Consider the following 66,549-nt stretch of genomic DNA (forward strand, 5'->3'; position numbering starts at 1 on the left):
CCAATCTCCCCAGGAACAGCTCTTTCCTGACTAAGGCCCTCAACAATGCCTAATGACAGTCCAGGCTCTTCCGCCGGCCTTGGCAGCCTCCCATGGTTCACCCACATCAGTACCCTGGACCCCTGTCCTTCGGGGCCCCCTCTGCACTGCCACGGGTCCTGGAAGCCCACCCAGACCCAGGTACTCAGAGCCTGCCAAGCCTTACTGGAACTCCTGAGCAGGCCCTCCGGGTCTGGAAGACTCCCTCTCTCCCGCGCCCCCTGCCAGGCTGCCTCCTGGGGCCATTGGGGGAGGCACTGCAACAGGAGAGGAAACCCCCAGCACCCCAGGTGGACGGCATGGTGGGTCAGGCACACACTCGCTGTCTGCACGCCTCACTGGGCCCTCTGCCAGTGCCCACTGGCACGCCCAGTCCCTTGCAAGACTGCTTGCTCCTGGAGTGCTGGCGGCCTCCTGGCCCAGTGCCCCATTTCCTCCCGGGTGGAGTGGGGAGGGAGGGAGGCGGTGGGGACCGGTGGGATGGCGGGCGCGGGCGGGCGCAGGTGCGCAGGCCAGGGCCGTGTAGAGCGGGAAGGCGGGCCTGGCGCCGGGGGTCTGAGGCGGCTGCTTCCCTGGCATGGGGCACGCGCGCAAAGCGCTCGCTCGCGGCGGCGCCCGGCCCGGGAGCCGCGCTCTCCAAGGGCCCGCTCTTGGGGTCGGGTCCCTTCCCGCTGCGGCAGGGGCGGCCGGCCAGGGTGCGGCCGGGGAGCCCCAGGCGCAGGAGTCCGGGGTAGGGAGAGGGCGGCGGGGGCTTGCTGGGGAGGTGGGGGCTACTGGGGCGGCGGGGCCGGGTCGAAGCCCACGTGACTCAGGGAGCGCGAGCCACGCCCAGCGCGTCAATCCTGCGCCGCTTTCCTGTCTTGGCCGGTTTTTGCCGGTTCGAGTTGCGTAGGCCCCCTACCTCCTCCCTTCGGGCCGGGACGCGCCAGTGGGTGACGCCTCGGTCGCTGGCCCCGCCCCGCTCCCACGTCCCGGCGAGCCCACGCTCGTTCCGCTCCCACGCAGGCCCAGCTCCTCTCTCAAGCCCCGCCCAAACGCGCCAGCAGGTGGCGCCGCTTGGCTCGCCGCCCCCGCCCCCTTCCCGGGGCACGGAGCCCGCCCCCCCGGCTCCGGCGGCCAGTCGGGTCTGCGCAGTTTGGGCTTCCGCGCTCGCCCCGCCCCTCTTTTGCCTCTAGCCTGTCCCGCCCGTTTGTGCCGTGTGGGCCTCGTCTGGCCCGCCCCGCCGGCTCCCACAGCCGGACCGACCGACAGGGGCCGCTCCTCGCGGCCTGGCCCCGCCCCGCACAGCGCGCGCCGTCCGCAGAGCCCGCGGCCGTGACGCGAGCGTGACGCAGGCGTGACGCGAGTGCTGCCGCTCCCGAGACGCTCGCGCTGCCCCCGCCGTGCTCCGAGGCAGCGGTAGCTCGGCCCGTGTCGCCAGGCCCGGGCCACCCCCAGGTCCCCACCGCCCGCCATGGACGACTACGCGGTCCTGTCGGACGCTGAGCTGGCCGCCGTGCTGCGCCAGTACAACATCCCGCACGGGCCTGTTGTGGGTATGCGGCGGCGAGCGGGCCCCCTCCCCGCGCTATCCCCGGGTTCCCGGCCCGCGTCCCTGACCGCCTCGCGTCTGTCTGGCCAGGTTCCACTCGCAAGCTCTACGAAAAGAAAATCTTCGAATACGAGACCCAGAGGCGGAGGCTCTCGCCGCCGAACTCGTCCGCATCCTCTTTCTCCTATCGGTTCTCGGGTGAGGCCCCCGCCCCACAGCTCCACCTGGCCTCCCGCGGGGACAGGGTTTGGGCGACGGGGAGGACGGGGTCGGGAGGGTGTGGCAGGGGCGCTGGCTGGGAGGGGCATGGGGAAAAGGGAGCGGAGCCATGGGGGCAAATGCTCCTGTCCCCCCCCCCCCCCTTCAGACTTAGATTCAGCATCCGTGGACTCGGATATGTATGATCTGCCGAAGAAAGAGGACGCCTTACTTTACCAGAGCAAGGGTAAGGCTGAGTTGGGGTGGGGTGGGCACCCTGCCACCTTTATTCCACTCCCTCAGGGACCCTGGTGTCAGGGAGAACCTGAGATCTCAATCCCCATCATTCTCAGCAGCCCTAGAGGGGAGAAACCGTGTCACAGGCTTCCAAATGGGATTCAGATTAGGGCGACTGGGCCCGGTGGGGGACACTGCTGTCCCCTTTACTATCGCTGTCTCCCCTTCCCAAGACTATAGTGACGACTACTATGAGGAGAGTTATTTGACCACCAGGACTTATGGGGAGCCTGAGCCTGTGGGCACCTCCAAGGGATTCCGCCAGCCCTCAACTTCACTCGCAGATACAGACACCTTTCACCACCAGGTGAGCTGGCTGTTGAGCAGTTGGGTACAAACCCATGGGGGTCATAGCTGGGTTTGGACAAAACAAGGGGGCCGCTGGGTGCAAATGGTAGGTCTTGTGCCTCCAGAGAGGTAGGGTGAGCAGACACCTTCCTGGTCAGGGCCCTCTTCTGGGGGGCTGTCAGAACTGTTAAAACTAGAACATGTGGGACATGCCTTGCACCCTGGTCTGGGATCTAGGTTTGAGCTCTTTCTCAGAACCCTGGGGCACAAAGTAAGGTGCCGGCAGCCAGAACAGTCATTGAGCAAGTGACAAAGTCCTACAGACATAAGGCTGGGAACTCTGAAGAGTTTTGGAGGGAACAGGGTCTGGGCCTCTAAGCAATGGTCAGAATAAGCCGGCTGGGTAAGTTTGGACTGAGGGATAGGACAGGCCACACTGACCCTGCCGGCCAGTCCCCTCTCCCTGACTCTTATCTATAGGTGCGCGATGACAGTTTTTTCTCTTCTGAAGAGGAAAGCAAGGATAGGTAAGTAGCAGGAAGGGCCAGGCACCAGGGCTGATTCTGGGCCCGGGCCCTCTTGGCTCATCTGCTCTCCTCTTTGCCTAAGGGAACGCCCTGCCTATGGCCGGGACAGCGCCTACCAGAACATCGTGCACTACCGCCCTGTTTCCAACGTCTCCAGAAGCTCCCTGGGCCTGTCCTATTATCCCACATCCTCTTCCACCTCTCCCATATCCTCATCTTCAGCTTCTCCCACTTCGTGGCTCACCCGTCGTGCTATCCGGCCAGAAAAGCAGGCCGCTGGGGCTGGTCTGGGCCAGGACCGCCAGGTCCCACTCTGGGGCCAGCTGCTCCTATTCCTGGTCTTTGCTGCCTTCCTGCTCTTTGTTTACTACTCCATGCAGGCTGAGGATGGCAATCCCTTCTGGACGGAGCCCTGAGGGTCTGCCTTCATGGCCAGCTGTTCTCTCAGAAGTCCTGGCTGACTGCCTTAGTAGTGTTTGCTGGGGGAGGGGGTGGGGGCTTTTCTGTGTGTTCTAGCTTGGGAGTGCTGGGCTTGGCCCAGGTCAGTGCTTGCTCCCCCTGCCTTGTTCTGCCAGGGAGGCAGTGAGCCCAGGCCCTCCGTGGCATGGTGGGCCCGGGCAGGCCTTCCTCTGGAGTCTCCTGGTCCTGCTTGCCTCTGACCCTTAGGGCCTAGGAAGGCGAGACCCTTCTCCTGGAGAGGAGAATATGGTTGTTGTCATTGCATGCCTCCTGTCTGTTGTCACCTCGTTGGGGGGATTAACTAAGGCCACCCTGACTTTGTTTTCGTGGACACACAATAAAAAGACCATTTATTTTTAATGTGTGGGCTCTTTCTTCTGGATAGGGATCAGGCTCCCCTGGCTGGAGACCTCCAGGCCTTGGGTCTCCAGGATCGACATCTGGCTTTGTTGGTTCTCCCTTTTTGCTTTGGGATTGGGGTAGGGATCACATGCTACCTATGGACGTGTTTGTGCTTTACTTGCAGGGTTCACTCCCTGACTTGTTACCCAAAGCTGCTATAACTACTTAGGCAAAGAACTGTGCCCCCACGGGATGTGGAGAGCCCACTTGGAAATGCGGGTGAGGGTGCATGCACAATGCTGGCTACAGCTGTTTTGATGGGGAAGAGCTGACAACCTGCCTCAGTGTCCGAGGGCAGGGGGATGGGAAGGAAATGAGGCGTGTGTTTGGTGGGGTTTCTCCTGGAAAGCTGCTTGTTGAATGGCATGGGGGAAGGTTCGCAGCACTCTGAAATGCCCCATCACTTCTGGGTCTAATCCAGTCCCTCACCTGGCTGTATTGCTTCTCTCCAGGTTTTCTGTGGGGGAAGGGGGTATTTCATAACCTGAAAAGTTTACATATATTTTTTTAAAGTAAGTGCTAAGGAAACCCAGGGTAGCATGCCACGTGAGGCCACACATACTGATTCTGTTCTGCCAGCAGAGGGTGGGAAAGTACAGAGGGGCTGGACCCCACTCCAAGCACTCAGGTGGGAAGCAGAGGCTCCATGAGGAATTTCCTGATGGGAGAGGTGCTGGTGTACGTGGAGGACCCAGCCGGCCACCAGGAAGAGGTAGGGCCACCGTCAAGCAGGCGGGCAGGGCACGGCACGGCGGTGCCTCCGTTCAGAGCAGGGCCTCATGGGCTCCTTCCCGCCACAGGCAAAGGTGACTGCCAATAATGACAAGAACCGTACCTTCTCTGTCTGGTACGTCCCCGAAGTGACGGGGACTCACAAGGTGAGCCCTCAGCCCTCAGCCCAAGGGGAGGCTGGTGGGGGAGGCGGTGGCTGGAAGGCCCTGCCCCTGCCCTCACGGTCTGTCCCTCCTGGGCACAGGTCACTTCCTTGCCTCTGACCAGCTCCTTGTTCAGGTGGTAGGACTCAGCCAGACCCAGCCTCAGTTGGCACAGCACCCATGGGCTCCTGTTTATGGCTACACAGTGAGCTTGGGTCAGGGATGGAACTGGAACCGCACCTACCCCTGGCTCCTGGCCATTTTTTTCCTCCATGCTAGTCTTTCTCTCAGGTGTGTGTGTTTTCCTAAAAGTAACACGTGCATTTAGAATATACAGAAAAAAATGAATTGCTTCTAATTTTCTCACCACCCCCACAGCTTCAGCCTCCCTTGTTTCCTGCAAGTCACTCCTGCCTGGCTCATCCCCCAGGGCCCAGCCACCTTTGGCATGGACGTCACCAGGCTCCCCGCCTCTGCCCCTCCCCGTGCCAGTGCAAGGGCAGAGACCTGGATGTTCTGTAGGGGCCGGTGGGCATGGGCACAACATGATGCCTCATTGATGACAAAAGGGTCTGATGGGCAGATCAGTGAACCTGGGTCGGGTCACCAGTGCACCAGGACCTGAGAGAGGCACTAACTGATTCACCCAACCGATCACCAGCTGATCCCAAATCAAGTGTGTTGAGAGGAGGGCCTGACCCTGCCTGGGCGTGCAGCTGCCCCACAAGCACTCAGTACCTGGGCAGGCCATGGGTCTGGGCAGAAAGGCAAGTGGAGCCTAGTGGACCCAACATGGGACCTGGGGAAGTGGCAAGGTTGACATGGTGACACTCTGGAGTAGCTGGGGCAGAGTGACGGGACAGCATGAGAGGAAGAGGAGCTGAGCTTGGGGCATCCCAAGGAAGGGAGAGAGACGGTATGGCTTCTGGATGGAATGGCCCTCTATAGGCCTCTATCTGTTGCAATAAAGGGGGAGGCGAGGTGTGTTTGGCACCCACTGTGGTTTCTTGCATTAAAGAAGACAGGAAATAGTCCCACCCATGTGACATAGTCTCCCCCTTTCCATTCATTTATTCCCCAAGGACAACAATCTCCATTCGTCTCCATATGCCCCAATCCAAAGGTTGTCGATAGCTCCACGGGGCTCTGATGGGGCCCCAGGCTTCAGGGTCTCCACCTAGTGCTCTCTAGGACTCTGGGACTACCTCTCTGAAAGCTCCCACAGGCCCCCTTCCCCGAAGCAACCTAGGGCCCACTGGAGCAGCTTGGGCTCCAGCTCTCCCACTCCCAAGGGCTCAGGCCATCCTCCTGCCCCTCCCTCCCCACCGAGGGCTCCTGAGGTGCCCAGGGGCACAGCAGGGGGGCAATAGCGGCCCTTGATCCAGTGGACAGTGGCTCTGCTGGTGCCAGGGTGTCAGCCCCACTGGGGCAGAAGCCCCGGCAGCCCAAGGTAGGCTACCAGGTGTGCGGGCTCCGGCTGCCAGAGTGGGCTGAGCAGCATCCCAGGACAGGGAGGCGGAGAGGAGTGCCCTACACACTTGGCAAGGGGTAGAGTCTGGCAGCTGTGCCCCTGACATTCCCAGGGGAAGAGGAGGTCCACACAGGGCAGACCCAGGGGTGCACCTGACTTGACCCCTTGCTGCACACAAGCCAGCAGCTGCAGCTAGAGAGCATGGCTCAGGGCCGCTTGGTCCTAGCTCCGAGCAGGCCCCCTGCAAAGACTCCAGCTCAAGGGGTGCGCAGTCTGTGGCTCCAGAAAGATAAAATACCCAAGGCCTTAAGGGCCCAAAGGATAGGAAAGTGGCATTGGGTCCACACTGTTTTGTTTTTTTTTTTTTTAAGACTTATTTATTTATTTATTTATTTATTTGAGAGAGAGAGAATGAGAGACACAGAGCATGAGAGGGAGGAGGGTCAGAGGGAGAAGCAGACTCCCTGCCGAGCAGGGAGCCCGATGCGGGACTCGATCCCGGGACTCCAGGATCATGACCTGAGCCGAAGGCAGTCGCTTAACCAACTGAGCCACCCAGGTGCCCCAGGTCCATGCTGTTCTTGAACCTGGGTCTGGCCTGCTACCCGCGGCTCCCGGTGGCCAGTCCCAGGAGACACCGTCCCACTCAAGGCAGGCAGGACACAGGTGGATAAAGTCAGGCCCGCCGCTTCTACCTACCGGGCACGCTGGCCAGGGCCCCCACGGAAGCACAGCTCCAGAGCTGAGCCGAGCCAACCAGGAGTCCCTGTCCCTCCCTGGACACCACATCGTGCCCAGGCAGCTGCGACACACGTGGGGCCGCAAGGGCAGAAGATGCCAGCCTGGGGGAGAACAAGCCCTTGGGGACAGCGCCGGACAGAGGCTACAGGACAGACCAGGCCTGAGCCTGAGGCCCGCGCGGGCAGGGGGCAGGGGGGAGCAAGACTGGGGCGCCATCCCTGCAGAGGGCCCCGGAGTAGGACAGGCAGATGGCACCAGGAAAAGGAGCACCAGGACTCCATCCTGCTAGGGGCAAACCGGCCCGGGACCCTGCCCCACTAAGAAAATCCCTGGAGGACACGCCGCCCCCCACCCGCGGCCGGCCCCCCCGCCCTCCACCCAGGCTGCTAGGAGGAGACAGGGAGGGGTGCAAGGCCTGGGCCCTCAGCCGGGCTCTACACACAGGTTGTGAAGGCCTGGTGACCCGTCCAGAGCCAGCAGAGGTGGTGGGGGCTCAGCCCCACCAGGCCCCACGCCTGGGCCCTGTTTGCCAGCAGGCGCCCGGAGCAGAGGAGCGGTCCTGGCCACACACCCTCCCCAGGCTGGCCCCATCTCCTCTACTAAGTCTAGGGAGGGGAGCGCTGGTCACCCCAGTCTGGAGCAGCCCCCCGTCCTGCAGGTCCTGTCCGGTCCGAGTCCAGGCAGGGCAAGGCAGGCGGATGGCCCAGCTGACCACCGCCACCCCCACCCCCCCGCCCCACAGCCAGCCCCCACCCCTGGCCCAGCCACACCTCTGCACCTGACCCTCCCTGTTGCCTGTCGCCACCCCCCCCCGCCCCCCCCACCAGAGGCTGGAAGGGGACTGGGGTGAGGAAAGGGGAGCACTGGCTCTTCAGGGTGGGTGGGGCTGCCACTCACCCGAGACGGGGAGGGAGTCCCAGCACTTCAACAAGGGGAACATTAGCCTGGGGACCTTTGGGGTTCCCGTGGGCCGGGTGGCCTCACCCCACTCCAGGGCACAGGGCCAAGGTGCTCCAGGGCAGCCCCCACCCCCGGAACCCCGACGGAGCCAGTGGGATGAGGATGGGGTGGCCGCTAAGACAGGGTCGGCGAGCATGCAGGGTGACAGGTGTCAGCCACAGGGACCTCAGGTGCGCTCTGCAGCTCTGGACGGCCTCCTCCCACTCCCGCTCCCACTCCCGTGGGCCCAACCCAACAGCCGACAGGTCCCCCCCGAGGGCGGGGTCTCCTCCTCCGGTGGCAGGTACCACGTCCAGGGCAGGGCGTTACCCAGCAGGGGGCCCGCGGTCCCGCTGCTCAGAGGTTGGGCTGGCTTGGCCACCTCTTCCCCTCCCCGTGGGGCTGTCTCTGAAGGTGTCCCCGAGGCAGCCATGAGGCCACGGCCAGGGGACGAGGGCTGAGGAAAGCACCGCACGGTGGGTGGGGTTGGGGGGTTGCCCTTGGGTCAGCACACCTGCCGAGGACAGGCCGGGCAGAGAGCGTGAGGTCCAGGCTTGGGCCCTGAAGGTGGGTGGGCAGGTGGGCGGGGACAGGATCTGGCGGCTGGTGAGCGCGCCCACCCGCAGAGCAGGCCACGAGGGGGAGCCCCTGTGCAGCTGGGTCGGGGGAGACTGCACCCATCCAGCCCTCCTGAGCCCTCCTGGGCAGGTGGCCTGTGCGGGAAGACTACAGGGAGGCCGGGCCCTCCTCGCTGTGCCTCCTGCCCAGGGCCGAGGGACAGGAAGGTGGCTCAGCTCAGGCACAGGCCAGGGGGATGGCGAGGACACCGGTCAGAGGGCCCGGGCTACGCGGGGCCTGAGTGTCTGTCTCCAGGGGAGCCGTCTTCAGGACCACGCGGCCCGACACCCCGGCGGAGGAGGGACGTCCCCCAGGAGCCACGACCCCACGGTCCCCGCCGAGGCAAGGCCCAGCAAGCCACGCCCCGGTCTCTCTGCTTCTGCTCCCCGGAGACGCAGAGCCAGGCTCCCGCGAGACCCACTGTCCTGGGGTTCAAACAGCACAGGGCGGCCCCCGACGGTGCCAGGAGCTGCCGCCAAGGGCCCTCCCTGGCATTGCCCGGCAGCGAGAGCCAACGGGGAAAGCACCGCCCCCAGAACCTGTGTGACCAATTCAGAGCTCCCGAGCGAGTCCGAGCGTGTCATGGCGAAGTCATCTCTGAGTCCCAGCCCGGAAGGACGGGGCGGGCACTTCTCCGGGGAAAGGAGATGCCACTGGGCTCCCGTGGCCACAGTGGGGGCTCCTTCGCTGGACCGACAGCTGCGCCTCCACCCGCCCCCTCCGCCCCCGGCCCCCCCCCCCGCCCCCGGCCCTGGGAGCTGGTGCCTGCCACCACCTGAGCCGCCAGAGCCCAGCACGTGGCTGACACCGTCGGTGACGAAAAGGGGCCTGCCCCTCTCCGCCCCCGCCCCCACCCACTTGCCAGCTGCACGGAGGAGGCTGGAGGGCAGGGGAGGAGAGGGGAGTGGGGGGGAAGAGCAGGGGCCACACCTGTGCGCACAGAGAGGCGACCCCTACCTGCCTCAGGCAGGGCAAGCTGCCCCCGCCCCCCAGCCCCGGGGAAGGAGAGGACACGACGACACGGGGGGTGGGGGGCAGCACGGAGCCACCGGGCGGGGACGGTGGAGGTCCGGAGCCTCCCGCCTCCCGGGGGCCCGGGTGGGGGCCTCACAGCTCACCGGGCGGTGCTGCTGGGCGGGCTGCTGGGGTGGGAAAGCGCTTGCTGCCCCCCGGGGCCAGGACTGCCACCAGGCCTGGCAGCCCCTGTGCAAAGGGCAGAGAGCACACTCCTTGGGCGTTGCGGGCCACACACGAGCTCTGTTGCATATTCTGCTTGCTTACTCTGGCGTTCTGCGTGTTCTGTTTGCAACCCTTCAGAGACGGAAGAGCTGGCTCGGTCGGTTGAGCGCCCCACTGTCGGTTTCGGCTCAGGTCATGATCCCAGGGTCCTGGGATGGAGCTCCGGCTGGGGCTCCGTGCTCAGCGGGGAGTCCGCTTGAGGATTCTCTCGCTCTCCCCCGCCCCCTGCCCCTCCCCCCACGTGCGGGCGCATGCTCCCTCTCTCAAGTAAAGCAATCTGGAAAAAAAAGGAAAAGCCTGGGAGGTCCGATGACACAAAAACTAAAATTGTCTGCCTGACCAAACACACGCCCCAAACCACAAAGTCAAGGGACAAGTGACAAAGTGGGGGGGGAAATAGCAGCAAGATGTGACTCAGGGCCCATCTCGCGAACATACAGAGAGCTTGAAGCCGTCCACGAGGAAAAGCCCGATGACCCAGTAAGTAAAGGAAAGGGGGTCGAGGAGGCGAACACGGAAAACGAAAGCCAAAGGCTGCTCCATCCGATCCCACGGCCAGGACTCGCGCAGGGGCTGCGGTCCCAGAGTTGCTCCTTCTGGGGACAAACGGTGGCCAGTGACTGGCCTCGCGCTTCATTCCCCTGCCGCTCCGACTAGACAACATGCCACCACGGAACCAAACCACCACCAACCACCAGCAAGACCGGCCAAAGTGGGAGGGCGGTGGTGTGGGGCATGGAGCGGGTCTGGGAAAAACATCGGCCAGGAGCTGGGAGACCACCTTGGCGAAGAAAGGCAGCGGCTTCCCACCAGCTCGAGGGCCGACCGCACGCACAGACCAGACAACGGTCAGGGCCGTTCTCGGGCAGACAGCCCCCTGTGCGGTCTCCAAGCTCCCCGCCACTCCCCCCTCCCCCAAATCCACGTTCTGGATCATCTCAGGGCCCATGTTCCTTTCCCATCCCCGAGCCCAGCCTTTGGGTCTTTCCTCTGCCTCATCAGAGAGTTCTTTCCATCCCCACTCCCGGGCCCCGAGCAGGTCTCCACCCCCCTCTCCAGATGTTACCAGCCCCAGTCTGGGAATTCCCGAGCACCTGGACAAAGCTTGACACCTTTCTCCCGCCTGGGCTGCGGGCGGTGCCCTGCAGCCCACCTAGGCAGGAAAGGGTGACTGCCACTCCATGGGAAGTCCCTGATCCCTCGAGGGCTAGCACCCTCCCGGCATCTGCCAGACCCGTGGGGACTCTGCAAAGGAGCCAGCCCCAGGGAGGGCAGGGAGCGCGCGCACACACCTAGGAGTCTCAGGCCTCCAGAGCACTGCTTCTCACGGCGGGGGCGCGGGGCGTGGGGGGGGGTGGAGCAGAGGGGACGGTCTCAGACCAGCCGCCAGGAGCTTGTTAGAGGCACCCATTCTCAGGCCCCACCTCAGATCTGCAAGATCAGAGACTCCGGGGTGGAGCCCAGCGTTTGAACAAGCCCTCCAGGTGTTCCCATGCAGCCCTCCAGCGTGAGAGCCACCGGGATGGATGGTTCCTGACCGCACCCACTTCTAGAAAGGCTAGGAGCTTTCTCTGCTGGGCTCACCTTGCCTGACCTCCCCAGGTGAGAGGCAGGCAGGCACAGCTGATGATCCCAACCACAGGTGGTCCTGGAGCAAGGATGTGCTTGAGCAGGACTCCCTCCCAGGGGGCCACACCTGTCGAGTGACATGGGAAAGACTTTGTTACTTTCCCGCTGTCCCCACCCACGGAAGTGGGGACAGATACCTCTGGCGAACACCACCTTCCCGGGTACTGGCCCCAGCTCTGCCCACGTTTTCCTGGATACTAGGCGTGTGTGTGTGTGTGTCTCTGTGTGTGTGTGTGTGTGTGTTGCTGGGATCTTGGGATCTGTGCTTTACAGAGAAACGTCCCATACACGCTCAGGGGCACTGGAACACACAGTGGGCCGGGCAAGGAATGTGTGTGTGTGTGTGTGTGTGTGTGTTGGGGGGGGGGCTGGAGGGGGGCAGGGTCACAATCTGGGCCCTGGGAGGGTGGAAGTGCCCAGGAGCGCACAGCAAGGCCGCTCTCAGAGGCCAGGACTGGGAGGGGCTGGAGACGGAGTGACGGAGCCCTTTGTCATCCCGGTGGGGTCGCCGCCCTCCCTCCCCCATCACTAGGCCCCTGGGGACCCCAATACACTGTCCCTGGCCGTCTAGGGGCCGGACACCCTCAACGGCGTGGGGGCGGCCTGCGGGGAGCAGCGGGAGAGAAGCCCGACGGAGCCCCCCACCCCCGCCTCCCGGGGCCTGGACTCGAGAGAGGCTCCTCCTTGACCTCTCCGCGGAAGAACGGGTAGAGCCCCTCCCCGTCCCCAGGTCTCGGGGAACGGGGCCTCCGGCCGGGTCCAGGACCCGGAGGGGCGGAGGGTGGAGCCCAGGGACGGGGGGCGGTGTCGAGAGGGCTGGGGCGTCGCCTAGGCGTGTTGGGCCCCGCCCTGACCGCCCCCGGCTCCGTCTTTTCACGTCCCTCAGCGCGCCCACCGGAAGCTCCGCCCCGCGCGTGGCGGGGCGCCGCCTTCCGGCCCCCTTCCGGCTAGCTTGGCCAATGACCCAGCTCGGCTCCTGCCGGGACCCGCCCCCAGGCCGCCTGAGGAAGCCCAGCCCCTGTGGCCTGACGGACACTTCCTCTGCCCAATCAAAGCAAGCCGGTCGCCTGCGCGCCCCTCTGGGCTCAGCTCCCGCGGGCTTCTCCCCAGCGGCGGGGCCCTGGGAACTGCCGGACGCCGAGGCTGACGTCCCCGGCTGGGGGAGGAGAGTAGGGACTCTGTGCGGAGTCGCGCGGGTCGTCCTGTCTGTCCACGCCAAGGCCTGCTTGTGTGCTTTTGGTTTGAACTTGTCTCTTGCAGTAAAGAAACTCACGGGTAGTGACAGAGAGACGCCAGGGCGCCTGCCGCAGTTCCCCTAGGGTCAGCATGTTGCACGCCTGGTTCAGTTGCACACCAGGAAATGGCATGGGTGCCATCCGAGGGCAGCTCCGTGGGAGTTGCATCCGCGGGAGTTGCATCCGTGAGCGCGCGCGCGCGCACAGCTCTGCAGTTTTCATCACGCGTGTAGATTCACGTGACTCCCACGGGCATCCGTGTCCAGTTGGTTCCCTCACGAGGACCCCTCCTGTGGACCTGACATAACCACAGCCTCCTCCCATCTCCTCCCAACCCACGGCAAGCAGCATTGTATTCTCGTCCAGAACTCCGGGTTATTTGAGCACTGTTAGGTGAATGGACCCATGCAGTATGCGGAAGGTATCCGTAACCGGGGATGGGCTTTCCCCCCCCACCCCTCCCCTCACATAAGGCCCTTGCGATCCATCCAAATCTCTGCATGTATCCATACTTAGTTCTTCCTTCGTGTTGCTAGCTACAGTCCTTGGTGTGGAGCCACCAGTCGGCTCAAGCATTCACCTCCTGAAGGACACCTTGCTTGTTCCCAGTTTCAGGCTTCTACAAATACACCCGCTACGACCATTCATGTACACGTGCCCGTGTGATCCTAAGTTTCTATTTCTTTGGCATAAATGCCCGAGGGAGGGGCGCCTGGGTGGCTCAGTCGCTAGGCGTCCGTCTTCCGCTCGGGGGAATCCCAGAGTCCTGGGATCACGAGCCCCGTCCTACCGGGCTCCCTGCTTGGTGAGCCTGCTTCTCCCTCTCCCTCTGCCTGTTGCTCCCCCTGCTTGTGCTCTCTCTCTCTGCCAAATAAATAAATACGATTTTTAAAAATAAATAAATGCCCAAGGGTACGATCGCTGGGTCCTGTGCAGATGGGTGCTTAGCTTTCATGATTTTATCTTTTTTTTTTTTTTTTTGAGATTTTATTTGCTTATTTGACAGAGAGAGACAGAGCGAGAGAGGGAACACAAGCAGGGGGAGTGGGAGAGGGAGAAGCGGGCTTCCCGCGGAGCAGGGAGCCCGATGCGGGACTCGATCCCAGGACCCTGGGATCATGACCTGAGCCGAAGGCAGACGCTTAACGGCTGAGCCACCCAGGCGCCCAACCCCTATCTTTTTTTTTTTTTTTTTTTTTGAGATTTTATTTGCTTATTTGACAGAGAGAGACACAGCGAGAGGGAACACAAGCAGGGGGAGTGGGAGAGGGGGGAGAAGCAGGCTTCCCGCGGAGCAGGGAGCCCGACGCTGGGCTCGATCCCAGGACCCTGGGATCATGACCTGAGCCGGAGGCAGACGCTTAACGACGGAGCCACCCAGGCGCCCCCAAAGATTTTTATCTTTTTTAAGGAATCCCTACACCCAACGTGAGGCTCAAACTCTCGATCCCGAGATCAAGAGTCCCGTGCTCTTCCGACTGAGCCAGCTGGGGGGGCGGGGGGGGGGGGGCGGATGCTTTGCTCTAAAAGGAACTGCCAAATTGCCTCCCACCGCGGCTGTACCATTTTCCATTACCACCCTGCATATTTTTACAGCACATAATTGAAATTTTTTACAAAGCAACATTATTTTAAGACACATTGTTAACAGTTGTTTCTCTCTTCTAACTATAGTCTTCTAATGGAATCACCGACATAGTTATTCACAGTTTTACACCCTACACATTTATTTTATTGTATTTATTTATTTTTCCACGTTTCATTGTGACTTTCTCTCCCTTAGCAATCGGCTCTTTGAAAAACCTCCCACGTCAGTAAACAAATGCCTAGCTCATTTCTTCCCTGGCCGCGTGGTATTTGATAGCATACGTGTACCGTCCTTTACACAACGAGTCCCCAGCTGATGGTACTTTTACCTTTTCTCGCTCTCTCTCCGCAATTCACCTTGGTGCTGCAACTTCCCACTGTGGACGTGTGTCGATCTCCCTCTAGGATAACGACCTCTAAGTGGAATTGCCAGGTTCAAAACCTACGGGCCTTTAAGATGTTGAGAGACACCAAGGAATTGCCTCCCCGAAAGAGGCACGCTTGTCCTACACTAGGGCTGTTAGTTCTTTGTTACGTATGTTGCAAAGATCTTCCCTCGGGGTGTCTTTTGCCTTGAAAGACTAGGCTTGCTGGTTTGGGCTGTCTAGAAGTTGCGCACTTTTTTGGGGGATTTTATTTTTAAGTGATCTCTACACCCAACACGGGGCTCGAACTCACAACCCCGAGATCCAAGAGCCGCATGCTCTACCGGCTGAGCCGGCCAGGCGCCCAGAAGTTAGACCTTTTTAGGTAACCAAATGTATTAAATTCTCAACTGATGATTTCTGGGTTGCGTATCTTGGGCACAAAGGCCTCCTCCCACGTGTGAGGACCGTGAGGAGACTCGGGACGGCATTTACGAGTCCCTGTTGCCAACTCCTCCGTGACCCAGGCCGGCAGGTTGACCCGCTGGTCCAATCCCTGGGGCCCTGGACAGTTGGCCACAGGATCCGGTGCTGCCTGGCTAGGTCCGGGCGGGGGTGGGGGCTGGGGGCGGTGCCGCTCTGACACCCAGCTGCTGCCGTCCAGGGATGCCAGTCCAGTCTCAGAGAAAGGCAAGGAAATATGTAATGAGAAAAGGTTCCTTACGCTGTTTAAATGCATAGGTGGCCCGCAGGTAAGCAAGAGACGCCCCTGAGGAAGCAGAGCAAATGAAAACAGAGGAGGGAGCAGGGATGCGGCTGGGGCTGTGTGCAGGGGCTGCAGGGTTGGGTTTCCGCGGTGCTAGGAGTAAGGGCTTTCGGAAGGTGAGAGAGCAGAACGGAGATCCCGCCTAAAATCAGTGTTCTTGGGGCGCCTGGGTGGCTCAGTCGGTTGGGTGCCCGCCTTTGGCTCAGGTCATGATCCCGGAGGCCGGGGATCGAGGCTCCCGTGGGGCTCCCTGCTCGGTGGGGACTCTGCTTCTCCCTCTCCCTCAGCCGTCCCCCCACCCCACCCCCCGCTTGTGCTCTCTGGCTCTATCTCTCCGTCAAATAAATAAAATAAAACCTTTAAAATAAATAAGTAAATAAATAAAACCAGTGTTCGTGAAGGGCGACCTCGGCGGGCCCAAGGAAGGACAGGGATATCAAAAGAAGTGGGTCTGAGTGAGCGGGGGAAGAAACCCTCCCACGCCAGTCCTCGTATCCACGGAACAGGGGCTGCCTTCCCCCGGCTGGCTGCAAGCTGAGGGGCTTCAGTGAACCCCCGGCTGAGAGAGGAACTGCCCCCCTCCACACCCCCACCACCCCCATCGTGGTCGTCCTGCTGGGCTCCTGGCAGAGCAAACCCACCCTCCCTGGAAGAGGATACCTCAGCCCAGGCTTCGCTCACCCAGGACTCCCCGGGGGGCCCAGCTGAAGATGGGTCAGTGACCTCCAATTGAAGACACCGCCCACGCTCCTGGACAATCCGCAGGTCTGTCAAAGACAGGACTGGCCCTCCCGACATTCCCCAGGGTGTGACTCTCAGAGGCCAGAGAACGTAATTTCGGTAATGGCCGTGAGTGTTTGCCGTGGGCCTAGACTCCCCCCATCCCATCCTCCGGGAAGCCCTAGGAGGCTGTTAGCGGTGTCAGCCCCATTGTCCAGGGGAGGAAATGAGGAAAACACCACAGATGGGTTGAGCGGCTTCTTCGGAATCACTTGCTAGCGGGTGGCTGAGGCAGGGTGTGGATCAAGGACGTTGGGCTTCGAGCCCGACCCCCTTTTGTGGGCTATGCTCTACAGTCTGGCTCGCTCCCTCATTTGGAGATTCCTGGGGCACGTGTGGCACATCAGTATGTCCTGAAGGCATGAGAGGTGAGCCCAGGTGAATCTCCCCCTGGCGGGCCTTGGGTCAGCACACAAAAAAGGGAGGAGGGTGAGAAAGAGAACCACCTTCTGCTCTTGGGCTTCATCGCGGGGGTGGGGAGGTGCGGGCGCGGGGGCACTCCGAAACAGGGACTGGCATTACCTTTGAATTCTCATGAGATCAGAGAGCGGCGCTCACGGATATTTACGTATCGTTTGCATTGCTGTGACAGAAAGCTACTCCGACTCCCCAGATCTTCCATAGCCTCTGAGATACAACAACAGAAAGACACAGGAGAAGCATTCGAGACCCAGACCAGGATGGAGTCCCGCATGGGCTCCCGGCTCAGCGAGGTGTCTGCTTCTCCCCCTGACCCTTCCCTCTCTCGTGCTTTCTCTCTCTCGCTCTCTCTAGCTCTCAAATAAATCAATACAACCTTTATATAATAATAATAATAATAATAATTAATAATAATAATAATAAATAATAAAATAAAAACAAGAAAAGCGTCCAGGCAGGTTTGAAAAAGAACTTTAGAAGTAAGGAAACACCGTCATTGAAATAAAAAATCCCAACAGATGGATGAAATCACAGATAGGTGCCGCTGAAGAAAAGATTAGTGACCTGGAAGATGGTGTCTCCGAAATTACCTCCTGCCCTGTTTCCCCTCCCGGTGGATAATGTGGTTTCCTCCTTCCCTGAGAAATTGCAGCAGCCCCTCCTCAGAGGTCCAGGCTCTGGCTCTTCAAGGCCCCCTCATCCTGGCTTCTAGGCTCCTGGTGACACCAACCTGTTCCCCTTGCTCTAGGGGCGGCAGGTTCCTCCCGTATTATCTCCGTGACTCCAGTCGTCCGATCCGAGTGACCGACTGCTCATATTCAATCCCCTCTGTTGAGAAACTTTGTCTGTTTCTTGTATCCTGACTCATGCCCGACCGATACAGGATCAGAACTGGGAGTGGTCCCAGAAGATGGACCCCCAGAGACGGAGTGTGGGGACGGGTCTGGTCATGCCCTTGGGCTGGAGTGTGGGGCTCGAGTCCTCGCCAACGTGCAGTGGGGCGTGAGGCGCCCGTGGCCGGCAGGGACCTCGCAATTTGTCAGGCCCTCACCTGCGGTTAACCGGGACGAAGGGCCCATCCTCAGTGAGCACCCCGGGGAGCCGGAGCGGCCGCTGCCCTGGACTGTCATGGGCGCTAGGGATGGCTGTAAAGACTGTGGTGTGGGACGATTCCCGAGTGCACCTGAGAGTGCACAGAGAAAAAAGGACAAGTTCAGGTTCCTTACCTCTCAGCTCAAGTCACCGTATGATAACCAGAGAACTTCCAGGACGGCCCTAAAAATTCGCTCGCTTCCTCTACCTGCAAGGGTTGACAGGGCTGAAAATCAAACACAGCGTTTAGCTGTGCGGGTTACAGAATCCCAAAGTCAGCTGAATTCCCAGCCTGTGTTTCTCATGTGAAAGGTAGGGCGGTGGTTGGAGGAGTGGGACCCTGAAGCCTGGCATTGGGACATCTGGTTGGCCTCAGTTGAAGCTGAGAATGGGGGTGGCACCACTTTCCCTCTGAGGCTCATTTGCGGGTGGAAGTTGCTGCTTTCCCGTGTCTAAAGGACTGGCATCCTTGCTTGACAATGTGTCATTACCTCATCTGGGGTAGGTGTCTTGCAAGGGAACTCATGTTGTTTGAGACCCTGTGCAACAGTCCCTTTGACATTCAACCCATAACTACGGTGCAATCACAGTATGATCCATGGGGTGAAAGTCTGAACCATGAGGAAATAGCCCACACATCAATAAAAATCCCGAGATTTAACTGGTATCTAACAAATGAATCCTATTTGAACATCATGGCAGTGGATTCTCAGGCTGTCAGACTGAGGTAAACTGAGATACTCAATGGTGCTGAAGTCACTGATTGCCATGTACTTAGTAGAAGTTCCAGATTGAATGTGGTAGCACATGAGCTGGTGGAAAATCTAGCACTACACTTGATAGGTTGACTGAAACTTGGACTCACTGGTGTCCTTTATTTGATGGGTTTCAATGCCAGGACTGTCTTGGTATGAAGTAGACAAGGGAATCCTAAGTGTTAGGGGAAATAAAAACATAATGTGTTAGAGAGAGGAATTTGAGGGTATATTCATCACAGTGGATATGAACATCCCACCTCTAACTATATTCCATGGAATGCCCAGAAGCAGCTCTTTTTAGTGAAGCTTTGAGAGAACCTTTAGAGTGGGAATGCGTGCATCTTTTATTTTTTAAAAGATTTTATTTATTTATTTATTTGAGAAAGAGAATGAGATAGAGCATGAGAGAGGGGAGGGTCAGAGGGAGAAGCAGACTTCCTGCCGAGCAGGGAGCCCGATGCGGGACTCGATCCTGGGACTCCAGGATCATGACCTGAGCTGAAGGCAGTCGCTCAGCCAAATGAGCCACCCAGGCGCCCCTCGTGCATCTTTTAATAGCTCTATAAAGATCGCCATGGGGGCGACCGGTCGGCTCAGTCGGTAAAGCATGAGACTCTTGATTCCCGGGTCGTGAGTTCAAGCCATATGTTGGGTGTGTGGTCTACTTCAAAAAAAAAAAAAAAAAAAAAAAAAAAAAGATCACCATGAATGAAATAATGAGGCAGAGCGCTGCAACATGCTTGATATATATAACCCTAAATGCTCTAGATGGGAACAAATTATCCTGACTTTACTTGCTCCAGTGGAATCACAGGCTCTCACCCAGTTTCCAGAACCAAAGTCCCTTGATGGATGGGAAGCTGGGTGCCCTGGATAACACTCTGCACCATCGCTGTTAAGTGCAAACTACAAAGGGACCTGCAGGCATTTACTCAAGTGACTGCTTGTCCTGGAGAACAGGTGTGCTTGAGCAGGATTCCTGCCTTGGCAGGCCACACCTATCAAGTGACGTGGGAAAGACTTTTGTTACCTTTCTCCTAGCTCCACCTCCAGATGTGTGGAAACAGGCGGTTACTGAGATCGCTGGTCGCTCAAGCACTAATTCTGCCCACCTTTCTGGATACTATTCTTGTTGGGGAGGGGCGCTTTATATCGAACCATTTCAGAGGCACACTCTCCAAGCGCTGGCACGCAGTGGGAGGGATGGGGGGGGCAGGGCCACAATCTGGGCCCTGGGAGGGTGGAAGCGCCCAGGAGCACACAGGATGCCGCTCTCAGAGGCCAGGACTGGGGCGCAGCCAGAGAAGGAATGACAGTGTTCCTTCGCAAACCTGGATGGGGCCGCCGCCCTCCCTCTCCAAGTCAACCCAGGGAGCATAATATTTCTTTTCCCTGCCGGGTCAGGGTGGGCGGGGCGGGAGCTAAGGTGTATATGGGGTCTCTCGGGTCCCGGATCATGGGGGAGGCCTCTCCTTGGCCTTTCTCTCGCGAGAGGTCGCAGCCCCGCCCCGTGTCTCCCGTGAGCGCGGGATATGCGCAGAGTTCACAGCACAGCCAGGTCCGGACTCTTCGGTTAGGGCGGGGGAGACGTGGGCGGAGTGAGCCTGCCGCTCCGCCGACAAAGGAACGCGCACCGAGACTCCAGCATGGCTTGTGCCGTGGAGTCCTGGAGCCCAGAGGGAGGCTCGGAGGCCGGGTCTCAGCCTCGTGACCTCCAGGAACACGCACGCAGCCGCCGTAAGCCCCACTCGAGGGTACTTTCCTTCTTTCAATTCCAGGAATATAGTCTTTTGATAGTTGGGGCAAAGCCTCGGGCAACAGTTCTACGCCCAAGATGGCCAGCCGGAAACAGGTTTCGGGTGCCGATGTGGCGAGGCCAGATTGGCCAACTGGCCGCCCGTATGTTAACACGCAGTTGTGCCCCCGTTCTGCGCGTGTGCGGAGGCCACGCCTGCACACAGGCGCGGAACGCCCTGCGTCTATGGTCCGGGAAGTGTGACAGAGCGTCCACCCGCCCTGGCCAGGACTCTATGGTACCTACGCGCGAAGATAGCCCGCCTATATAAGGCATGCGCAGGCGTGGGAGCGCCTCTTTTCCTTCGGCGCGGTGAGTAGTAGAGACAGTAGATCTGTGAGGTGCCCTTGCTGATTCTCTGGCCTAGTTTCCTAGTTTGAGGCCTGTCCTCGTCTTCTGTCCGACTTTGTCTGTTTCGTTGCAGCCACTGAAGATCCTGGTGTCGCCATGGGCCGCCGCCCCGCCCGGTGGTGAGTGCCGAATCCGTGCAATTTGGTAGCTGTGAAAAAGGGAGAACTGTATTTCACTATTAAAAGCAATCCTGGGAGGGGGGCTCTAGTGCAGCTTTCCTGTACTGGAACAGACTCCACGGTTTTCCCAATACCTTCCGGGTCGCTGGGGGGTCTTCGTTTATACTATGTTTCTTTAAAAGTTCATGCCGTTCTTGAGCGTTTCCTCTATTTTGTTGAGGTAGTGGATTTACTATCCTGGAGTGCATATGTTCCGCCACTTTCAGGCTGGAAGCGACGTCCGCCTTGCTTCCCCCCTGTCCTGGAAATTCGTCACCTTTTTAGGCTCAATTCTCTTTCAGGGCCTTTGTGTGCTATCCCGGTCTTATTTCCGGGCGACATGCCCGTCCCTTCTCGGGCGCCAAGGGCCGTCCCGAAAAGCGGGCTCAGCCGCGTCGTGTGCCCTGCAGGGGGCGTCAGAATCTCTTCACACGTGGTCCGGAGGCGGATTTAATGCCACGTGCCCAAAAGTCGGTGGCTGGCATGAACTGAGTTACTAATAGCAAACTTGGAGTGCTTTGAAGAGAGAGGTTTTTTGTTTGTTTTTCCTGGAAAAGCCCCTTTGGACCGTTTGACCTTATGCGAAGCATGAAACCATAATAAGGGCTCAAATGAGATTTTTTTGCTTTTATGTTCTTAGCACGGGTGTTCTCTTAACTTTTGACCACCTTGTTTTGACCATGTCTTGCTTAGAGCTAATGTCCAGGGGTGGAGACAGCTGGGATTGACACATTGTTGTCCTCCCCATTTCCAGTTCTCCTTTGGTCTTAATTTAAGGGATTCCTCAAAGTGTTCATTGTTGGGTTCACTTGTGAACTGTAACTTTGGGTTTCCCCCCCTCCCCGCAGTTACCGGTATTGCAAGAACAAGCCGTATCCAAAGTCTCGCTTCTGCAGAGGTGTCCCTGGTAAGTAGTGGGAGAGCTCCCAAACTGGTTTTGCTGCACTGACTCAGTTGCGCGCCCCCCCCCCCCACCTTACCCAAGTTCTTTTCAGATGCCAAGATCCGCATCTTTGACCTGGGGCGGAAGAAGGCAAAAGTGGATGAGTTCCCACTATGTGGCCACATGGTGTCAGATGAATACGAGCAGCTCTCCTCTGAAGGTGAGGCAGGATTCCTTGTTAATCACTCCATCCCTTCTCACCGCCCTGGTGTTATCAGTTAATCGTATCCAGTGGGGAGCCTTGGTCAGTATAGCCTATACAAATGTACTGTGAGAGCCAGGGAGGGTTACAGTAAATGCTTCTGTGCTATCTTGTCTCTCACTGCTGCCTCCCCCGTTGCCAACCTAGCCCTGGAGGCTGCCCGTATTTGTGCCAACAAGTACATGGTGAAAAGTTGTGGCAAAGATGGTTTTCACATCCGAGTGCGGCTCCATCCCTTCCATGTCATCCGTATCAACAAGATGTTGTCCTGTGCTGGAGCTGACAGGTGAGCTGGGTCCTGGGTCTCTGCCTTTTCAGGTGTTTTCCCATACCTTGAGGCCCTTGTTTGGCTTGATTTTTTTCATCAGGGCAAAGAAATGGGCCTCATATAAAGAATTTAGCCACCTATAATAAAGTTAGGTTAAAGGCTACCAGATGGATTTTAATGGACCATTTTCCCCTCATACCACTGCACAGAACTGACTTGCAGAAACAAACATAAAAGGTATCGTGACTAAGATTTAGCCTCTTGAAGACAGGTGAAAGGAGGTGCTTCTGAGGGAGTAGCTTTAATCCTGATGACCGTCATCTGCCAGCAAGCAGGTAGCTGAAGCAGTCACAGTTTGGAGGGCTTTCGGATGAGCCCAATGATACCTTGTAGGGACTGGCTAGTCTGTTTTTGAGTTTTCTGTTCTCTGCAGCCAATTAAGCCGACTGTGCTCTTTGTCCATGGGGGCCCAGTGTGCCATGGCTGCAAACAGTAGCCTCCTTGGTAGTGTATGCAGCCTGTTGATTGTATGGGTTGCCCTAAGGGACCTTGGAGACAGCTCTTTCCAGTGGACACTGAGGTCTGACTTCATGCTATCTCCAATCTAGGCTGCAGACAGGTATGCGGGGTGCCTTTGGAAAGCCCCAGGGCACAGTAGCCAGGGTCCACATTGGCCAAGTCATCATGTCCATCCGTACCAAGCTGCAGAACAAGGAGCATGTGATTGAGGCCCTACGCAGGGCCAAGTTCAAGTTCCCTGGCCGCCAGAAGGTGAGTTGTGCTGAAACCACTGTCCTGCCTGTGCTTGCCCTAGTGTCCAGGCTTCTTGATGCCATTCTCTTCATCTCTCCCTAGATCCACATCTCCAAGAAGTGGGGCTTTACTAAGTTTAATGCGGATGAATTTGAAGACATGGTGGCTGAAAAGCGGCTTATCCCAGATGGCTGTGGGGTCAAATACATCCCTAATCGTGGCCCCTTGGACAAATGGAGGGCTCTGCACTCATGAGAACCTCGGCACTGCCCCCTCCCGACTCATGCCCACCAATAAAACCTACTTCCTGTCTGTCTGTGCATCTGGATTCATGGAGGGTTGGGGCTCTTTGGAAACTCTAAAGTCACGGTCCTTTATTTTGAGAAGAAGGCTGACAAGTTGGCCAGGACCAGCATCCTCTCAGTTGTCTAGTTAGGACATTGACTTGGACGTACCTAGATCAGATGTTGTCTGTTCAAAATTTCCCTTTGCAAGTCCAATCTGATGAGTCCATAGGCATTGAGTGCTCCTTTAGTAAAGTGCCCTGCCCCCGAAATTAAAAAGGGCTTGTGGCCTAAGGCTGACTTGTGGCTGCTGTATAAGCTCTCCCTGAGGATCCCAGACCAGCAACATAACTGGAAATGGGGAGAAGTGAAGACTAGGCATGATTCCAGCCATGTTTCAACCAGCACTCTAGGAGATGGGCTCTCTGGTTAGCCCTTGAATAGTTTCTTGTGTTAGGTTGTAAGGCAGCTTTGACCCACACTCAGACCACCTACCACCCCTTCTGGGGCCTCTTCACATCCTTGACCGCTTTGGCTAGTGTCCGACCTGACCTCAAGCTTCCCCCACCTGAAATGGCCCATAGGCAAGATGAGCTTTCGGCAAGTAGTGTGCAGCTCCCCTTGGTCTGGGGATTCTGTGTGTTGTCTGGCACAGTTGTGTACCAGGGTTCCAAAAGCATTAGTTGGGCTCAGTATCACGGGGCAGCAAAAACAAGCCCCCGAGAATCCCTACGAGGCCTGATGGCCTGTGGTTCTCCAGCCAGAAGCGGGTCCTAAAGAGAGATGGTTCCAGAGTGGGCCACAGTGGTCACTGAGCGCCTCTGCTGCTTCCCCAGGCTGGGCTGGGTTGCATTGAATCCACTGGCCTTTTGTAATCATTACTTAACAGACATTTCTTTTCTTTTTTTTAAAAGATTTTATTTATTTGACAGAGACACAGCGAGAGAGGGAACACAAGCAGTGGGAGTGGGAGAGCGAGAAGCAGGCTTCCCACTGAGCAGGGAGCCCGATGCGGGGCTTGATCCCAGGACTCTGGGATCATGACCTGAGCCGAAGGCAGACGCTTAACGACTGAGCCACCCAGGCGCCCCCTTAACAGACATTTCTAAGGTTGAAAATTACTTTTATTTTTGACCTTGAGATGATTCTAAACCATAAATAATTGTGTTTAAATGGCCCTGATAATCCTGCTAGCTGGTTTTACTGAGCTCTGTCTCTGGAAAATGAAGCTGGGGAAGGGAGGGTTCTACGATACCAACACCCTAAATAAGATCATTGGTAACATTTTGCTAAGTGTCCTGTAGTCCCTTTACCTGCACGAGCACGTACTCATACAGTTGCTGTTAGTTACATAAGTGGTGCATCTCTCTATGTGCCTGTAGCCTTGGTACCCAGCCCGAGCCACGCCTTGTACACGTGCCCCCAGTGTGGACTGACCATACCCTGGGTGGGGTGAGGTTGGGCTGCACCATGGTTGTGAACATGGGCTTGACAGCAGGCAGCAGGGCTGTTTGAAGCTATTTTCATTTATGGGATTACAACAAGCTTCATTTTCTGTTCGCTAGTTACTGTGTGTGTGTAAACTACTTATCGATCCTTGTGTCTGCTAGAATCTTAATATTGATTCATACAGATCCTGTGTGCAAGAAAAATGGCCTTCTGGCACATCTCCACGTATGTAATATCCCTCAATTTAGCTTTTTGTTCTCAGCATGTAAGTTTCCTTTTTGTCCTGTAATAAAATCTTTTGTTCTGCTGTGATTCCCTTTTCTGAGCCCTGCAGTTGAGCCAAAATCACCTGAGCCCCCTTTTCTCCCCCAGCCCTGGAGCCTGCTCTATCCACAGTCATGACACTAGCCGGGGGCAGAGTGGCATGGGTCTAGCCTCAGGGCCCATGCCTCCCTCTACATTCTGATGCCAGGCAGGGGCCCAACCAAAGAAAAGGCAGATGGAGAAGGGCTGCGGTCCAGTGGGGTAGAGCTATAATCAGATGGAGGAGGGCTGCAGTTGAAGCTTCTCAGGAGTCTCTCCGGCTCTAGAGCAGTCGGGGAGCACGCCGGAGAGAGCAGGGTTTGAGTCCTGAAGGCAGCACAGTCCTCGCATCTGTGGGCAGCAGGCTCGGGGCTGGTTCAGGCCACCAGGCCCAGCGGGGGGAGCAGGAGTAGCAGCAACGGAAGGGCCGGGCCGAGAGGCTGGACCCTGGGTGCCGCCTGGTTCAGCTCCACTTCCACAGGGTAGTGGTCGCTGATGTTGAGGGCCTGGGGGTAGGCAGCAGGACAGAGTATCAGTGCCGGGGCTGAGGGACTTCCCTGGGACCCCGTCCCAGCCTCCCCGCCTCACCTCCTCCTCGGTGAGTTGGAAGCTCCTGGGGAAGTTGAAGGCAGCCGCGGAGCGCAGCAGGCTCTGGCAGCGCTCCCCATGCAGCACTATGCGGTCATAAGCGCAGTGGGTGCTGGCCCGCACTGTGGTGTCCTCGTCGTCGTCAATCGCCCAGTGGAAGCCTGCCTCAGTCCGCAGCACCAGCTCACCCAGGCGCTTTTTGGTCAGGGAGGCACAGTCAGCGTTGAAGTCCCCGAGCAGGATCATGTCCTGGAGGCGGGGTCGGGGGGGGGGGCAGCAGTCAGACCTGGCCACCCAACCCTCCCGTCCCCAGCCCTCCTGTGCCATCTGCCCAACCCTACCCTGTTCTGCCAGTGCTGGGAGACATCCAGAAACACGTCGTACAGGGCATTCAGCTCTTGCTCTACGGCCTTCGGAGTGGTGTGCAGCGGGACCAGCGCCAGGCTGTGAAGGACTGCAAGCCCCAGGAATGGAGGACTCCCACCCACTCCTGGGCACTCCCCACCCAGCCTCTTCCCAGTAACCAAGCCCTCGGTACAGCCAGCCAGACCCTCCTTCCTGCTCCCACCTAGCAGGGCCACCCTTCTTCCCTTCCTACCCTTGCTGGGAAAAGTGAACCGGGCCACAAAGGGCTCCCGGGCAAATAGATCATCCTCGTCCTCGTACACGTAGGAATCCAGGACCTGTGTCTTGTGTGACCTGGGGGACCAAGGGATGAGAAGCAGTGGCCCCACATCACTGATTTGGTTTGCGAGGGGCCCTCCACTACCAGCCCTATTTCGTGTGACCGCAGCCTCCTAGCTGCTTTTCTAGAACTTGTTTCTTATTGAGATATAATTCACATACCATGGAATTCATCTGTTTAAAAGGCACAATTCAATGGTATTGAGCAGCCTCAGAGAGGGGCTGCTCAAGAAACTGTAGGACCCGGAGTCATCAAATCTGCCAGGATAGGGAAACCCAGGGTCAGGGGCCCCGAGGCTCCGGTGGGGGGAGGGGGGGCAGATTAGACCCACAGAAGAATTAGGACATTCACAGCGTTGTGAAACCATCGCCACATTCAGTTTTGGAAACTACTTATGGCCCGAAAAAGAAACCTTGTACCCAAGAGCAGTGGCTCCCCATTCCCCTCCTCTGCCGCTGGCGGCCACTGATCTGTTTTCTGTCTCTGTAGATTTGCCTGTTCTGGACACTTTGTGTGAAGGGAATCAAAGTAATATGTGGTCTTTTGTGTCTGGCTACTTTCCCTTAGCACACAGGTTTTCAAGGTCCATCCACGGCACAGCACGGCTCAAGCTTCTTCATTCCTTCTTGTGGCCAGGTAACATTCCAGTGTGTAAAGAGCTGATGGACACTCGGACTGCTGTTTCCAATCTGGGGTTGTTATGAGCATTTCCATGTGGATGTGTTTCTGTATCCCCCACCTCGTTATTTTGGAGTGAATTCTAGACATATGATTTCATCTGTATAAACAGGTCTCCTTACTTGACCACCCCCCTTGCCCTCTCCATCCTGACCCCCGAGGGCTCCCCTGCCCCAGGCTATCCCAAGGACTTAGGGCTATCTCTGGAAACTGGGTCTGCCCAAGGTCCACAACAAGCCCCCACAGTGGCTTCCACAGGTGAGAGGCAAAGGAGCCCCACATCTATGCACGCAAAATGAAGGCCTCCTGCTGTAGGGACACGTGGGCATCAAAGCTGGCTAGGGTAGAGGAGAGTGAGATCCCCAAAGAAACCCATTGAGGAGAAAAAGTGCAATGAGAAGGTGAGGGCCGCCCCAGAAGGAAGGAGCCCGTAGTTGTTGGGACTGCAGAGGCATCTCGCACTGGGCCAAGTGCCAAGCCCGGCCCGGCCACCATCTGTGCTTACCGGTAGACGTACACGTACTTCTCCATGTATGTGCTGCGCCCCAGAGAGGGGCTGCTCAAGAAACTGTAGGACCCGGAGTCATCAAATCTGCCAGGATAGGGAAACCCAGGGTCAGGGGCCCCGAGGCTCCGGGGGGTGGGGTGGGCAGATTAGACCCACAGAACCCTCCTCACCGGTTGAGTTCTCGAAGCAGGAGGGACATAGCACTGCCAGAAGCGTCCACCACCTCCTGCAGCACCATGATGTCGCAGCGAGCCAGGATCTGCAGGACCGCAGAAGGGCTGGCCCCACTCAGTGCCAGCGACCCCAGGAGGAAGGTGGGGTCCCTGGGGAACTAGCACTGGTGTGGCCAAGAGTGATACGGCTCTCTGGCTGAGGCCCACAGAGAGCACTGGGACCAGCAAGGACTTGGGAGAAGACCGAGTGCCACCCCAAGCACACTGTGTCCATGTTACAGAGGAGGAGACTGAGGCCAATGACAGGGAAGGAATGTGCTCCCCATCGCCACACCCACGCCTCTTGATGTCCCCTCTTCTCTGGGAAATGCCCCTGGCCAAGCAGGGCAGGGGGATTTGGGTCGTGGGCACAGCTTTCCCTCAGTGATGAACCTACCCGAACGAAGGTGTCCATCACATGCTCTCTGGCCACCTTGGAAAGCGTCAGCCGCTGGGCATTGAAGGCACAGATGCGAAAGGCCTCAGCCCCACCAGGCAGGAGAAGCAGGAGCACGGCTGGGCAGTGCATGGCTCTGTGGGGGTTGCTGGGACCCTCTGGAGGAATCCAGGCCGTCCTGGGGTGCAGTCCCAGCTAGGCTCAGTTCTGCTTCTGGAAGGACATGGCAGCGTGGGACAGAGGAAGTGATGTTCATCCTGCTGCCCAGCACCAGCCTCCCAGAATGGCCAGCATCGCAGATTGCCTGCCTTTCTCCCTGTGGACAACTTCCAACATCAGCACATAGGGCTAGACTTTCATTCTTTTTTCCTCTGAATGATTTTAAGTGGGGCGCCTGGGTGGCACAGTCGGTTGGACGTCTGACTCTTGATTTTGCCTCAGGTCACGATCCCGGAGTCCTGGGATCAAGCCCCCGCATCAGTGGGCTCCCTGCTCAGTGGGGAGTCTGCTGCTTCCTCTCCCTCTGCCTCCTCCCCCTTGTTCATGCTCTCTCTCTCTCTCTCTCAAATAAATAAATAAAATCTTTTAAAAAAAGATTTTATTGGGGCGCCTGGGTGGCTCTGTCATTAAGCGTCTGCCTTCGGCTCAGGTCATGATCCCGGGGTCCTGGAATCGAGCCCCACATGGGGCTCCCTGCTGTGCAGGAAGCCTGCTTCTCCCTCTCCCACTCCCCCTGCTTATGTTCCCTCTCTCGCTGTGTCTCTCTCTGTCAAATAAATAAAATCTTAAAAAAATAAATAAATAAAAAATAAATTTAAAAAGATTTTATTTTTAAGTAATCTCTACATCCAACCTGGGGCTTGAACACACAACCCTGAGGTCAAGAGTCTCGTGCTCCACTGACTGAGCCAACCAAGTGCCCCTTGACTTCCTTCTTTTTAATTGTGGTAAAATACACATAGCATAGAATTTACCATCTTAACCATTTTTTTTAACCATCTTAACCATTTTATTTTATTTTATTTTAAAGATTTTATTTATTTGACAGAGAGAGACACAGCGAGAGAGGGAACACAAGCAGGGGGAGCGGGAGAGGGAGAAGCAGGCTTCCCGCGGAGCGGGGAGCCCAATGCGGGGCTCGATCCCAGGACCCGGGGATCATGACCTGAGCCAAAGGCAGACGCTTAACGACTGAGCCACCAGGTGCCCCTTAACCATTTTAAAGTATACAGCTCAGTAGCATTAAGCACATTCACACTGTTGTGCAACCATCACCACCATCCATCGCCAGAATTTTCCCAACTTCCCAAACTGAAACTCTGTCCCCATTAACACTCGTTCCCTATCCCCCTCCCCCCAGCCCCTGGCGCCCACTGTCCTACTTTCTGTCTCTATGAATCTGACTACTCTCGGCACCTCATAGGAGAGAAATCATACAGTATCTGTCTATTTGTGACTGGCTGATTTCACTCAGCATAATGTCCTCAAACTTTATCTATGTTGTAGCATATGTCAGAATTTCTGTCGTTTTTAAGGCCAAATAGTATTCAACTGTGTGGATAAACCACACGGATTTCAACTGTATGGATAAAATATTCGACTGTATGGATGAACCTGGGTTTACTTTTTTACATTCCCACCAACAGGTCACAAGAGTTCGACCTCACAACTAATTCCAACTTTTCACCACCATTAGCAACAGGAGGATCACCTTCAACATCTCTCTCTGCTTGTGAGATGCTATCTTTAAGACAAACGCATTTTGCTCCCTCTTTCTCTTGGTTTATCTTTGTTTCAGATGCACCCAAACTTTGTCCTGTTATTTGGGTTCAGCCCCTTGCTTGCTCCCTATCTGTGTCATTCTCATTTAAGCAATGTAAGTCCCTCTACTTCTGTCTGCCTGCTTTTCTCTGTCACCTTTGTAACCAAACTCAAGGGGTTCCCCACTTGAGGTGCACCAAATTGAACACAACCCAAGGAAGTGTTGAAAGCAAAGAGGTTTTTAGTTCTTGTTATAAGTAAGGAGACAGGGAGATGACTCTCAAAGCACTCTCTCCCCATGAGGTTAATAACAGGAAGCTTTTATCCAGTGTATTAGGGGGTCGGGGCAGGGAGCTTACACAGGCAGTTTGGGTTCAGTTGTGCATGCCTAGCATGTCAACATGTTAGTGCATACAACGTATGTTGAAAAAGGGGTGGACAGGGGCGCCTGGGTGGCTCAGTCGGTTAAGCGGCTGCCTTCGGCTCAGGTCCTGATCGAGCCCCACGTCGGGCTCCCTGCTCAGTGGAGAGCCTGCTTCTCCCTCTCCCTCTGCCTGCCTCTCTGGCTACTTGTGCTCTCTCTCTCTGTGTCAAATAAATAAATAAAATCTTTAAAAAAAAATTTTTTTTTTTAATTTTAAAAAAAGGGTGGAAAACTCTGCTTATAGGAGAAGATTTTAGTATTATAATGAGCTAAAGGTAGTTACTTTAGGACAACGGGGTGGGGGGGTTCCATGCTCAGCTCCAATCCAGCTCAAACTGGCTCACATAAGCAGCTATCAGGCAAGACACAGCTAGCAAGGGGCTATCAGGTGAAACACCTAGTTAGTTGGGTGTCTCCTTGGCTGGAACTGTTGGTTCTGCAAAATAAGCCATATTCCTTCTCTGCTTTTGTCCCTTCCTCCCTCCCTTCTACTGATAGCTCTCGGCCCTCTTATTTTTTTTTAAGATTTTATTTATTTGGGGGGGGGGGAGAGAGAGAGAGAGAATGAGCAGAAGGGAGAGGGAGAGAGAGAATCTGGAGCAGACTCCACACTGAGCACAGAGCCCCACACGGAGCTCCATTTCACGACCCTGCGATCACCACCTGAGCCGAAACCGAGGACACTTAACCGACAGAGCCACCCAGGTGCCCCTTTCAGCCCTCTTAAGCCCTCTTATTTGAGTAATTTCCCACTGCATCCCAGGTAACATTTTGTCACCTCCCTCTCTGCCTTCCTCTGTCTTTCTCGCCCTATCTTCTCTGTTTTCCCCTCTTTGTCATCTAGTCTCTGCATCTCTTTCATACTCCTGGCTGGGCTGAATGCCTGTCTCTCCCTGGCCACCTGCTCTGTCACTCAGGCTGGCTTGGGTGCCCTGCCCTGGTTACTATTCTGGGATGTATGTGGACACTTGAGCAGCCCAGGGCTGTCAAGGGAAGGCTCGGAGGCTCTGGGGTCAGGGGCCCGCAGAAGGGCCAAGGTCAAGAAGAACCACAGTGACTGTTCCTGGCCTCAGCCCAAAGCCTAGCCCAGGCTCCCAAGGCCAACCCTTGGCCCCAGGGGTTCCCTTCCCCTCTCACCCCTGTCCTCAGGCCGGCGGGGGGGGGGGGGGTAACTTTCTCCCTCCCTCTGCTCAGAGGGCTCCCATACCTACTCAGACCCTCAGACCAGCTCGTATCCACGCCTGCTGGAGCTGTAAGCGGATCGCAACACCTCTACGGAATCGCAGCGGCCGTCTGGGTAGGAACCGTAGGGGAGAAAAGAGGAAGAGGCTGTCTTCCCGACCCACCCGTCCGGCCGGGCCGGTCGCCCCACCCTTCCTGGCGCTGAGGCTCTGCCCCCCAGGGCCGAGCGCTGGACTCCACCTTCCCGGACCCACGTGGAAGCAGGCGCCGGCGGAGGCCTGGAGCTGGGGGCAGATGACAGACCTGTGAGTCACGGAGAGTAATCGAGCCTCAGCATTCCCATAATGAGTAGGTGTCTGTGCCAAGGGTGCGCGGGGAGGAGGAGCGGGCGCGCAAATGCAAAGCCGGAGCTGTGCTCTCCCAGGCCCAGCCCTCAGTCCCCGACACGGGCTGCCTCTAGGCAGCATCTGGTACGGAAGACACAAGAGCCCGAGCTTGTGCCCGTGGCAGGGGAGCCCTGCGGCGAGCCTGGGGGCTCCCCCGAGGACAAGAGCCTCCTCTCCATGTCCTCAGGCCAGCTGCCAGTGTGGCTGCACACTCCTGCGCCCTCTGGAGACCCCAAGTGAGCCAGCCAGGCGCCCCTATTTATTATTTTTGAAGCACAATTGTATCGATTAAAAAAAAAAATTGTTTCTAGGGTCGCCTGGCTGGCTCAGTCAGTAGGGCATGCGACCCTTGAATTCAGCATTCTGAGTTCAAGCCCCACGTTGGGCGTAGAGATTACTTAAATAAAAAAGAAGGAGGAGGAGGAGGAGAAGGATAAGAAGAAAAATAAACAGACTGCTTAACCGATACAAGGCTTTCTTCTGCGGTGATAACATGTTTCAGGGAAATAGAGGTGGTGGTTGAGAACACTGGAAATGTACTAAATGACGGAAAATACTATATTATACATAGTATCTTTTTATTATTTGGCATATGTTGCTACATATACATTACATCACACATTACATGTTACATATATATACACATATTGTACATATCTGTAATATTGTAACTGTAAAATTGTGTGCTGAAATTATGTAACAATTACATAAGGTAACATATAACAGGTTATATACGTAAAATATGGTATAGAATATAAAATGCTACAAAATATTACAAAACGGCTAATTCCGTTTTACGAATTTTGCCTCAATAAAAAGCAAAGGGGAAAAAAAACTAAATAAAAGTGCCCCGGGGGCGCCTGGGTGGCTCAGTCGTTAAGCGTCTGCCTTCGGCTCAGGTCATGGTCCCAGGGTCCCGGGATCGAGCCCCGCATCGGGCTCCCTGCTCGGCGGGAAGCCTGCTTCTCCCTCTCCCGCTCCCCCTGCTTGTGTTCCCTCTCTCGCTGTCTCTCTCTCTGTCAAATAAATAAATAAATCTTTAAAAAAATAAAAAAATAAAAAATAAAAAATAAAAGTGCCCCGTCAGCTCCAACCTTTAGTGGTGTCAGGTAATTGTTCTGCCTAGCCCAAGTTACCTATAGAGACTTTTCTGGGGACGAATTAAGGAGATACAAAGGACGCGTAGCCGCCAGCGGCCGGGAACCTGCTTCTGCGCGGGAGCGAGGCGGGACCGGCGGGGCGGGGCCACCCGGCCCAAGGGCCCGCCCCTGCTGCCGTCAAGCGGCCTGAGAGCATTTTGCGACAGGCCGCTGGGAGCCGGCCGCCGTCGCTGGCTCGGTTTCCGGCGGGGCCCCGGGGCCCCCTGGCTGCCACCGCCGGCCTCTCCCGCTTCTCACTGCGAACCCCGACTCCTGACCTCGGTGGCGGCTCGTCTGTGGCGAGAGAGCGGGGGCCGGCCCGGCTCTGGCCTGACCTGCGAGGTGACCTTGGTCGAGTCCCCTGTCGAGCGGAGCCCGTCTGTGGCGCGGGCCTGCCGGGGACCCAGTTCTCCAGCGGTTGAGGACACAAACCTAGAGCGGCCCCACAGGCTGCCCCGTGGCAGGGGAAGCGCCGGGCTGCCTGGGGGGAGCGGGGGAGCTCGGTCTGGGCGGCGGAGATGCCCCTGCGTGTGAAATGGCCGTTCCCCGCCGTGCCGCCGTTCACCTGGACTCTGGCCAGCAGCGTCGTCATGGGCCTCGTGGGCACCTACAGCTGCTTCTGGACCAGTGAGTGGGCCCGAAGCCGAGGCAGAGTCGGCCACGGCTCTCCACGCCCAGCCGGAGTTGGGATTTGGGGTTGTGGGCGTGGGTAGGGGCTAGTTTGGCTGGGGGGAGCCCTGGGACCCAGGGAGAATGAGGCCAAGACCTCTCCCCACAGTCCGTCTCTCGCCCCAGAGTACATGAACCACCTCACCGTCCACAACAAGGAGGTGCTGTACGAGCTCATCGAGAACCGAGGCCCAGCCACGCCCCTCATCACTGTCTCCAATCACCAGTCCTGCATGGATGACCCTCATCTCTGGGGTACCTGGCACCAGGGTTATGGGCACAGGGAGGCATGGAGAGAAGCCGGGAGGGGGCCAGACAGAAGTAGAACAAACTGACTTCTCACTGGGCTCTCTACAAATCCCTGGCACTCCTGTTTCTGGGGTGTCCTGCCCCAAGGATTAAAATAGGATTTGTGGCCCCTTCAGTATCCTCTCAGAAAATAACTTGGCAAGGGCCTCAGAAATTTGGAGGGACCGAGGGGGTGAGGAAACAGCTGCAGGGCAAAGTCTGATTGATGGCTGCTTTACTTTGATGCATCAGGCCTGTGGAACCCTCCATTCTCTAAACTGTTGAAGGTCCCACAGAGTACTGAAACAGATCCGAGAATCATAGGGTATCTGGTCAAGGAAGGTCTGGGCTAGAGGCTGGGAGACGTGTGTCCTGGTTCCAGGTTTGCCCCAGGCTGAGTTTGTACCCTTTAACCAGCCTCATTTGGGAGCCCACTTCACCACCTAGAAGTTCCTGCTCTGCTGACTTCACAGGGAGTGGCTTGGCTCCAGTAACCCAGATGGCGGGGTAGAGGGGTGCCCAGGGCTTTTATTGACGAATTCAGGAGGTTAGACTGTGGTAGAGCTCATGGGAAGCCAGTTGGTCAGATCGGAGCCTTTCAGAGCCCACCCTGGCCACTGGGCAGAGAAGGGCCTGTAGAGTGCCACAGGCAGATACCAGGAGGCCAGGAAGGAGCTTTCAGAGCCATTCGGTAACCTGGACTGGGTTGGGGGCAGTAACAGTGGAGGGAGAGGTGTAGAAGGATAGGCAGTGGCAAAAGATATCAGGGAGGTAGGCAGGCCAGATGTGGGGACCAATAAGATATGGGTGGGGATGGGAGAGAGGGAGAAGCCAGGGACCACATGGGGTCCAGCCGAAGGGACTGGAAGATGCTCCTTTCAGCCATAGGGAAATGGTAGTGCTGCTGCCCCCGCTCCTCATTCTCGGAAACTGGGTGACAGAAAAAGATGCTCCCTAGGGACCAGGCAAGCTGGGGCATGAAGCGTTTCCTTCTCTAGGGATCCTGAAACTCCGCCACATCTGGAACCTGAAGTTGATGCGTTGGTGAGGAGGAATGGGCCCCTCGCAGTGGGCCTGGCAGGCCTCACCCGTCTCTGCCCAGATTTGCCCTCCTCCTGCTCTGCCCAGGAGGCGGCGTCCAGCAGTACAGGCAGGGCACGGGGTGGGGTTCCACAGGCCCTCCTGTGCCTCCTTTCCACATTGCCGACAATGTCAGGCATCCTGTTGCGGGGAGGGCAGGGAATTAGGGTGCAGGGGAGGCAGGGATGACTGCATCTGTCCCTACTTCAGGACCCCTGCGGCTGCAGACATCTGCTTCACCAAAGAGCTGCACTCCCGCTTTTTCAGCTTGGGCAAGTGTGTGCCCGTGTGCCGAGGTGAGCTGATCCTCCAAGAAGGGGCTCGTGGGCGAGTGAACGCAGGGAGGCACTTCTGTGGCCTTCTCTGGTTTTCTTCGGAGCGGGGACTGGTGGCTAGTGCTTCTGGCTGAGCAGTACTGGGAGTGGAGAGACCAGGTGGGACATGGAGCCTGGGCACAAAGGGAGCCAGGGGCCACTGCCCCACCGGTGTGTGTCCCAGTTGCATGGCATGGCGGCTGGGGGAGTGAGGGCCTCGTGGAGAGCACTCAGTTCCTGGGACTGCCTGAAGGCTGTGTGAACCTGGGACTTTTGCATTAGAAGTCAAGGAGGCATTGGTGACTCACTGATGGCAGTGTGGTGTCATTGGTCTGTGGTGGTGGTGGCATGTGCTGGAAGCTGCAGAGTTTGGGAAAACAGGCTTGTGGGGTGAGGGTGTGACACTGGGTGACTACTCAGCACCTCTCGAGAGCCTCAGGAGGTAGGGACCATTTTGATCCCCATTCTCCAGATAAAGGGGATTGGAGGAACTAAGCCACTGGTCCGAGGTCATGGGGTGAGAGGTGGCAAAGCCAGGATTTGAATCCAGGTTGCTCTTTCCTCTGGGGAAGTACAATATTTTCTAGGCGGAGTACGAAAGGAAAGGCATTCGAGACACAGGAACCACATGCCAGGCACTGAAGAGGTAAGCGATAAAGGTAGACGATGTAGGTTGCAGGCCAAATGTGAAGGTTCTCGAATAATCATGGTAAGAACTGTGGACTCTGTTCCCTCATCAGGGCAGTGATGTGCTTCCGTCTGTGGTTCAGAGAGAGAGAGCTTCCTGGCTGCAGCATGGCTGGTGGATGGGAGCAGAGCCCAGTGGAGGCAGGGAGCCCAGTTAGGGGCTGTCTCAGTAATTCTGGCAGCAGAGGATTGTAGCTGGGCCTCTGGAGGCCGCTGTGGGGAGCTGGAGAAGGGGCCTGCTCTGCAGGCAGAGTTGACAGGACTTGTTGATAGATTGGGTGTGGGAAAGGGTAAGGAAAAGATAGCTTGAAGATGACACTAGGTGACATCTGATGACACTGAGCCACTGTGAGGATGAGATGAAGGGAAAGCAGTGTGGGGGTTGGGAGGGGAGGTGAATTCTGTTTTGCACATGTTTCATCTAACAGCCTGTCACCTGAGGAGGGGAGCAGTCCCAGAGGCAGTGGGATGTGCAGTTCTGGAACTCAAAAGAGCAGTCAGGAATATATTAGGGACTCAACCACTAACAAAGTCACAGAAGTAGAGGTAAGATTGCAGAGAGGGAGAGTGGATGGAGAGCAGGAGCCAGGACAGCACCTCAGGGCGGAAACAGAGACGCAGGCCACCAAGGCAGCAGGAAGCAACGGCCAGAGAGGAAGGAAGCAAAGCAGGGCCCCTTGGCGCCGGAGAAGCCATTTCTGTGAAGTGGCAGCCGCAGGAGGTGTCAGGGGCAGGAGGGAGTGGAGATAGCAGGGATGTCCACTCCTCCCAGAAGTTCAGCTGTGAGGAGGAAGAGAGAGGAGGAGGTAACCAAAGGCTGTCAGAGGTCAAGGGAGAGGTTCTTATTCTACTTGGTCAAAGTAAAACATGATGAAGTGTAATAAAGTAACCTCAAAAAATGGAGGGCTTTTAATGAAAAGCTGCAGTGCCTACCCCTCCAGATCCTCAGATCTCCTCCTTGGAGACAACAGCCTTGAACGCTTTCACTTCTTGCTGCATTTGAAGGCTATTTCATTTCTCTAAAACATAAGCAGAAGCTACAAGTGTTGTGGCTAGTGACTATGGCAGTGTTTATCGCACCCCACTCTGAGAGATGGGGACTCTGCTCAGGTTCCTGAGTCTCAGTTCCTCCCTTCTGCAACCTCACACAGAGGCCTTCCATGTCCACTTCTTTTTTTTTTTTTTAAGTTTTTAAAATTTATTTTATTTTTTTTAAAGATTTTATTTATTTATTTGAGAGAGAGGATGAGAGGAGAGAGAGAGCACATGAGAGGGGGGAGGGTCAGAGGGAGAAGCAGGCTCCCTGCCGAGCAGGGAGCCCGATGCGGGACTCGATCCCGGGACTCCAGGATCATGACCTGAGCCGAAGGCAGTCGCTTAACCGACTGAGCCACCCAGGCGCCCCTAAAATTTATTTTTAAAGTTTATTTATTTTTTTAGCGGGGTGTCGAACTCATGACCCCGAGATCGAGTCACATGTTCCTCCGACTGAGCCACCCTCCGTGTCAACTTCTTGTCTTGTTCTTCTTTTTGATCTGCATCTAAGTTTTACTGTACAGTTAAAAACAGAAAACAAGGGACGCCTGGGTGGCTCAGTTAGTTAGGCGTCTGCCTTTGGCTCAGGTCATGATCCCGGGGTCCTGGGATCTAGTCCTGCATCGGGCTCCTTGCTCGGTGGGGAGCCTGCTTCTCCCTCTGCCTGCCGCTCCCCCTGCTTGTGTTCCCTCTCTGACAAATAAATAAAATCTTTAAAAAACAAAAACAAGGGCGCCTGGGTGGTTGAGCGACTGCCTTCGGCTGTCCTGGAGTCCCTGGGTCGAGCCCTGCATCGGGCTCCCTGCTCGGCGGGGAGTCTGCTTCTCCCTCTGACCCTCCCCCCTCTCATGTGCTCTCTCTCATTCTCTCTCTCTCAAATAAATGGATAAAATCTTTAAAAAAACAAAACAAAACAAAATCTTAATTCTAAGCACCTTCAGTGAGAGAAAGTGGGCAGGGAAAAGCTATTTATCAACATACATGACATGCAGCAAAGATATAACAACGTGTTAAAGGAAGTATCTGACATACTTGGCTTCTATGTTCCAAAATATTCCATTTCCCCCCCAAGGGTAGGCCTTACGATATGACATGAAGTATCAAAGTGATCTTGTACAAGCTATACAAGTGAGTAGAAATACCATTTGCAAAAGCTAAATATTCATGTGTTGTTCCAAAATCATGGTAGTAGTATTTTTTCCCTTTGTTTTTTTTAAGATTTTATTTATTTATTTGACAGAGAGAGACACAGTGAGAGCGGGAACACGAGCAGGGGGAGCGGGAGAGGGAGAAGCAGGCTTCCCACAGAGCAGAGAGCCCGACGCGGGGCTCGATCCCAGGACCCTGGGATCATGACCCGAGCCGAAGGCAGACGCTCAATGACTTAGCCACCCAGGCGCCCCACTTTTTTTTTTTTTTTTTTTATTAAAGTACAGTTGGCACACGAAGTTGCATTGGTTTCAGGTGCACAACATAGTGATTGACAGCTCTGTACGTTATGCTGTCGCTGTACAGCACTGTATTCCCTATGCTGTACTTTCCATCCATGTGACGTATTCATTCCATAACTGGGAGCCTGTATGTCCCGCTGTCCTTCACCCATTTTGCCCATCCCCAAACCCCTGCTGCTCTGGCAACCATCAATTTGTTCTCTGTATTTGTGGGTCTATTTCTGTTACTTGTTTTGATTTTGATATTCCACATATAAGTGAAATCATATGGTATTTGTTTTTCTCTGATTTATTTCACTTAGCATAATACCCTGTAGGTCCATCCATGTTGCTGCAGATGGCAAGATCTCATTCTTTTTTCACTTTTTTTAAGGTGGAGAGGGCCAGAGGGAGAGAGAATCTCTTGGAGCTCTCTGCTCAGTGGGGAGTCTGCTTCTCTCTCTGCCCCTCTCCCTGCTTGTGCTCCCTCTCTCTCTCTCTCAAATAAAATTTATTTTATTTATTTGTGAGAGAGAGAGCATGCGCGCACAAGTGGGGGAGCGGCAGATAGAGGAAGCAGGCTCTCTGCTGAGCAGGGAGCCCCATGTGGAACTTGATCCCAGGACCCTGGGATCGTGACCTGAGCCGAAGGCAGACGCTTAACGACTGAACCACCCAGATACCCCTTATTTATTTATTTATTTATTAAAGATTTTATTTATTTATCTGAGAATGAGAGAATACGAGAAGAGAGAGGGTCAGAAGCAGAAGCAGTCTCCCTGCTGAGCAGGGAGCCCGATGGGGGACTCGATCCTGGGACTCTAGGATCATGACCTGAACCGAAGGCAGTCGCTTAACCAACTGAGCCACCCAGGCGCCCCTATTAATTAATTAATTAATTAATTTATTTATTTATTTACTTTTTACGTAGGCTCCGTGCTTGGACTCAAAACCTGAGATCAAGAGTTGCATGCTCTACTGACTGAGTCAGCCGGGCGCCCCTAAGATCACATCCTTTTTTTTTTTTTTTAAAGATTTTATTTATTTATTTGACAGAGAGAGACACAGCAAGAGAGGGAACACAAGCAGGGGGAGTGGGAGAGGGATAAGCAGGCTCCCCGCAGAGCAGGGAACCCGATGCGGGGCTCGATCCCAGAACCCTGGGATCATGACCTGAACCGAAGGCAGACGCTCAACTGACTGAGCCACCCAGGCGCCCAAGATCTCATCCTTTTTAATAGCTGAGTAATTTTCTGTGTGTGTGTGTGTGTATACACCACATCTTTATTCATTCATCTATCGATGGACACATGGCTTGGTTCCATATCTTGGCTATTGTAAAGCTGCAATAAACATACGGGTGCATATATCTTTTTTTTTTTTTTTTAAAGAATTTATTTGAGAGAGAGAACAAGCAGGGGCGTAGGCAGAGGGAGAGGGAGAAGCAGACTTCCCACTGAGCATGGAGCCTGATGTGGGGCTCAATCCCAGGACCCCAAGATTATGACCTGAGCTGAAGGCAGATGCTGAACTAACTGAGCCACCCAGACACCCCTGCATATATCTTTTTGAATTAGTGTTTTTGTTTTCTTTGGGTAAATACCCAGTCATGGAATTATTGGATCATATGCTATTTTTATTTTTAATTTTTTGAGCAACCTCCATACTATTTTCCACATCGGCTACACTAGTTTACATTCCCACCAACAGTGTACAAGCGTTCCTTTTTCTCCACATGCTTGCTAACATTTGTTATTTCCTGTCTTTTTGATACTAGCCATTCTGAGAGGTGGGAGGTGCTATCTCATGGTGGTTTTGATTTGCATTTCCCTGATGGTGAGTGATGTTGAGCATCTTTTCATGTGTCTATTAGCCATCTATATGTCTTCTTTGGAGAAATTCTGTTTAGGTTTTTTAATTGGATTATTTGGGCTTTTGGTGTTGAGTTGTATAAGTTCTTTATATAGTTTGGATATTTGGATATCAACCCTTGATTGGAAATACCATTTGCAAATATCTTCTCCCATTCAGTAGGTTGCCTGTTTGTTTTGTTGATGTTTTCCTTTGCTGTGCTGTGCAAAAAGCTTTTTATTTTGATGAGTCCCAATATTTATTTTTGCTTTTGTTTCCTTTGCCTGAGGAGACATATCTAGAAAAATGTTGCTAAGGCCAATGTCAAAGAGATTACTGCCTGGGGCGCCTGGGTGGCTCAGTTGTTTAAGCGACTGCCTTCGGCTCAGGTCATGATCCTGGAGTCCCGGGATCGAGTCCTGCGTCGCGCTCCCTGCTGAGCAGGGAGTCTGCTTCTCCCTCTGACCCTTCCCCCTCTCATGCTCTATCTCATTCTCTCTCTCAAATAAATAAATAAAATCTAAAAAAAAAAAAAAAAGGAGATTACTGCCTATGTTTTCTTCTAGGAGTTTTATGGTTTCAGGCCTTACATTTAGGTCTTTCATCCATTTTGAGTTTGTTTTTGTGATGGTGATAGAAAGTGGTCCAGTTTCATTCTTTTGCATGTGGCTATCCAGGTTTCCCAGCACTGTTTGTTGAAGAGACGGTCTTTTCCCCATTGAATATTCTTGCCTTCTTTGTTGTAGATTAACTGATCATGGAAGTGTGGATTGATTTCTGGGTTCTCTATCCTGTTCCATTGATCCATGTGTCTTTTTGTGCCAGTACCATACTGCTCTGATTACTACAGCTTTGCAGTATCTCTTGAAATTTGGGATTGTGATACCTCCAGCTTTGTTCTTCCTTTTCAAGATTACTTTGGCTGTTTGGTGTCTTTTGTGGTTTCATACAAATTTTAGGATTATTTGCTCTAGTTCTGTGAAAAATGCCGTTGGTAGTTTGATAGGGATTGCATTGAATCTGTAGATTGCTTTGGGTCATGTGCATGTTTTAACAATATTCTTCCAGTCCATGAGCATGGAATATCTCTCCATTTGTTTGTGTTATCATCAATTTCTCTCATCAGTGTTTTATAGTTTTCAGAGTGCAGGTCTTCCACCTCCTTGGTTAAGTTTATTCCTAGGTGTTTTGTTCTTTTTGGTGCAATTGTAAATGGAAATTGTTTTCTTAATTTCTCTTTTTGCTGTTTTGTTATTAGTGTATAGAAATGCAACAGATTCTATATGTTAATTTTTTATTTTATTTTTTTAAAGATTTTATTTATTTGACAGAGAGAGACACAGTGAGAGAGGGAACACAAGTAGGGGGAGTGGGAGAGGGAGAAGCAGGCTTCCCGCTGAGCAAGGAGCCCAGTGCGGGGCTTGATCCCAGGACCCCGAGACCATGACCTGAGCTGAAGGCAGATGCTTATTGACTGAGCCACCCAGGCGCCCCTATATGTTAATTTTTTTTAAAGATTTTATTTATTTATTTGAGAGAGAAGGAGAGAGAGCACGAGAAAGTGGTGAGCAGAGCCAGGGGTCTGCGAGGGTATATACTGCAGGTGTCCGTGGCTCAGTGGATGAGGCTAGAGGGGAGGGGCAGAGGCAGAGGGAGGGGGAGAAGCAGACTCCTCACTGAGCAGGGAGCCTGATGTGGGGCTCGATCCCAGGACCCTGAGATCATGACCTGAGCTGAAGGCAGATGCTTAACCAACTGAGCCACTCAGGCACCCCATCTGTATGTTAATTTTGTATCCTGCAATGTTATTGAATTCATTTATTACTTCTAATAGCTTTTTGGTGGAGTCTTCAGAGTTTTCCATGTGTAGTATCATGTCATCTGCAAATAGAGACAGCTTAACTCCTGCCTCACCAACATGGATACCTCTTATTTCTTTTTCTTTTTTTTAAGATTTTATTTATTTATTTGAAAGAGAGAGGGAAAGCACAGAGGGAGAGTGAGAGGGAGAAGCAGACTCCCCGCTGAGCAGAGAGCCTGACGTGGGGCTTGATCCCAGGACCCTGAGATCATGACCTGAGCCAAAGGCAGATGCTTAACCAACTGAGCCACCCAGGCCCCCCTCTTATTTCTTTTTCTTCTCTGATTGCTGTGGCTAGGATTTCCAGTACGATGTTGAATAAAAATGGCAAGAGTGGACCGTTGTTCCTAATCTTGTTCATCTTGTTCCTAATCTTAGAGGAAAATCTCTCAGTTTTTCACCTTTGAGCATGATGTTAGCTGTGGTTTGTCATATATGGCCTTTATTATGTTGAGTTATGTTCTCTCTAAACCCATTTTGTTGGGAGTTTTTATCATGAACAGTTGTTGAATTTTGTCAAATGCTTTTTCTGCATCTATTGAGATGATTGTATGATTGTTATCCTTCATTTTGTTAATGGGGTCTATAGCATTGATTGATTTGTAGGTATTGAACCATCCTTGCATCCCTTGAATAAATCCCACTCAATTGTGGTGAATGATCCTTTTAACGTGTTGTTGAATTCAGTTTGGTAATATTTTGTTGAGGGTTTTTACATCTGTGTTCATTGGGGATATTGGTCTTGTTCTCTTTTTTGTAATGTCTTTGACTTTTGGTATCAGGGTAATGATGGCCTCATAGAATATATTTGGAAGCTTTCCTTCCTCTTCTATTTTTTGGAATAGTTTGAGAAGAATAAGTATTAACTCTTCTTTAAATGTTTGACAGAATTCACCTGTGAATCCGTCTGGTCCTGGACTTTTGTTTGTTGGGAGTTTTTTGATTACCGATTCAAATAATCATTTACTAGTAGCCTATTCAGCTTTTCTATTTCTTCCTGATTCTGTTTTGAACATGTATCTATTTCTTTTAGGTTGTCCAGTTTGTTGTTGTATACTTTTTCATGGTACTCTTTTATAATCCTTTGTGTATCTGTGGTATCAGTTCTTTCTCCTCTTTCATTTCTGATTTTATTTGGGTCCTCTCTTTTTCTTGATGAGCTTAGCTACAGGTTTATCAATTTTGTTTATCTTTTCAAAGAACCAGCTCTTGGTTTCATTGATTTTTTAAGTCTATTTCATGTATTTCCACTCTGATCTAATTATTATTTCCTTCTTTCTGCTACCTTCGGGCTTTGTTCTTTTTCTAGTTCTTTTAGGTGTGAGGTTAGATTGTTTATTTGAGATTTTTCATGTTTCTTGAGGTAGGCCTGTATCACTATAAATTTCCTTCTTAGAACTGCTCGGGGCACCTGGGTGGCTCAGTTGGTTAAGTGACTGCCTTCGGCTCAGGTCATGATCCTGGAGTCCCTGGATCGAGTCCCGCATCGGGCTCCCTGCTCAGCAGGGAGCCTGCTTCTCCCTCTGACCCTCCCCCCTCTCATGCTCTCTCTCTCTATCTCATTCTCTCTCTCAAATAAATAAATAAATTAAATCTTAAAAAAAAAAAAAAAGAAAGAAAAGAACTGCTTTTGCTGTGTCCCAAAGAATTAGGAGCATTGTAGTTTAGTGTAATTTTGATTTCAAGTTGGATGGCTCAGTTGCACTAGCAGGATTTAGCAGAGCTGGAGACAACCCCTCTGAAGCCCCCCTCCTACCGGGTAATGCTATCCCAGGTAGGGAAGCCCCCGCTCTCATGATACCCTGAGAAACTCTGGTGACTGCTGCTTGCTCCCTTAACTGCAGCCCCTGAGGGAGCTGCTGGGCCAGGGCCCCATTGGGTTGGCTTGGGTTGAGACTCCTGGATGCCTCACTAGCACCTTCTAAACACTCGGCCTTGCAGAGAACAGGTTAAAAGTCCATTTCTTGGTGCACTGACCTGAGATAGTCCCAGTGTCTTTCTCCTCCTCTTTATGATAGGTCTCCCCTACTTGATAAGTCTGTCTGTCACAGTCCGCCATGTGGACAAGGTTGAGGAGATTCTTACTGCATGTAGTCACAGATTGTCTCCACAGGACTCCCAGTTGAAAGCCAGCACATAGCATTAGGCATCTGTATCTGTGTTGTTGCTAAGTGCCAGGCCACCTGGGTCCAGTGTCATGGCCTCCAGGTGTCTCCAAGGTGAGTGTTAGCCTTGGGGGCAATTCATTCCCCCTTTTTTCAGCCTAGCAAGTTTGAGTTTTTCCCAACTCTCAGTGACACCATGTATTGCATCAAATGTTCTCCCTTTCCCAAGAGGCTTAGGTAATGAGAGTCTAGTTTCAGGGGGAGCCCCGTGAGGGGCGAAGCGGTCAGCAGGAGGGAGGGATGGTGGAGGCTGAGGGCTCAGGCAGGGCCGGGAGGCCTGTGAGGAATGGCTGTGGGGACTGGCCTGTCTGAGACCTCAGGAAAGGGCTGCTGTCGAGGATCTGGGGCCCAGGTGCGGGCTGGAAATCATGAAAGATGTGGTTTGCTCCAGGCAGTGCCCTCTGGGCCAGGGGCAGCAGATGGTAGGCTCGCCCCAGGGGCGGTGCGTCTGCATCCCAAGGAGAAAGAAGGCTCCAAGAGCCGAAGAGGAAGGGAGGGCAAGGAAAGTGGTGAGCAGAGCCAGGGGTCTGCGAGGGTGCGTACGGCCGGTGTCCGTGGCTCAGCAGGTGAGGTGGTGGTGGGACCGACAGGCAGAAGGTGGGGCTGGAGGCTGGTGGAGGAATTGCCAGTTCAGAATTTTAGTTCGAGACACGTGGAGACAATGATGCCGCCTTGCACGTGACAGGTACTTGGAGGTTTAGAGGTTATTATTGAACAAAGCATGTCGAGGGCCACAGTACAGCCAGAGTCCCCAGAGACAGTGATTGGAGGATGTCCATGTGGCCGGTGCAGTGGGGGATGAGGTTGTCCTTGAGCTGTTGCAAGCAGGGAGCCCTGGGAGAACGGGCACTGATGGTGCAGGCCTTTTCTCGGCAGGAGATGGCGTCTACCAGAAGGGAATGGACTTCATTTTGGAAAAGCTCAACCACGGGGACTGGGTGCACATCTTCCCAGAAGGTCAGTGGAGTTGGCAGGGTTGCACACCCCCCCCCCAGCTCCCGAGCCTTACCTCTGTCCTCTCTCTCAACAGGGAAAGTGAACATGAGCTCTGAGTTCCTACGCTTTAAGTGGGGTAGGCACTGCTGCTTGGCTGGCTGGGATGGGTGTGCCGGTGGTAGCAGGATGGAGGCAGGCGCCGACCAAGGGCTTGCCTTGCGGAGCTGGACCGGGGCAGTTGGTTTTAATTGGAAGCGGGCAGGGCTGGCTTTGCTATAGGCTGGCACTGGAGCTTTGCTCGTGCCAACATTTCCGCCTCTCCCTGGGCAGGAATCGGACGCCTCATTGCCGAGTGTCATCTCAACCCCGTCATTCTGCCACTGTGGCATGTCGGTGAGCATCCTTCTTGGGCCAAGTCTGCAGCCTGGGGATGGGGGCAGGGCGGGGGGGGGGGGGGCTTCCCTAGGTTTGGGAGGGTTTCCACTGGGTGGCAGGGAGAGGGCAGCTGGGGTGGCGGGGGCTGGGGCTTCATCTTTTCCCAGGCTGCCCTGCTCCACCCCATGCCTGCTTCCTGGCCTCTGTCCATTGTGCTGCAGGAATGAATGATGTCCTTCCTAACAGCCCGCCCTACTTCCCCCGCTTTGGACAGGTGGGTAGGAGCTGCTGACCCTCCTCTGTCTGTCTTGTCTGCCATCTGCCTCGTGTCCCCCACTCAGCACTACTGAGGCCAGATTCAGGAGGAGCTGAGCTTGAAGCTGCAACAGGGGGACTGAGTGGAACAGAGAGAGGGACTTCCTGGCACCAAGGCCGGTAGAAGGAGAGCAAAAGAAATCAGGCTGGGTGGGGGTGAGCCGTGGGGTTTGAGCAGAACAGAACATCTAGAGCATGGACTGCAGGACTTGAATGTCACTGAGCCTGACCACCTCGTTTTAAAGAGGGAGCGTGGCCATGAGGGAGCACGCAGCAAATTAGGGGCAGGACTTGGCTTCTGGCTCTCTGGGGTGGTTGGACCATGGCTGTGGGCCCTCTCCCTGTTTCTGTCACCGGATGGTGGCTGGTCTCCCTACAGAAAATCACCGTGCTGATCGGGAAGCCCTTCAGTGCTCTGCCTGTGCTCGAACGGCTCCGGGCGGAGAACAAGTCGGCTGTGAGTTGTCTTTCTCCCCCACGCCACTCTTCCCCCCTTCCCTGGGCTACTCTGTAGCTGTCTTAGCCATTTCCGGCACCCTCAGCCTCCCAGGGCCCCTGGGCCAAGCTCCCCAAGGGCTGCAGGCCAGCCCCAGTCCTTCCCCTCAGGTGGAGATGCGCAAAGCTCTGACTGACTTCATTCAGGAAGAATTTCAGCGCCTGAAGATCCAGGCGGAGCAGCTCCACCACCACCTGCAGCCTGGGAGATAGGCGTCACCCCACCCAGATCCTGCCCTCGCTTCCTCTTGGAAGGGGGCGGCTGGCCGCCAGGCCCAGGAAAGAGGCAGCTCCAACCCAAGCCCCAGGCGCCTGCTCTCAGTGCTGCCCTTGGGTTCTTGCCCGGCACAGCTGAACTGGGGGACGGACTGATGTTTTGAGGTCAGATACATTTTTTTAGACAGATTTGTGCATAACCCCTAATGGGTATCCTGTCCTAGTTGGTGAGCATTCCCTCTGCTCTGAGCTTCTTCAGTTGAAGGAAGGGTTTCAGCTGCTCCTCCCACTTGGCCACGAAAGGACGAAGAAATTTTGGCAGGGGCCTCCTTCTTTTCTTGCCTTCAGGTATTCTCTTCCAGGGCTGGCATCAGGATGGAGGGTACTTGAAGGGGGGCAGGTGGCCAGGCCAGAACTTTGGGTAGGGGTCTGTGAGGCCCTTGGCCTGGCATTCACCCACCTGCTCCAACCTGGGAGCTGCTCACCACCTCCTCAGGGATGGCCATCAGCCACCTCTTCCTTCTGCCCACACTTCCCACAGGCCTGGGGTCCTCAGGCAGGGCCCAACCCTGGGCTGCAAGCAGAAGAGCAGCCTTTTGCCACAAGTGGAACCCAGCTGAACGGAGCCTGCAGCAAGGGCCCGAGACCCTGTCACTTGCCCACGGGCCGGGGCTCACCAACTGCTCTGTCTTTTCCACCTCCCTGGCATCACTTGAGTCCCATGGGGCCTGGGTTTTCATGTTTTGTAACCAGTAAAGCATTTGTGTTGTGTTTGACTTCTGGCTTCCTCATAGGGGTAGGGATGGGAGGTGGCTGCTGGACAGGAAGGCTGGGCCCTTAGAGCAGATGGGCGTCAAGCTCTCACTCAAAACTTCAGTCATTCTCGGGGCGCCTGGGTGGCTTAGTTGGTTAAGTGTCCAACTCTTTTTTTTTTTTTTAAGATTTATTTATTTGACAGAGAGAGAGAGCAAGAGAGCACACAAGCAGGGGGAGCAGCAGGGGGAGAGAGAGAAGCAGACTCTCCGCTGAGCAGGGAGCTGAGATCATGATCTGAGCCAAAGGCAGATGCTTCACTGACTGAGCCACCCAGGCGCCCCTAAGTGTCCAACTCTTGATCTCAGTTCAGGTCTTAATCTCAGGGCTGTGAGTTCAAGCCCTGTGTTGGGCTCCATGCTGGGCTTGGAGCCTACTTAAAAAACAAAACAAAACAAACCTTCAGTCATTATCTGTAATCCCCATAAGAAAGCAGCAAAAGTAGGGATTAATCTTATTTCGCAAAGGAGGCAGAGTGAGGCTAATGCACTTGCTTCAAAACTCAAATCTAGTAAGGTAGGGAGAAGCAAATAGCAATTCAATCCTCCCCAGGCTGGTTCCCGGGAGGGACAAGGTCTCTAAAGGGCCCCCAGCAAGCCACCATGAGCAACAAGCGCTGTGATGCCAGGTGAGAGGGGGGACACCTTGATTGAGCTTCAGACCCTCGGTAGGAGCAGAGGCTGGGGTGGTGGTGCTCCTGGTAGAAGCAAAAGCAAATCCTGTAGAGAAAAGTGAGCTCGGCTTAGGTCTCCAGCCCATCCATAAGTTAAGATCAACCCAAAACACTTCACAAAGATCGCCAAACATAAGGAAATGAAGCATCAACAGAAACAACAGGCTGAAACCTGTAGGAACTTCTGAAATTGACAGGGTCAGACAGATCATGGAGAATAACAGAAATGTGGAAAGAAAGGATGGAACCACAAGAGTGAGCCAGCGGGAATAGAAGATTCAAAGATGATCAGGACTGTAACTGTGTGAATCTGTAATTATTTCCAAATACAAGGTTTTTAAAAATAACCAGAAGGGGAGGGGCGCCTGGGTGGCACAGTCATTAAGCATCTGCCTTCGGCTCAGGTCATGGTCTCAGGGTCCTGGGATCGAGCCCCGCATCGGGCTCCCTGCTCAGCGGGGAGCCTGCTTCTCCCTCTCCCACTGTTCCTGCTTGTGTCCCCTCTCTTGCTCTCTCTCTGTCAAATAAATAAATAAAATCTTAAAAAAAAAAAAAAAACCAAAAGGGGAAAAAAATCACTCGGGCAGGGGGGACACAGACTGTTGGCCAATTTGCATTTGCGGGTCCAAATATAATATCACTTTTCCCACATATATCCATTTGAACAAACAACTACAGATATTTACTGTATAGATGCTGCAATTTGATTTTTTCATATAGACAATTTTTTTTAGAGTGGTTTTATTTATTTATTAAAGATTTTATTTATTTATTTGACAGAGAGACAGCGAGAGAGGGAACACAAGCAGGGGGAGTGGGAGAGGGAGAAGCAGGCCTCCCGCCGAGCAGGGAGCCCAATGCGGGGCTCTGTCCCAGGACCCTGGGATCATGACCTGAGCCGAAGGCAGACACTTAACGACTGAGCCACCCAGGCGCCCCTAGAGTGGTTTTATGTTCACAGCAAAATTTAGCTTGTCCTGGGATTGTGAAATCTACTAATACCATTCACTATATTAACTGTATAAAGGAGAAAACCCATATGGCTATTTCAATAGATACAGAAGATGCACTTGATAACATATTTGTAATTTTAAAAGTTTTTAGCAAACTATCAATAGGAAGGAACCTTTTAAAAATGATTTATTTATTTGAGAGAGATAGGAGGAGAGGGAGAGGGAGAGAGAGACTCTTAAGCAGGCTCTACACCCAGCACGGAGCCTGATGCGGGGTTCCATCTCACAACCCTATGATCATGACCTGAGCCAAAATCCAGAGGTGGTTGCTTAACCGAATGAGCCACCCAAGTGCCCCAAAGGGAACTTTCTTAATCTGAAAGAGTCTGTCTACAAAAAAAACAAAAAACCTTTCTTAATCTGATGGAAACTATCTATAAAAAGAGCTAGAGTAAAAATTATTTTTGATGTTGAAATTTTAGAAACATTCTCTTCAAAATTTGGAACAAAATGAGGATGCCAATTTTCAACAGTGTACTAGTGGTAAGACAAGGAAAGGAAATCAAAAGGATAATGATTGTAAAGAAAGAAAGAAAACATTCATTATTTGCTGATTATAGGATTGTCTACATAGAAAACCCAAAAGAATTTACAATTTTTTTGAAATAAGGACTTAGAAAGTTTCCCACCTATAAAATCAATATATGCAAGTACCAATTGTATTTCTATACACACACCAGCAACAAAGAATTATAAAATACCATTTTTTAAAGATTTTTAAAAATTATTTTTAAAAGATTATTTATTTATTTGACAGAGACACAGCGAGACAGGGAACACAAGCAGGGGGAGAGGGAGAGGGAGAAGCAGGCTTCCGCTGTGCAGGGAGTCTGATGTGGGGCTGGATCCCAGGACCCCAGGATCATGACCTGAGCCAAAGGCAGACGCTTAACGACTGAGCCACCCAGGTGCCCCGAAATATTTATTTTTTATTTGACAGAGAGAGAGCACAAGCAGGGGGAGCGGCAGGCAGGAGAGGGAGAAGCAGGCTTCCCGCTGAGCAGGGAGCCCGATGCAGGGCTCGATCCCAGGACCCTGGAATCATGACCTCAGCCGAAGGCAGAACCACCCAGGCGCCCGGTAAATCTTTTTTTAAGATTTTATTTTTTTAATGTAATCTCTACCCCCAATGTAGGGCTTGAGGTCACGACCCCAAGATCAAGAATCGCATGCTCTACTGACTGAGCCAGCCAGGCGCCTCCCCCCATATGAGGAAAATATATTTTTTTAATTTAATTTTAGTTTATTTTTAGAGAGAGAGAAAGCATGCAAGGGGGAAGGGGCTGAGGGAGAGGGAGAGAGAGAGAATCCCAAGCAGGCTCCTCGCTGAGTGTGGAGCCCGACTTGGGGCTCAATCTCATGACCCTGAGATCATGACCTGAGCCAAAATCAAGAGTCGAATGCTTAACCGACTGAGCCACCCAGGCACCCCATATGAGGAAAATCTTAACACTTTGTTGAAAGACATTAAAGAAGACCTAAGTTAATAAAGATCCCATGCTCATGAACAGGAAGACTTGATAATAGTAAAGATGTCCGTTCTCCAGAATTGATCTATTAAATATATAGATTCGGGGCGCCTGGGTGGCTCAGTTGGTTAAGTGTCTGCCTTCGGCTCAGGTCATGATCCCAGGGTCCTGGGATTGAGCCCATGTCAGGCTCCACACTCTCCCTCTTCCTCTGCTCCTCCCCCCACTCGTGCTCTCTTACTCGCTCTCAAATAACTAAATAAAATCTTAAAATATAAATATATAGACTAAATTCCAATCAAAAGCTAATCAGAGTCCAAGCAGATATTTGTACACCAGTGTTAAAAGCAGCATTAATCACAATAGCCAAAAGGTGGAAACAACTAAAGTGTCCATGGACAGATGAATGGATAAACAAAATGTGGCCACACACAGTGGAGTAGTATTCAGCTACAAAAAGGAAAGAAATTTTTTTTTTTTTAAGATTTTATTTATTGGGCGCCTGGGTGGCTCAGTTGGTTAAGCGACTGCCTTCGGCTCAGGTCATGATCCTGGAGTCCCTGGATCGAGTCCTGCATCGGGCTCCCTGCTCAGCGGGGAGTCTGCTTCTCCCTCTGACCCTCCTCCCTCTCATGTGCTCTCTCATTCTCTCTCAAATAAATAAATCTTAAAAAAAAAAGATTTTATTTATTTATTTGACAGAGAGACAGTGAGAGAGGGAACACAAGCAGGGGGGAGTGGGAGAGGGAGAAGCAGGCTTCCTGCTGAGCAGGGAGCCTGATGCGGGGCTTGATCCCAGGGCCTGGAGATCATGACCTGAGCCGAAGGCAGACGCTTAACGACTGAGCCACCCAGGCACCCCTCTTTCTCTCTCTCTCTTTTTTAAGATTTTATTTATTTATTTGAGAGAGAGAGAATGAGAGACAGACAGCATGAGAGGGAGGAGGGTCAGAGGGAGAAGCCAACTCCCTGCAGGGAGCCCGATGCGGGACTCCATCCTGGGACTCCAGGATCATGACCTGAGTCGAAGGCAGTCGCTTATCCAACTGAGCCACCCAGGCACCCCTCTTTTTCTCTTTCTTAAAAAGGCACCAGCCAGGGTACCTGAGTGGCGCAGTCGGTTGAGCGTCAGACTCTTGGTTTTGGCTCCCATCCTGATCTCAGGGGCCTGAGATCGAGCCCCACGTCAGGCTCTGTGCTCAGCGCAGAGTCTGCTTGAAGCTCTTCTCTCTCTCTCCTTCTGCCCCTCTGCCCCCTGCCCCATGCTCTCTCAAATAAATACATCTTTTAAAAATAAAAATAAATACAAAGGCACCTGTCATTGGATTAGGGCTTGCTCTCTCGAATCCAGCATGACCTCATCTTAACTAATTACATTTGCCAAGACCCTATTTCCAAATAAGGTCACATTCTGAGGTTTCAGGTGGGCATGAATTTTCTGGGACATGTACCCTAGGACCTAGCAATTCCCCAGCTAGGTATATGCCCATTGAAAAGCACATATATATGCACACAAGACGTATACACAATTGTTGGCAGCACTGTTAGCCCTACTGACCAAAGTGGGAAACCACTCAAATGTCCCTCACCGGCGGAGGAGCTCAGTGGCTGGCAGAATATTTATCTAGGGGAATGCCAAGCAGCAATACTGCTATTAAGTGATGACTGGCATTAACCACCCATTCTTGAGCAAAGAATCTAGACGCAAAATCTAATACTGAATAATTCCATGTATAGAAAGTCCCCAGATAGACACAACAAAGCCATCATATTTAGAGATGCATGCTTAACTGCTGCTACGGTCTGAATGTTTGTGTCCACCCCCACCCCCACCAAATTCATGTGTTGAAACCTAATGCCCTAATGGTATTAAGAGGTGGGGCCTGTGGGAGGTGCTTAAATCTTGAGGGTGGAGCCCTCATCATTGGGATTAGTGCTTCCTGACAGGCCCCTGAGAGCTCCCCTGCCCCTTCCACCAAGTGAGGGTACAATGCAAGATCTGCAGCCTGGAAGGGGGTCCTCACCCACCCTGCCAGCACCCTGATCTCGGACTTACAGCCTCAAGCGCTGTGAGCAATAAATTTCTTTTTTTTCCCCTCTTTTTTCTTTTTACTATTATGTTTTAAATTTCTGCTGTTGATAAGCCACGCAGTCTGTGGTATTTTGTTAAAACAGCTGGAACAAATTAATGCAATTGGTAAAATCCTAAGAACCAAAGGGCGGATCATACAAGTCAGGTTCACGGTCACTGGCGGAAGTGAGAGGGAGGCGATTAGAGAGGAATGATAGGGGATTTGGGGGTATAGACATTCGAGTTCTTGGACTGGACGATGGCAAGGGAGTGTTTGCTTTGATATGTCATTGCACTGGATATCTTTGTTTTGTGCTTTTGTCCTTTTCCATCTTTGTGGTCAGCATGTGGGTCAGGCCAGCTGAGGGCAAATAGTGGGCAGCGTGCAGGCAAGGTGAGCCTGGGAAGGGCTGCGCCGTGGTCAGGGTGAGTGGGCCCTGGGTGTGGATTCCATCCTGCTGGGGGCCCGCACTTGGGGTGATTGGGAATCTGGGAGTGAGGTGGCGGCCCCCTTCCTCTCATCCTCACAGCAAACTCAGCATGGGGCTCTGGGTTTGCACAGCAATGCTCCAGGGGGTTGAAAGGCTCCCACCGTGGCCACGGTGTCTTCTGATCCCTGGATCACAGCGATGGTGGGGGCATCCTTAAATCTGGCACCTCCAGGTCCTCTCCTGCCTGGCAGTGGGCAAGGAGAATTGCTTTTACAGGGAAGGAGAAGGCTGAATAATTGTGAACAGTGATATGCCATCTCCCAGGGCACCTGAGACATCTGGCATTCGTAGGTCATGAAGGGCCTCACGGCAAAAAAAAAAAAAAAAAAAAAAAATGGGAGCAACAGGAAGCACCCCCGGTGTCGGCCCCTGAGAGAATGAAGCCATCTGTTGTGGAAGGCAGGACGGTGCCATTTCATCGAGCTCCAGTACAAGGAGACTAAGCATTAGACTGTTTATGGGCACATACATAAGTGGTCAACCTGCTAAGAAAAACCAGAGAAAGGCAAACACCAAATTCAGGCTAGCAATGACTTCTGGGGGGAGGCAGAAAAATGAGATTTGGGAGACACAGATGCCTGGCCAAGGAACTGGCAGTGGCCTGTTGAAGTCTGGGGCAGGTTTATGAGGATTCCTTTTATTGCATACTTCATACACAGGTAATTAGATTACACGTATACACGTAACACATCTGTAATCTGTGTAGCACATAGATATACATATTTTGGTATACGTCCAATATTATATTAAAGCAATTTAAGAAGACACGGGGGTGATGAGGGCCCAGAAGGGTTTTAATGAATTACTGAAGCTTTTACCCTAAAGATGAAGCCCACAGACAGAAGGTACTCATCGGTACTGTCAACAATTGGTGTGAATCACTCAGCTTAGATGTCACCTCCTGGTCAGACCAGCCTCAAGCAGGTGCCCCTCTCTGTGCCTCCCTCCGGGCCCTCTCTCCCCCTTTTCAACATCCATCACCCTGTGTTGTGACCTACTGTCCTGCATCTCCTCTAGATCAGATTGTGAACTTGGGGGGGGGGGCCCAAGTCTGACTCAGTGCCTGGCCCAGAGCAAGTGTTTAGGAAGCCTCGAGGGTCGCCACTCCAAGGACCTCTGACAACTCAGAGAGGAATAAAAGCAGCAACAGGTGAGCTCCCCCACTGAGGATGAGAGCATTTCGGCAACACTGCCGGCCAGCAAGATCACATTTGTGAGAAAGCCTTTGCTTCAAAACTTGATTTAAACAGTGCTTATTGTGTTCTTCAGTTTGCCCGTGGCCACTGGCTCCTGTCATTCTGTGTCACCTCCTGGTCCCCAGGGCGTCCATCCCTGCCCTTGACCTCTTCTACTCCTTCCTGTGCCACTGCCATAGAACTTTCCTCCCAAACTGTGTGACTTGCTGGGTCTGTCCTGGGCCTGGAGGACTTCACCTACACTATGATGCCATTTAGGGTTCTTGTTTCTTTCCCCACTGGGCACCAGCCCAGGCAGATTCTCCGGGACTTCGGTGAGTGACTGAATGAGGGAGTGCAACTGAGCCCCAGGGTCGTGCGGGGGGCTGGTCCCTCCTTTCCCCACCGCTGGCTGCCCCAGCTCTGGTTCTGGCTCCAACTTCTCAGTTCAATTGCTCCCAGGGCCCCTGCCCCCATCCTGCCATCATGCCACTTGGTCAAACCTCAGTCCCAGACCAATGGCGAGGAACCAGCCTCTGGTTTCTCTAGCCTTCTCTCTGCCCCTCCATTACTCTGGCCAAGCTCCTGTCATCCTGTCATCTCTCTCCCAGAGAGGCGACAGCCTCCTACTGGTCTCTGCTAGCATTCTTACCCCCTCCAGTCTGCTCTGCTTACCACAGCCAGATCAGCCCTTTAAAATAAAAATCAGATAATGGCACCAGGGCTTCAAACCCCTCTGGGGCTTCTGGGGATAGAATAAGCTCCAGTGCAAACCCCTCCCTGCAGCTGGCCTGGACACTGCCATTGCCACTTGGGGGCCCCACAACACCCTAAATTTAACTGTTCCCAACTGGCTTCACCTCTCAGTCCCCAACTCAGAGAGACCCAAGAGCCACCTTCGGACAGTTTTCCTCAACCATGTCCTGTCAAGCTCACCTCTTCTCCCCAGGCAGAACTGCCACTGTCCCAGGCTGAGCCACACTTGTGACAACCACAACCACAAGCTCTTTCAAGCAGTTTCTCTGACAAGCAGAGGCAATCAGTGAGCTGTCAGCCACACAGGGCTGGGCAGTAGTCCTGCTGTACACTGCGAGCTGGCTCCCAGCATCCAGCCCTCCTGCGGGATCCCACACTGTATCAAGGGCTCTGCGTGCAAGCCAAATTCTGCTAACGAGAGGCATGGCCCTGCGTGTGGTGCTTTTCTTCAGCAGCCTCCTGGCTTAAGTCACAAATGTCCTGGTGTTTGAGCGGCAGGGGCGGCAGCCGCAGCGGCTGGGTGTACTGTCCTGGTGTCCAATCATGAGCACCCAACTTAACTGCAACCACATACAGTACCACAGTGGACCTCTCTGTAGATGCAGCTTGTGCTCAGCTGAGTATTTCTGTTGAATGGATCCGGAAAAGGGAAACTGCTTGGTTAAAGGTCATACACATTTTACAGTTTGTTAGATGCTGCCAAATTATCCCCCCAAAATGTTCTACTAATTGATCCTCTTACCACTGTGTAAGTGAGACTCTACTTCCTAACATCCTTGCTGACAATGGGCATTATCATACTTTCTTCTCTCTGTATTTTTATTATGAAAAATGCCAAACATACAGTGTATTGGTTTCCTTGGGCTGTTGTAACAGATTACCACAAACCAGCTGGCTTGAGACAAGAGAAATCTTTTCTCTCCCAGTTCTGGAGGCTAGAAGTCCAAAATCAAGGTAGGTGCACACTCCCTCCGAAAGCCCTAGGGAAGACTCCCGCCTCTTCCAGCTTCTGGCAGGTCCAGGGGTTTCTTGGCTTGGGGCTGCAACACTCTGTCTCCATTGTCACGTGGCCTTCTGCCCTGTGTCCAAATCTTCCTCTTGTAATAAGGACACCAGTTACGGGGTTTAGGGCCCACCTGAATCCAGCATGACCTTATCTTGATCACATCTGCAAAGATCCTATTTCCAAATAAGGTCACACTTACAGAATGGATATGAATTCCAGGGGGTCACCGTTAAATCCAGTATATATAGCAAGGTCTAAAAAAGCTTACAGTGCCCACCCATAGATCCACCCCCTAGGTTCTGCCATTAACATTTTACTATTGTTGCTTTATCACAAACCTGTCTGTAGTCACACTTCCCTCCATTTTATTTTTGGTGCATTTCAAACTAAGTTGCGGGCATCAGTTCACTTCCTCCTAAATCAATCAGTGTACATATCCTTAACAGAAGTTCAATATTTGATTATAGTTACCTGCTTTTTGTTTCTAATAGTCACCAATCTGAGAAATCAAAAATGGCACAGAAAAAGATAAAAAGTCTTTCAATTCGTTTGAGGCGGTGTCTCCCACCTTCTGACTCTGGCTGTCACTCTCTTTCCTCTCTTTAAAGCAGACTTCGAGAAAAGACAACCTACAACCATGCCTCCTTCCTCCCATTGACATCGCTCTTGCCAAAAACCTCCAGAAACAGTTTTCTGTCCTCATCTTACCTGCTTCCTGGCAGCAGTTGACACCGACATTGTTAATCTTGGTGTCCTTAAAACCGCACTTCTCCCTGGCTCTTCCCCTCCTCCTTGATGCTCCTTTTCTGATCTCTCTTCTAGACCCTCCTCCTCCCTGCCCATTTTCAGTGCTGGACGTTCCTCTGGACATTATCCTGGGCCCTCTTCTCTCCTCACCTGTCTCAGGGAGAGTCCATCTGTAGGAAATTTTAAGCGGAAGGAAGATTAAAGCAGGGAGACGCGAAGGCCCGCGGGTGGGAGACCGAGGGAGCGCAACAGCCCCAGCCCCGCCCCACTCCCGTTCGGAGCCCGCGGTGTCAGCGGCGCGCGGTGGGAGCCGGCGGAGCTCCGCCCTGCCTCCTTTCCTACTTGGAGCGTGCGCGCCTGGAGACACGTACAGCCAATCCGTGAAAAGGAGCGGCCGTGAGTGGCGTGATCTTAGACCAATCATTTGTGGACCTGGCGAGCAGGCCTGCGCCTGAGCCAATGGTGGCGCGGGGCGGAGCTCGGGCGGGGGCGATTGTCACCTGATCTGCGGCGGCAGCGGCGGCCCAGGCAGTGGAGGCCGAGGCTGTGATGGCGGCGATGGCAGCGTCTCGGGTGCAGGCGGGGACGCGGCAGGCCCCAGCGCTCTGGCAGATGCGGTGGCTGCCGCTGTTGCTGATGGCGGTGGCGGCGGCGGAGCAGCAGGTGCCGCTGGTGCTGTGGTCGAGTGACCGGTGAGCGTGGCGGGCCGGGCCGGGGCAGGCTGCGCTGCGCGCCGCGGCGGCTGAGGTGCCCTCGCCCGGCTCCAGGGCTGTCCTCAACGAGCGGCGGCCGAGAGGGGCAGGGGGGCAACTGTCCCTTCCTCGGCGGCCCGTAGTGAGCCAGCCGGGGCAGGACTCGGGGCCCCACGCATCACGATGGGAGCCCGTGAGCTTCAGATCCCAAGCCATGCGCCCCCACTTGACAGCACCTCTTCTGTCCCCTGCCAGGGACTTGTGGGGTCCTGCGGCCAACACCCACGAGGGCCACATCACCAGCGACATGCAGCTCTCTACCTACTTAGACCCCGCCCTGGAGCTGGGCCCCCGGAATGTACTGCTGTTCCTGCAGGACAAGGTGCGCCCGCGCCCGCCCTCTCTCCCTCAGTCATCGGGAAGAAGTCAGGCCCCTCCCCCCAGGACACTGAGGCCCCTTCCCCAAGGGAAGCCTCAGTGACCTTGTCCCAACTGTAGGGACGTGTGGCTCTTCTCTTGGGAAGGCCTGCAGGAGACGGTTCAGTGGGAACGGTGAGGGCCTTGAAATGGCACTGACTTAATCGGGTTGAAGCCCCGGGGTCAGAGGCCAGATGCCTACTGAGTAGCAAGCGCTTATCTGAGCTACTCTCTGTGGTGGGGATTATCAGCCCTCTTCACAGATGGGAAGACTTACGTGCAAGGACGGTACATGACTTGCCTAGGGTCACACAGCTAATGGGTGACCGAGTTGTGATTCTAACTTTAATGATCATAATAGAGATAATCGAAAAATGATCATTTATCGAGTGCTTCATATGCACTGTGCTAAGCTGATGTCATTAGCTTGGTTTTTTTTTTTTTTTTAAAGATTTTATTTATTATTTGAGACAGAATGAGAGACAGAGAGCATGAGAGGGAGGAGGGTCAGAGGGAGAAGCAGACTCCTTGCCGAGCAGGGAGCCCGATGCGGGACTCGATCCCGGGACTCCAGGATCATGACCTGAGCCGAAGGCAGTCGCTCAACCGACTGAGCCACCCAGGCGCCCTCATTAGCTTGGTTTTACTGCCAAGGAAACTGAGGCTGGTAGAAGTGCAACCATTGGCTGATGTTCCGTGGTTTATGCACACCACAATTGGCTCCAGCCTGTGTCTGTCAGACACCCCCCACTTGTGCTCTGGCACACAGTTTCCCTGCCATGCAGGTCTCTGCCTCCAAAGCAAGCATATGGACCACGAGGAGATTCTAGGGCAGTGTAGAATTGGTGTTTGGGAGGTTATCGAGCCTCTGGTTATTCCTTCCTCAGTGGTGGCCTGTGTGGCTCATTCCTCTTGTGGTCTTGCTCTGCTGCTCTGTGGGCGGATAGTGCTGGTTATGCTGGCCTGTAGTCCTTCCACGAGGTGGTAAATAATGTAGTTAGACTGGAACTCAGTGCTCGTTCTACTATTTACCAGCCTTTGGACGTCTGAGATAATCTGTGAATGCCAGTTTCCTCATCTGTAAAATGAAGATACCACCTGTATCAGAAGACTGAGGAGCAATTCTTACAATCCTTGTAAAACATCTATCCGGGGTCCCCTTATGGCATTCATCCACTCATTCATTTGCCAAATATGGACTGCCCACTGTGTACCAGGCATTAGGTGTTGGGGACATAGCAGTGAGCAGAATAACCCAAGCCCCTCCCTGGAGGAAGCTGACATTCTTGTGAGGGCAACAGGTAAATGCTAAGTTGGTGTATGACATAATGTCAATGCTATAGTTCTCAGAGAAGAAGGAAGCAGGCCAAGGGAACAGAATGATTGATTGGCTGTTGAAGATAAGGATGATCAGGCAAGGGCTCACTGAGGAAGGATATCTGAGCAGATACCTAAATGGAGGGAGGGACAGAGCCATGTGGGTATGGCTGGAAGAGCGTTCCTGGCAGAGGGAACAGTAGGTGCAAAGGCCCTGGGCAAGGAGTGCTCTTGGTGAGCCCATGAAAGAGCTGGTGTGGCTGGAGTGTAGTGAGGGAGAGAAAGGGGTAGGGGATGGTTAGCCAGGGAGCCAGGTGATGAGGGGGAGAAGGGTGGTTGCAGTCTAAATGTGGCAGGAGGCTTTAGGCAGTTTTGAGCAAGGAGTACCGAGAGGACACAGTGGTTCCTGGGCTTTCAGAATGAGAACCCGGGCAGCCCAACAGCATTAGGATTCCTGTCTAGAAGGGAGAGGAGGCTGGGCAAGTGTGTATACTAAACAGAATGAGGTTAGGGAAACTGATTAAGATTGCCTCTGGGCCTAACTGGGAAAAGCCAGAGGAAGCTGGGAGTCGGGGTGGAGGGGCAGGAGTTGAAGGACATCTCTAGGTTGTAGAGGAAAAGGAATGTGGTCATGGTTACTGTGGTCTGCAGTGCTCAGAAGACTTCAGTGCTTTCTCCAGCATATTCCAACATCTTCACCTCTCTCCCCCCTTCCACCAAAACCAGGCAGGGAAGGAACTTCTTGCTCTCTTTTAAAAAGGATCTTGTCCAGACTGGACATAGGCAGTGCTAGCCATTGCAACTGGCCTGCAGGTTCCCCTTTTTTCTGACTTCCGCCCTGGGGGTGGGATGGGACGGTGGCAGGGCGGGAGGGGCCTGCAGTAAATGTTCCTCGCTGCCCCCAACCCCTCCCCCAGCTTCCCTATTCCCTACCCAGTTCCTCATCTGAAGGCAGGTGGCTGACTCTTAATCCTGAGGTTACCACAAGTCAGCTGCCCGCAGATTTCCTCCCAACCCCATGACTACCTTCCATGTTTTCTCACCCTACCAGGAGGGTGCTGAAAGACAAAAAGAGAACCTTCCATTCCTCCACTCCCTACCCCCAAACGTGCCTTTTTTCAATCTTTTGACCAGAACCTATCTGATTGTAAATGAGATTTTGCTGTCCCTGCAAATGTGCAGGGAAGGTGTCTGCCCCTGCCCTGGCCCCGCCTTCTGAGGCGTCTTCTCTGCTTCCCTACTAGCTGAGCATTGAGGACTTCACAGCCTATGGTGGCGTGTTTGGAAACAAGCAGGATAGTGCCTTTGCTAACCTGGAGGTAAGAGTCCTCTCTCAGCCAAGGGCCATGGGGGCTGTCGTGCACTCCCTCCCCCAACACAATAAATACTGTCCCCTTAGGAACCGGAGGTGCTGGCTTTGGGGGTAGAAAGGCCTGGGGTGTCAGGGGCCAGGAATGTGGGGTGTTTTCTTCCTGACCTCGAATAAGACCCCAGTGTGGGTATGGGTGTGCCTTGCCAGAGAGGGCTGCCAGAGAGGTTTGGGGGCTGGCCCAGGCCCACTGGTCCCTTGCTAACTCGTCCTTCTGCCTCTCCCTGGCCCCCAGAATGCCCTGGACCTGGCCCCTTCCTCTCTGGTGCTTCCTGCTGTCGACTGGTATGCGGTCAGCACTCTGACCACTTACCTGCAGGAGAAGCTCGGGGCCAGCCCCCTGCATGTGGACCTGGCCACCCTGCGGGAGCTGAAACTCAATGCCAGCCTCCCGGCCTTGCTGCTCATCCGCCTGCCCTACACATCCAGGTATGTCCCAGCCTCGGAGCCCAGAGAGTGGTGAGCACAGCTCAGCCAGAGGCAACAGTCCTCCTGTTCAGTACCTTGAAGCCGTATCAGGAGGTGCCTTCTATGTCCAGAAGAGGCGGGAAGGGCCTCTGGTCAGCGGTGAATCAGGCGTTAGTGCCTGGTACCGAGTGACGCCGACGTGGGCCCTGCTGGTGGGGGGCTAACTCCCCTAGCTGGGACGCGTCCACAGAGTGGCTGGCAGGGCCTGAGTGTGACCATGAAGCTGGGGCAGAGGGGCAAGGGCAGGGCCATGTAGTGAGCGGAGGTGCAGAGGGAGGAGTGAGCATGGCTTCCAGAGCCCCCCAACTAGAGTGCGCTGCTGAATGGGGCTAGTAGGGAAGGATGGTGGCCTGGAGGAGGGGAGGGGAGGTGTCCCAAGGCGGTGGGGAGCTGTTTGGACTGCGGGGCTCTAATGCGCTGCCTCCCTTCCGCAGCTCAGGTCTGATGGCACCGAGGGAAGTTCTCACAGGCAACGGTGAGTGGGGCCAGGGAGGGCACACATCTTCCAGCCTCATCTAGCCGTTGGCTGCAGAGAGCTGCCTCAGAGCTCCTGAGTCCCTCTCCACTCCCAGGGCGGCCCTCCTGCTTCTCAGAACAACTGGCAGCTGAGCAGAGAAATGCGGAACGCCCCCGCCCTGCCGCGCCAGGCCTCACCCCTCTTCAGCTGGGGCCTTCCGTGTGAGAGCCCGCGGAGTCAGTCTCCACTCCAGCAGTGCGAATCTTAGTGTTTGGGGTTTAATAGACCAGCAGTGTTTCAAAAGCCAGTGCTGAGGACTGCTCTTCTGCTCTAAAGGACAGTCATTCCCCAGGGAAAGGCCATTGAAAACCTATAAGTGAATTTGGAGTTTTCTAGATCTCTCGGTCTTTTCTCATTTAATTTAGTTAGGGCTTGGCATTAAGGAGCCGACTACTGAGGCCGTAGGTATCCCGGGGAGGGTGGGGGGGGCTGGGGGCAGGTGGGGTAAGAAGTAGCTGCTCTTAGGGATCCTTGATGGAAACTGAAAACACTAGTGAAGGTTGATGGGAGCCAGCTCTGTGAAGGTCTCAGTGTCCCACCACAGAGGACATGTCAGTTGCCAGGGGTGGGAGACTTGACAGTGCAGACATCTGGTGGTCCCTACCTCAACGAGGTGATCCCACTAAACAGCATCAAGAGAGGCCATTAATGTGGCACATGGAAGGGCACAGCCTCATGTCTGCTGTCCCGTGCTGTGGGACGGCCAGACGGTGTCTAGCAGGCGTTGCGATGTTACTGTAAGTAGCTGCCCGTGACCTGGTTCTCTGCTCCCCCCGTTGCTCCTCAGATGAGGTCATTGGGCAGGTGCTGAGCACGCTCAAGTCTGAAGACGTCCCTTACACAGCAGCCCTCACAGCGGTGCGCCCTTCCAGGGTATGTAATGTACCCTTCGGCAGGGCTCTGGGGGGTGTGGGCAGAGGCCACATGGTGGGTGGGCTTGGAGGGTGTGTGGCTCGGAGTGGAGGGCCTTAGGGGGGCTGGTTTCTTCCCTGGGCCTGTGTGGGGGGACGAGGATGAACCGGAAAGTCATGCTTCCTCCTTCCAGGCTGCAGCTTTCCATCTTGCCCAGTGGGCCTTATGGGCTGGCGTATTCGGACAATACGTCCCAAGTTTTCCTAATTTGGAGAGACTAGGAAGATCTCAGCGGCTCAGGGGTCAGCCAGGAAGAGCTTTCTGGAGGAAGGGCCTCTGAGTATGAGTAGTAGGACTGCAGCTGCTGGGGAGGGTGCCCGGTGGGGACAGTGAGGGCAGGTGCTTGGTTCTGGGCCGTGCTCTCAGGGCCGCTGAAAGAAGGCTTGTGGGTTTTCTGTGCAGGTGGCCCGTGATGTAGCCATGGTGGCCGGGGGGCTAGGTCGTCAGCTGCTGCAGAAACAGTCAGTGGCAGCTGTGGTCCATCCCCCTGTGAGTTACAATGACACTGCCCCTCGGATCCTGTTCTGGGCCCAGAACTTCTCGGTGGCATACAGGGACCATTGGGAGGACCTGACCTCTCTCACCTTTGGGGTCCAGGAGCTCAACCTGACGGGCTCCTTCTGGAATGACTCCTCTGCCAGGTAAGGGCAAGTACCTGTCACTGCAGGTGGGTGTGTGTGCTGGGGGGTCGTTCACTGTGGGAAGCAGGTGGGATCGTGGGGTGGGGCTGGTGGAGGGCTCTTGGGATGGGGCTTGCTCAGAGTTTTGTCTCTCCATGCCTTCTAGTCCTTGCCTGGAACCTTGGTTGTTAACACTTCCCAATCACTGGGGAACCTGATACTCCTCTCTCCCACCCCACCCTTGAACCGCCTCAGGGTGACTGCCCAAGGGTGTCTACCAGGCCTGAGTTAGTTCTTCGAGGGCTTCTGTACCCTCCCTGTGTGGCGAGAGAGACCACCTTTATCCCCAAAGTCCAATCTATGCTTCTCAGCAATCCCAAGGGGGAGTTGAAAGGAGGGGCAGTGGGCTCAGGGAAACCAGAGGAAGGTGCTTTTAGCTGGAGGTAGGGAACCTGGGTGCTGGTTTCTGACCTCGATGTGATGGGGCCTCAGTTTTGCCATTTGTCAGGTGAGGACACTGCCTCTTCAAGGTGGCTCTGAGGTAGAGTAGACCTGAGGGACTTGCTCTAACTGCTAGATGCTAAAGGCCCTCCCAGAGCCTGACAGCTCACCTCTTACTCTGGTTCTGCAGGCTTTCACTGACCTATGAACAACTCTTTGGTACCACAGTGACATTCAGGTGAGTCTGAGGGGCGGTTGACATGTGGGCAGGCCGGCATGGCTCCAGCCTGCCCAGCTGCCTGACACCCCACATGGCCTCCCTCAGGTTCATTCTGGCCAACCGCTTCTACCCAGTGTCTGCCCGGCACTGGTTTACCATGGAGCGCCTCGAAATCCACAGCAACAACTCTGTTGCCCACTTCAATGCCTCCCAGGTCACGGGGCCCAGTGTCTACTCCTTTCACTGCGAGTATGTCAGCAGCCTTAGCAAGAATGGCAATCTCCTTGTGCCCCACTCGCAGCCCTCTCTCTGGCAGATGACTCTTCAGGACTTCCAGGTAGGGAACGTGGGGCCCAGACTGGGGATAGTAGGAGGGAGGGAGCAGAGACCTGAGGAGTCTCAGCATCTCTGGGTCTGGGCTTGGGCTTGGGCTTGGGCATGGGGGATGGGAATGTAGTTGAGACGTCTGTCCCCGCAGTGCTCTCATCCCACGAGATTTGGACTACCCACTAACTTGGGAACCCCAGCCCTCACTGGGTCTCCCTCTGTGTGGGGTCACACGGTCCTTTGCATCCCCTAACAGATCCAAGCCTTCAACGTGACCGGCGAGCAGTTCTCCTACGCCAGTGACTGTGCGGGCTTCTTCTCCCCAGGCATCTGGATGGGGCTGCTCACTTCCCTGTTCATGCTCTTCATCTTCACCTATGGCTTACACATGATCCTCAGTCTCAAGACCATGGACCGCTTTGACGACCACAAGGGCCCCACTATCTCTTTGACCCAGATTGTGTGACCCTGTTCCTGTGGGGGGGTTGCAGGCGTGATGGTGTCCAGGTTGTTGCTTTCCCACCTCGAGGCACACTGGACTGAAGGGCTTCCCCTCTTCCTACCATAGCATGAACCCCACTTCCCCTCAGCCTGTCTTGTTCCCTGTTCAACCCACTGAGGGGCTTCCCACCCCCCATCTCTACCAACAAGGTGTACATATTCTTCGTAGATAGTAGACAAATCCCCCAGGCCCAGTCATCATAGGGGGGAGAGGACATGAGTTCTAGGGCCCCCCACCTCCCCCTTATTTATTCTCATCTCTGCATCTTCACCCCTTGCTGTTTATAGTGCTTTTGTGTAGCAAATGCTCCCTCCCCACGCTTGATGGGGCTCCCTGTAGCAGCTAGAAGCTGGAGTTTGGGGGGTGTGGAAGTACTATTTAACTGTCCTGCTTGCCTGGTGTCATTGTCTTTTGGTGATGTTGTGCTAATAATAAGCAGTACACTGGGGTTTATCTCTGTGGCCTGAGAAGGAAGGGACCTCCACAGCAGCTGGCCTGGGTGTGATCACTGGTTTTCTGGCATGTTCCGGCCAGGTGCTTGGCAGGAGCCTGGGTTTCTCGGTGGTTTCCTTCTTAATAAAGACAGGTTGCCATGCTTAGAACTCTTGTCACTCATTTCTGCACTGGGCACGAGGGGATGCGCTTGGCTACGGGCTGCAGGAGGAGGCGCCCGGATGTAACGGAGCCGGGCCAAAGGGAAGGCCGGAGGGTCCTCATTAAGCTGGGTCCCTAACTGGCGAGGGTGCGGAGGGGCTGCGGCGCGCGCGGGAAGGGCGCGGCGGCCAGTGCCTGGGGGTGGGGGAGACCGTCGTGACAATAGCCGGCTTCCTCTCCCGAGGGGGCCGCCCCCGGCTGCCGCAGCGGCGCGCACCCGCCGCGCCCAGCCTCCTGGGGGGCGGGGCGGGCGGGTCGCGCGCGGCTCCCGCGCACGGATCCCTCGCGGGGCGCAGCACCGGCCGCCCCGCCCGCCCCGCCCGTCCCGCCCCACTCCAGTCCCCTCCGGGCCCTCGGCGAGCGGCGCCGCCTGCGGGGCCGCGCTGGTGCTGGGGCCCAGGCCCGGGCTGCGCCTCCTGGGAGGCGAGTCGGGGAGGCGGTGGCCCCTGCTGGCGCGGCGGGACGCGGGGAGGGGCTGGGACTCTTTGACGCGGCGGAGGGGTCAAGCGGCGTCGGTCGCCGCCATCTTTGGTCCAGTGCGGCGGCGGCGGCAGCGGCAGCGGCAGCGGCAGCGGCGGCGGCTGCTGTGGTGAAGGAGGAGGAGGAGGAGCGACGCGCGCTGGCAGCTAGGCCTGACCATGGACGAGGAATACGACGTGATCGTGCTGGGGACCGGCCTCACCGTAAGTGCGGCCTCGTTCTCCCGGGACCCCGCATCGCCCCCTCCTCCCCGCGGCGCTGCCGCCCCCGGCCGCCGACTCCATCCTGCCGTCACTGCCGTCCGCGGCGCTGCCTCCCCAGAGCTCGGGTCCCCAAAAAGACGGCCCCGTGCCCAACGTGCCCCCCACCTCCCCCGCCCGCGACATCGTCTTTCTCCGCCGTGGCCCCGTCTCCGAGAAGCACCCCTCTACTTAGCTGCCCCCTCGACTCCCCGGGCCCGACCCCCCAGTCCCTCCCTCCCTCCCTCCCTCCCTCTCTCTCAAGGCCTCCTGGGCCCGAAGACGCACCCCAAGTCGGCCTGAGGTCCCCCCGCCGTGCCCCCGACCCCGCCCACCCGGCCCCCACCCATCACTCGCACCCAGCACCCCCCCCCCAATCCTGCGCTAATTCTGGTGGGGATGAAGTACAAGGACCCTGGGTAAGGGGGTCTCGCCCGGTTGGGCCCTCATCTTGCGTTCCTGGCTTTTTATGGGGCCCGAGGACCCAGGGAATGTTCCAGAAGGAGGAGCAGTGGGGCCAGTGAGCACATTCCCGCTACCCCACCACGGTTTCCCATGGAGATTACAGGCTGGGTAGTATTTGCAGCCTTTGTCCTTGGCCTGCTGACAGTAACTGGTGAGGGTGTTTATCTTCCCTCTTCCCCAAACCCTGTTGGACCACTCCCCTGGAGAGACTCCTCTTCCTCAGTCAGGATGCAGAAGCCCCTCCCGAGGCTGGGCA

The 66,549-nt window shown here is 54.7% G+C and overlaps 6 protein-coding genes and 1 non-coding gene across 24 annotated transcripts in view; 6 read left to right on the top strand and 1 right to left on the bottom strand.

The window, feature by feature from the left end:
- Window positions 1-1,256: 1,256 nt before the first annotated feature.
- On the top strand, window positions 1,257-3,699 carry EMD (emerin). 2 transcript variants are annotated; one of them, XM_064574747.1, is made up of 6 exons: window positions 1,269-1,574; window positions 1,661-1,768; window positions 1,938-2,015; window positions 2,239-2,372; window positions 2,834-2,880; window positions 2,963-3,699. In XM_064574747.1, exons 1-6 carry the CDS (start codon window positions 1,493-1,495, stop codon window positions 3,294-3,296), a joined length of 783 nt encoding a protein of 260 aa, XP_064430817.1. In that variant the 5' UTR covers window positions 1,269-1,492; the 3' UTR covers window positions 3,297-3,699. The 2 variants fall into 2 exon arrangements, with proteins under 2 accessions (XP_064430818.1, XP_064430817.1); XM_064574748.1 differs by lacking the exon at window positions 2,834-2,880 and having other exon boundaries at window positions 1,257-1,574.
- A 16,500-nt stretch (window positions 3,700-20,199) lies between these two features.
- On the top strand, window positions 20,200-23,038 carry RPL10 (ribosomal protein L10). Its single transcript, XM_064574755.1, has 6 exons — window positions 20,200-20,521; window positions 21,409-21,467; window positions 21,556-21,663; window positions 21,853-21,991; window positions 22,582-22,744; window positions 22,829-23,038. The coding sequence occupies exons 1-6, from the start codon at window positions 20,499-20,501 to the stop codon at window positions 22,979-22,981; spliced, it is 645 nt and encodes a 214-aa protein (XP_064430825.1). The 5' UTR covers window positions 20,200-20,498; the 3' UTR covers window positions 22,982-23,038.
- Window positions 22,401-22,534, top strand: LOC123842173 (small nucleolar RNA SNORA70). Its single transcript, XR_006790365.1, has one exon. It is a non-coding gene; the product is annotated as a small nucleolar RNA SNORA70 (small nucleolar RNA).
- Window positions 23,039-23,902: 864 nt separating the features above from the next.
- On the bottom strand, window positions 23,903-31,398 carry DNASE1L1 (deoxyribonuclease 1 like 1). Of its 2 annotated transcripts, none has more exons than XM_045884250.3 (8): window positions 31,227-31,398; window positions 27,831-28,043; window positions 27,392-27,480; window positions 27,219-27,305; window positions 25,949-26,049; window positions 25,692-25,804; window positions 25,351-25,599; window positions 23,903-25,268 (listed from the first exon to the last, which is right to left on the bottom strand). In XM_045884250.3, exons 2-8 carry the CDS (start codon window positions 27,960-27,962, stop codon window positions 25,140-25,142), a joined length of 900 nt encoding a protein of 299 aa, XP_045740206.1. In that variant the 5' UTR covers window positions 27,963-28,043; window positions 31,227-31,398; the 3' UTR covers window positions 23,903-25,139. The 2 variants fall into 2 exon arrangements, with proteins under 2 accessions (XP_045740206.1, XP_045740197.1); XM_045884241.3 differs by having other exon boundaries at window positions 31,223-31,397.
- A 1,491-nt stretch (window positions 31,399-32,889) lies between these two features.
- TAFAZZIN (tafazzin, phospholipid-lysophospholipid transacylase) lies at window positions 32,890-47,362 on the top strand. 16 transcript variants are annotated; one of them, XR_010406285.1, is made up of 11 exons: window positions 32,892-33,349; window positions 33,518-33,646; window positions 34,678-34,723; window positions 34,970-35,055; window positions 44,979-45,059; window positions 45,133-45,174; window positions 45,369-45,431; window positions 45,581-45,687; window positions 46,108-46,185; window positions 46,664-46,787; window positions 46,981-47,215. XR_010406285.1 is itself a non-coding variant. In XM_064574749.1 (10 exons), exons 1-10 carry the CDS (start codon window positions 33,241-33,243, stop codon window positions 47,278-47,280), a joined length of 1,041 nt encoding a protein of 346 aa, XP_064430819.1. In that variant the 5' UTR covers window positions 32,890-33,240; the 3' UTR covers window positions 47,281-47,362. The 16 variants fall into 16 exon arrangements, 15 of the variants coding, with proteins under 15 accessions (XP_064430819.1, XP_054365586.1, XP_054365600.1 ...); XM_064574749.1 differs by lacking the exon at window positions 46,664-46,787 and having other exon boundaries at window positions 32,890-33,349; window positions 46,981-47,362; XM_064574753.1 differs by lacking the exon at window positions 45,581-45,687.
- Window positions 47,363-57,145: 9,783 nt separating this feature from the next.
- ATP6AP1 (ATPase H+ transporting accessory protein 1) lies at window positions 57,146-65,057 on the top strand. The gene is made up of 10 exons (XM_045884331.3): window positions 57,146-57,345; window positions 57,601-57,727; window positions 60,324-60,398; window positions 60,684-60,877; window positions 61,351-61,391; window positions 62,221-62,306; window positions 62,748-62,986; window positions 63,597-63,644; window positions 63,732-63,963; window positions 64,210-65,057. The coding sequence occupies exons 1-10, from the start codon at window positions 57,203-57,205 to the stop codon at window positions 64,417-64,419; spliced, it is 1,395 nt and encodes a 464-aa protein (XP_045740287.1). The 5' UTR covers window positions 57,146-57,202; the 3' UTR covers window positions 64,420-65,057.
- Window positions 65,058-65,605: 548 nt separating this feature from the next.
- Window positions 65,606-66,549, top strand: part of GDI1 (GDP dissociation inhibitor 1) — a 6,132-nt gene continuing 5,188 nt past the window's right edge. The window contains exon 1 of the mRNA XM_045884342.3: window positions 65,606-65,792. Within this exon, the coding sequence (XP_045740298.1) occupies window positions 65,748-65,792 (45 nt within the window). The 5' untranslated portion in view covers window positions 65,606-65,747. The remainder of the gene's footprint in view (window positions 65,793-66,549) is intronic.

This window comes from Mirounga angustirostris, unplaced genomic scaffold, assembly GCF_029215605.1.
Source record: "Mirounga angustirostris isolate CCGP_5_RB_7025 unplaced genomic scaffold, mMirAng1.0.hap1 SCAF_11, whole genome shotgun sequence".
Taxonomy (NCBI): Eukaryota; Metazoa; Chordata; class Mammalia; order Carnivora; family Phocidae; genus Mirounga; species Mirounga angustirostris.

Bases quoted from the DNA above. Each gene is read 5' to 3' on its own strand.
- EMD (XM_064574747.1), top strand. From the start codon at position 1,493: ATGGACGACTACGCGGTCCTGTCGGACGCTGAGCTGGCCGCCGTGCTG. The intron at 1,769-1,937 runs GTGAGGCCCCCG...CCCCCCCTTCAG, and splicing joins TTTCTCCTATCGGTTCTCGG to ACTTAGATTCAGCATCCGTG. The intron at 2,373-2,833 runs GTGAGCTGGCTG...TCTTATCTATAG, and splicing joins CAGACACCTTTCACCACCAG to GTGCGCGATGACAGTTTTTT.
- RPL10 (XM_064574755.1), top strand. From the start codon at position 20,499: ATGGGCCGCCGCCCCGCCCGGTG. The intron at 20,522-21,408 runs GTGAGTGCCGAA...CCCTCCCCGCAG, and splicing joins GGCCGCCGCCCCGCCCGGTG to TTACCGGTATTGCAAGAACA. The intron at 21,664-21,852 runs GTGAGGCAGGAT...TTGCCAACCTAG, and splicing joins CGAGCAGCTCTCCTCTGAAG to CCCTGGAGGCTGCCCGTATT.
- DNASE1L1 (XM_045884250.3), bottom strand. From the start codon at position 27,962: ATGCACTGCCCAGCCGTGCTCCTGCTTCTCCTGCCTGGTGGGGCTGAG. The intron at 27,306-27,391 runs GTGAGGAGGGTT...CTATCCTGGCAG, and splicing joins CTGCTTCGAGAACTCAACCG to ATTTGATGACTCCGGGTCCT. The intron at 25,600-25,691 runs GTAGGGTTGGGC...CCCCGCCTCCAG, and splicing joins CCCAGCACTGGCAGAACAGG to GACATGATCCTGCTCGGGGA.
- TAFAZZIN (XM_054509611.2), top strand. From the start codon at position 33,258: ATGGCCGTTCCCCGCCGTGCCGCCGTTCACCTGGACTCTGGCCAGCAG. The intron at 33,647-34,677 runs GTACCTGGCACC...TTCCTTCTCTAG, and splicing joins GGATGACCCTCATCTCTGGG to GGATCCTGAAACTCCGCCAC. The intron at 34,724-34,969 runs GTGAGGAGGAAT...TCCCTACTTCAG, and splicing joins AACCTGAAGTTGATGCGTTG to GACCCCTGCGGCTGCAGACA.
- ATP6AP1 (XM_045884331.3), top strand. From the start codon at position 57,203: ATGGCGGCGATGGCAGCGTCTCGGGTGCAGGCGGGGACGCGGCAGGCC. The intron at 60,399-60,683 runs GTAAGAGTCCTC...CCTGGCCCCCAG, and splicing joins GTGCCTTTGCTAACCTGGAG to AATGCCCTGGACCTGGCCCC. The intron at 62,987-63,596 runs GTAAGGGCAAGT...CTGGTTCTGCAG, and splicing joins TGGAATGACTCCTCTGCCAG to GCTTTCACTGACCTATGAAC.